General features: G+C 44.0%; 2 protein-coding genes across 4 annotated transcripts; one reads left to right on the top strand and one right to left on the bottom strand.

The window, feature by feature from the left end:
• Positions 1-34,294: 34,294 nt before the first annotated feature.
• LOC125508865 lies at positions 34,295-37,821 on the top strand. Of its 2 annotated transcripts, none has more exons than XM_048673662.1 (4): positions 34,295-34,531; positions 34,774-34,881; positions 36,513-36,838; positions 37,566-37,821. In XM_048673662.1, the coding sequence occupies exons 1-3, from the start codon at positions 34,397-34,399 to the stop codon at positions 36,801-36,803; spliced, it is 534 nt and encodes a 177-aa protein (XP_048529619.1). In that variant the 5' UTR covers positions 34,295-34,396; the 3' UTR covers positions 36,804-36,838; positions 37,566-37,821. The 2 variants fall into 2 exon arrangements, with proteins under 2 accessions (XP_048529619.1, XP_048529618.1); XM_048673661.1 differs by having other exon boundaries at positions 37,562-37,821.
• Positions 37,822-38,325: 504 nt separating this feature from the next.
• LOC125508864 (kinesin-like protein KIN-4A) lies at positions 38,326-48,431 on the bottom strand. 2 transcript variants are annotated; one of them, XM_048673658.1, is made up of 25 exons: positions 47,569-48,431; positions 46,142-46,288; positions 45,632-45,781; positions 45,257-45,516; positions 44,855-45,042; positions 44,639-44,763; positions 44,427-44,463; positions 44,046-44,137; positions 43,804-43,917; positions 43,591-43,701; positions 43,273-43,366; positions 43,045-43,160; positions 42,565-42,660; positions 42,360-42,467; positions 42,166-42,282; positions 41,974-42,054; positions 41,534-41,605; positions 41,179-41,272; positions 41,045-41,076; positions 40,867-40,964; positions 40,684-40,764; positions 40,231-40,452; positions 39,735-39,891; positions 39,134-39,286; positions 38,326-39,044 (listed from the first exon to the last, which is right to left on the bottom strand). In XM_048673658.1, the coding sequence occupies exons 1-25, from the start codon at positions 47,689-47,691 to the stop codon at positions 38,814-38,816; spliced, it is 3,099 nt and encodes a 1,032-aa protein (XP_048529615.1). In that variant the 5' UTR covers positions 47,692-48,431; the 3' UTR covers positions 38,326-38,813. The 2 variants fall into 2 exon arrangements, with proteins under 2 accessions (XP_048529615.1, XP_048529617.1); XM_048673660.1 differs by having other exon boundaries at positions 43,045-43,157.
• Positions 48,432-72,089: the final 23,658 nt, after the last annotated feature.

The raw sequence follows: 72,089 nt of genomic DNA, 5'->3' as shown, positions 1-72,089 counted from the left end.
GACTAGTCTGGTACGGAGCCGATAGGCTGGTCCCGCCGCTCACGGGTCTTGCCGGCTGCTGATCACTGTAGCCGTGATGCTAATGACGCAGGCTTGGTCGGGGGAGCGTGGCTACAGTCCCACCGCCTCGTGGGCGATTACTGTAGCCACACCGCGTCCCATCTGATTGATGGCGCACGGGGCCCGAGGGAGGGATAAGCCGCCTGCTGGAAGCCGGCTTCCCTTAGGTCCGGCTGCCCTGGCTCCCTCCGTCTTCAGGGCTCTCACTGCCTGGTAGGGCCTGCCGCCTGCAAGCCGTACCGACAGGCCGTCGTGGGAATAGGGCCCCGCCTGTCAGGAGTGACGTTTGGGGGAGAGGCAACAGTGTCGCGTTGTGCGGAGATCTCCGTCTGTACGGAGCACTGTGGCCACGCCCGGCCCTGGATTTGGGGGGATGGGCTACGCTGTAGCCATACCCTGTCTTGTCTCCTTGACAAGGGTGCAGACTTTGAGGGCGCCACGGGCCGACTGCTAGGGGCCGGCCTCTCTGGAGGCCGCTCACTAGGAGTCGGCCTGTCGTGATGCCGTCTTCTGGAACTCGGCCGCCTTCGGCCAGTCGGACGCTCGGCCAACCGGCCGCCAGAAGGCAGAGATCTATCTTGACGTCTTGAGGGGCGCAACCAGCCCCGTTGTCTTGAAAGGTTCAGGGGCTCGGGTTAGGCTACCCGTGGCCCATTACTCCGACAACATGTTTATGCCAAATTTGTTGGATCTCCTTATGAGTACATTGAATGGTCTATTTGGGTTCCTAAGACCCTTGTTACTAACATAAAAGGACCCATTACTAAATGGGTACCTAAAACCAAGCATTGATCTCTTGTAGGTGTTTGCTTCCGGTGGGGGATCATGGTTGCTCGATAGTGGAGCCACTAATCATATGACCGGAAGCAAGGACTTGTTGGTGGATGTTCACAAGATTCCATCTATGCCCACCAATGTTGAGTGGGGTGATGGCTCATCCTCCAAGGTATTGGGGCTTGGCAAGGTTGCCATTTCTCATGATCTCACGATCGAGAAGGTCATGATTGTTGAGTCCCTTGCATACAATTTAATTTTCGTTCGTCAACTTGCACTCATGGGCTTTGCCACTTTCTTTTGTGTTAATACCGTGGCCCTCTTGTGGAGCAAGACTCTTAAAGTAGCCTTTGTTGGGCATGTCGAGAACGGTCTCTACGTGATTAACTTTTCGGAGCGACCCACTAAGACCGCGACATGCCTAATGGCTAAAGTTGACGTGGGATGGCTTTGGCATCACCATTTAGCCCATGCTAATATGAGATCTTTGCAAAGTCTTCTCAAGGGGGACCATGTCCGTGGACTAACAAATGTTAGTTTTGCTAAAGATCGTGCTTGCATCGAAGGAAAGCTTCATGAAAAGCCTCACCCTGCCACGACTATCATCTACTCAAAGAGGCCTTTAGAGCTCCTTCACTTGGATCTCTTTGGGCCTCCATCCTTTGATAGTCTTGGGGGTAGAAAGTATTGCTTGGTGATTGTGGATGACTATTCAAGATACACTTGGGTATACTTCTTCAAGAGGAAGAGCGAGACCCAACAAACCATCATTGACTTTGCAAATGAAGCCCAACGACAACACAATGCAAAGATCTTGACAATAAGAAACGACAACGGCACCGAGTTCAAGAACTACACCTTGGATGAGTTCCTTAGTGATGAGGGGATCAAGCATCAATATTCCGCACCATACACCCCTCAACAAAATGGAGTAGCGGAGAGGAAGAACCGGACATTGATGGATGCGGCAAGGACCATGATGGCGGAGTTCAAGTCTCCATACAACTTTTGGGCCGAAGCCATCAACACCGCTTGTCATGCATCCAATCGGCTCTACCTCCCCAAGGGCTTGAACAAGACTCCCTATGAGATACTCACCGGTAACAAGCCCAACCTCAAGTACTTCAGGGTGTTCGGGTGTAAGTGTTTCATTCTCAAGAAAGGTGTGCGTTTGTCTAAATTTGATGCTAGAGCTTATGAGGGCATATTTGTTGGTTATGCTACCAACTCTCATGCGTACCGTGTCCTCAATAAGTCCACGGGACTCATTGAGGAGACGTGTAACATGGAGTTTGATGAGAATAACGGCTCCCAAGTGGAGTAGAGTGGCACTTGTGATGTAGGTGATAAAATTCCTCCCCAAGCCATAAGAAGAATGGGAGTTGGATTTATCCTACCCATTGAGGAACCCCTTGTGGCCGAAGGAGAAGGACAATGCTCCACTCAAGTGGAGCCATCACCAACCCAAGGCCCACACGCTTCCGAAGAACAAAGTGAAGGCCCTCAACATCATGAACAAGACCAAGGGCAAGATCAATCTCAAGACGGTGTTGAATCACCAAGTGATGCCCAAGGTCAAGTTCTCTCCTCTGAGCAAGTTCAAGATCAAGAGCAAGCTCAAGATCGAGAACAAGCTCAAGACGGCGCTCAAGATGATCAAGTCGCCACTCCTCAACTCACCCCTGAGGAGGAATTGGAGCGTCGTGCCGCCAAGATCGCTTCCAAGCTCACAACCAAGGGCCATCTCATGACAAATGTGCTTGTAAGCATCCGAAAGGGGGTAAGCACTCGTAGACAATTGGCAAACTATTGTGAACATAACGCGTTTGTCTCTTGTGTTGAAACCTAAAAGGTCTATGAGGCGCTCGAAGATCCAGATTGGCTCAATGCCATGCATGAAGAACTCAACAACTTCGAGTACATCAAGGTGTGGAGATTGGTGCCAAGGCCAACGGGGAACCACAGTGTCATTGGAACCAAGTGGATATTCAAGAACAAGCAAGACGCTCATGGAATTATCATTCGCAACAAGGCCCGGTTGGTAGCACAAGGCTACTCCCAAGTCGAGGGTATCGACTACGGTGAAACCTTTGCTCCTGTTTCTTGTCTTGAATCCATTTGCATGTTGATTGCTTATGCTTCTCATCATAACTTTAAGTTGCAACAAATGGATGTGAAGAGTGCATTTCTTAATGGTCCCATTAATGAGTTGGTGTGTGTCAAGCAACCCCCCCCCCCGGGTTCGAGGATCCCTATTTTCCCGATCATGTGTACCAACTCGATAAGGCACTCTATGGCCTTAAGCAAGCCCCACGTGCGTGGTATGACCACCTTACCGATTTGTTGCAAGATCACGGTTTTGAAATTGGGAAAATTGACCCCACTCTTTTTACCAAGAAGGTCAAAGGGGAGTTGTTTGTGTGCCAACTATATGTTGATGATATTGTCTTTGGTTCCCCTAACAAAGCTTTCAATGAGGAATTTGTCGCACTTATGACCTCCAAGTTTAAGATGTCCATGATGGGAGAATTGAAGTTCTTTCTCGGGTTCGAAGTCAAACAACGTAGAGAAGGAACCTTCATCAACCAATCCAAATACACTCAAGAAATGCTCAAGAGATTCAAGCTCAATGATGTCAAGCCGGCTTCCACTCCAATGCCCATCAAATGCCAACTTGACTTAGATCCCAATGGTAAAGCGGTGGATCAAAAGGTATATCGCTCCATGATTGGCTCCTTGCTTTACCTTTGTGCATCTAGACCAGATATCATGTTGAGGATGGGAATTTGTGCACGGTTTCAAGCTGCACCTAAGGAAAGACACTTTGTGGCGGTCAAGCGAATCTTTCAATATTTGGCTCATACCCCAAACTTTGGCTTATGGTACCCAAGAGGAGCAAACTTCAAGCTTGTAGGTTATTCAGACTCCGATTGGGCGGGAGACAAAGTGGATAGGAAGTCCACTTCCGAAGGGTGCCAATTTCTTGGTTGCTCTTTGGTGAGTTGGTCTTCCAAGAAGCAAAGTTGTGTGTCTCTCTCGTCCACCAAGGCGGAGTATGTGGCCGCCGGTAGTTGTCGTGCACAACTTCTTTGGATGAGGTAAACTTTAAAGGATTACGGTGTCATTTGTGACAAAGTGCCTCTTTGGTGTGACAATGAAAGTGCCATCAAGATTTCTCTCAACCCGGTTCAACATTTCAAGACGAAGCATATTGAGATTCGGTATCACTTCATCCGATATCACATTAGGCGAGGGGAGATCGAGCTCAACTATGTCAACACTCATGATAACCTTGCAGATATTTTCACGAAGCCTTTGGATGAAGCAAGATTTCGTGACTTAAGGCATGAGCTAAATATCATTGATTCGAGCAATGTGACTTGAACCCTTGCACACCCCACCATACTCAACTTGTTGTCTTGTTTAGGTGTAGGCATGGACATAGGGGGAGTTTTGTTCTCTCAATGAACTCTCCCTCCCCCCATTATGCATAAATTGATCAAGTCTGTCACATTAGCCATTTTTTATGGTACTTGTGCTTCAAAGACGAGTTGTGGTCATGGGCCCAAGGTTAAAATCTTCGCAGCGCCATACCTCTTGACTCATACATAGGTGGCCTCGGCCACCACCCTCTCTTGAAGAGGTGTGTGTTTCTTGTCCTCTCTCTAGTGTTCTCGTTGCTGTGTTTTGCTTCCCTCTTCTTGTCGTTTGTTTTCCCTTCTTTTTGAGCTAGCCGTTTAGTGTCTAGTTTTTGGGTCTTGCTGGGCGGTATTGCCGCTAGTGGTGCGCGGTACTACCGCTGAGGTTGACAAGCTGTACTACCGCCCACCCGAGCGGTACTACCAGTGAGGGGCGGGAGCAGGGGTTATGTCGGGGCAGGGGGAGGTTTCGTCTCCCCCATACCCATTCGCACCGCCCCCTCGTTCCTCTTCGTCTCTCCAGCGTTGCCTCACCGCGGGAGGGCTCCGGCGGGCCGCCGTCTCCGGGCCATCCCTCTCCTTTTCCTTCGGTGGAGTCGATCCCCACCCTATCCTCTTGCCATGGATGCCGGTATTGCCCCCGTTCCTCTTCTCCTTTTGTCTAGATTTCAGATCTAGTGTCTTAGGGGCAATAGTGGTTGCATCTCTCAATTTTTGGCTAAATCTAGGCTTGAGTAGGTTGGAGAAGGCAACTAGACTAGTTGGATTGATAATTGGTAGGAGTATTTTTGAATTTGGCAGTCCGGTAGTGCCGAATTTGACCATAGTAGGGAACCATCGTTTCCCCGTCTTGAGCGGTACTGCCGCTCCCTGTGGAGCGGTACTACCGCTCGGGCGGTACTGCCGCTTATGGATCGCGGTACTACTGTTGTCTGCCTAATTCCACCATGTTCCTGTCATTTTTTGATCTTTTTGTTGTGTTTTGTGGCTTATGCTCGTTCTTTCTGGTTGTTCCGTGTGTCCGGGTGTTTGGTTCCAGGTGATGGTCCTTCCGAGCAGCATGTGCGTCGTGTCAACCCGGGGCGTGCCACTTCCAAGCGCTACCGCACCTCTGAGACAACAGCGGCCTCATCAAGTGTTCCGCCTCAAATGAAGAAGATGAGTGCGTCCAAGCCCAAGCCAAGGACCAAGTCTGTGACAGAGATGTCTGCCAAGGAATTCTGGGAGAAGCGTCGGTGCAACCCCTATGAGGTCGCTCAAGAACCTGCCTTGGTCAACCGCCCGTTCTGGAACCGTTTTCAGTATGCCATCTACTTTGATGTGATCAAAGCCAAGAAGAATCTTTTTGTTGATGTTCGCTCCATCGACGTTGCCTTTATGGAGAAGGATCCTGACTACTTTGGGGAGGCTCTTCACATATGCTCTTAGTTGAACATACTCAGGATCATGCAGTTCACACAAGGATTTTGATGCAGATTTGGTGGCTCAGTTTTATGCCACCGTCCATCTTGGAACAGATGAGGACAGGACTCTGACTTGGATGACAAATGACAGGCTGCTTACTGTCAAGTGGAAGGCCTTCATGGAGCTTCTTGAAGTTGAGGATCAAGGTCTTGAGAACCCAGTTGGCTTTCGCCCTCACCGCAATGCAACTTCCACTCACAAGCAATCTCTCTGGCCATACTGTACCTTGAAGATTAACCCAGTGACTCAGAAGGAGACATATGAGCTGCCAGCATTTCTGGATATTCTCCATCGCATCTTTAGGGAGACCCTCTTCCCTCGCATTGGCAACTTGGATATGGTACACTCTTATCTTGTGGACATGCTTCTTTTCTGTCAACATGAGAAGGAAGAAAACATTGGAGACTCTTTGGATATCTCTAATGTCATGTGGTCTGAGTTGGTTCCCGCCATCTCTGAGCGCAAGTGCCCTATCTATGGACCGTTCATCATGTTGCTCATTGAGAAGGCCTGGGAGTGTGTGTATCCTAAGGTGGTACTGGAGACTGGGGATCTAGTTTCTCATGAGATCAAGCGTCTGCGGAAGAAGGAGAACTGGGGCACCGCAGCTCCGAGTTCTGGCATTCCGCCTGGAGCTGCTGACATGGAGACCGAGGCTGATGCAGATGATGATGATGACTATGAGCCTTATACGTCTCCAACGTATCTATAATTTTTGATTGTTCCATGCTATTATATTATCAACCTTGGATGTTTTATATGCATTTATATGCTATTTTATATGATTTTTGGGACTAACCTATTAACCCAGAGCCCAGTGCCAGTTTCTATTTTTTCCTTGTTTTAGAATATTGCAGAAAAGGAAAATCAAACGGAGTCCAATTGACCTGAAACTTCATGGAACTTATTTTTGGATCAGAAGAAGCCTAGAAGACTTGGAGTGCACGTCAGGGGACCTATGAGGAGGCCACGAGGCAGGGGGCGCGCCCACCCCCTGGTCGCGTCCTCCACCCTCGTGGGCCCCTCGTGGCTCCCCTGACGTACTTCTTCCGCCTATATATCTCCATATACCCTAAAAACATTCGGGAGCACAATAGATCGGGAGTTCCGCCGCCAGAAGCCTCCGTAGCCACCGAAAACCAATCTAAACCCGTTTCGGCACCCTGGCAGAGGGGTCAATACCTCTCCGGTGGCCATCTTCATCATCCCGGTGCTCTCCATGACGAGGAGGGAGTAGTTCTCCCTTGGGGCTGAGGGTATGTACCAGTAGCTATGTGTTTGATCTCTCTCTCTCTCGTGTTCTTGAGGTGATACGATCTTGATGTATCGCGAGCTTTGCTATTATATTCGGATCCTATGATGTTTCTTCCCCCCCCCCTCTACTCTCTTGTAATGGATTGAGTTTCCCCTTTGAAGTTATCTTATCGGATTGAGTCTTTAAATATTTGAGAACACTTGATGTATGTCTTGCCGTGCGTATCTGTGGTGACAATGGGATATCACATGATTCACTTGATGTATGTTTTGGTGATCAACTTGCGGGTTCCGCCCATGAACCTATGCATAGGGGTTGGCACACGTTTTCGTCGTGATTCTCCGGTAGAAACTTTGGGGCACTCTTTGAGGTCCTATGTGTTGGTTGAATAGATGAATCTGAGATTGTGTGACGCATATCGTATAATCATACCCACGGATACTTGAGGTGACATTGGAGTATCTAGGTGACATTAGGGTTTTGGTTGATTTGTGTCTTAAGGTGTTATTCTAGTACGAACTCTAGGGCTATTTCTGACACTTATAGGAATAGCCCAACGGATTGATTGGAAAGAATAACTTTGAGGTGGTTTCGTACCCTACCATAATCTCTTCGTTTCTTCTCCGCTATTAGTGACTTTGGAGTGACTCTTTGTTGCATGTTGAGGGATAGTTATGTGATCCAATTATGTTATTATTGTTGAGGGAACTTGCACTAGCGAAAGTATGAACCCTAGGCCTTGTTTCAACGCATTGCAATACCATTTACGCTCACTTTTATCATTAGTTACCTTGCTGTTTTTATATTTTCAGATTACAAAATCTATTATCTACTATCCATATTGCACTTGTATCACCATCTCTTCACCGAATAGTGCACCTATACAATTTACCATTGTATTGGGTTTGTTGGGGACACAAGAGGCTCTTTGTTATTTGGTTGCAGGGTTGCTTGAGAGAGACCATCTTCATCCTACGCATCCTACGGGTTGATAAACCTTAGGTCATCCACTTGAGGGAAATTTGCTACTGTCCTACAAACCTCTGCACTTGGAGGCCCAACGACGTCTACAAGAAGAAGGTTGTGTAGTAGACATCAAGCTCTTTTCTGGCGCCGTTGCCGGGGAGGTGAGTGCTTGAAGGTATATCTTTAGATCTTGCAATCAAGTCTTTTAGTTTCTTGTTTTATCACTAGTTTAGTCTATAAAATAAAACTATAAAAAATGGAATTGAGTCTACCTCATACGCTTCATCTTTTTAATATCTTTCGTGAGTATGATGGAAAGGAAAATTGTGCCAAAGTGTTAGAAGAAGAATGCACTAAAATGTTTGGCACTAAACCTTTGAATGATGAGCATGATTGCAATGTTGTTAGTATGAACTCCTTGAATATCCATGGTACTAATGATGATTGCACTAGTTATGATGAAAATGTCTCCTATAAACATGTCAATTTTTGTGGAGTGCATTGGGTTTGTAAGTACACACCAAATAGGGAAGATAGATATTGCATGAGGCATAAGTACTTAGAAACTAAATTGTTGCAAGAAAGGCTAGATGATTGTGCTAAAAATTTAAATTTTCTTAGCCGTACTTGTGAACTTTGCAATGAACATGATCATTTCAGTACCCAATGCAAATTGTTTCATGGTCGTATCATATCCAAAAATTGTGATGACTTGATTTCCCTTGCACATTATAATGAACTTAGTTTGCTTATGGGCTACGAAGAAATGAAACGTATAACTAAGGATATTCCAAAATTTGCCATTGATAGAGTTCTTCATTTTGATCTAGAGGAAATTTATATGTATTGTGCGGTAAATTGCATTGAAAATCCTTATATTGCCAATTACATAAAGAAAAGAAAACAAATAGAAGATGAAGAGAATACTAATGAAAGGGAAGAGACTTCCCAATATCCTCCTATTATTTCTTATGATGAATCAGGTAACGAGGAGGAGCCTCCTATTCAACCAATCTCATTAATAAGGAGCTCCGAAAAGAGGATTGAACCCACACATGATGTGGTGAAGAAGAAGAAAAGAAAAAGGAAGAGAGGTAAAAAGATGTCTCCCCCAAATAGTGCTGCTCCTATTACTATTGTGCCTCATGAAAATATAATTGTGGAAGATAATGATACTTCTTATGATCTTGAAAATCTTTTTGGCACTTGCTTGGAAGAATATGATAATTGCTATACTATTGGTGCTATCTATACTATTAATGATGAGAGTGATTATGCTTATGATATGAAAAGGCCCAAGCTTGGGGAAGCTATGTTTGATGAATATGATGTTTTTGAGAATATATTTGCTGCAATTAATGTTTGTCCCAAGCTTGGGGATGCTATGTTTGATGAAGATGATATTTTTAGTCTCCCAAGTTTTGATATGCAAATTTATAATGATGATAGCATGCCTCCTACTTATGATGATTATTGTGATGATACTTATGCTATAAAAATTAGTGATTATATTTATAAAACTTTTCGTGATTATGGTTACCCCTTTTCTGAACATTGCTCTTTTAATGTAGAAACAATTTATAGTATTCGAGTCTCTTATGATACTCCCACTATTCCGAATGAGAAGAATCTTGCTTATGTGGAGAGTAGTAAATTTCTATGATTGTAGATCATGAAAAGAATGCTTTAGGTGCTGGTTATATTGTTGAATTTATTCCTTATGCTACTGAAAATTATTATGAGGGAGGAACATATGCTTGTAGGAATTGCAATAATATCAAGTTTCCTCTCTATGTGCTTCAAAATTTTGAAGTTATGCTTGTTTTACCTTCCTATGCAAGTTGATTCTTGTTCCCACAAGTTGTTTGCTCACAAAATCCTTATGCATAGGAAGTATGTTAGACTTAAATGTGCTAGTCATATTCTTCATGATGCTCTCTTTATGTTTCAATTCTTATCTTTTATGTGAGCATCATTGAAATCATCATGCCTAGCTAGGGGCGTTAAACGATAGCGCTTGTTGGGAGGCAACCCAATTTTATTTTTGTTCCTTGATTTTTGCTCCTGTTTAGTAATAAATAATTCATCTAGCCTCTGTTTAGATGTGGTTTTATGTTTTAATTAGTTTTTGTGCCAAGTAGAACCTTTGGGAAGACTTGGGGAAAGTCTTTGCGATCATGCTGTAAAAAAACAGAAACTTTAGCGCTCACGAGAATTGCTGCCATTTTTTATTGGAGATTTATATTTAGTTAATTATTTTTGCAGATGATTAATAGATAAATTCCTCACGTCCATCAATTTATTTGAGAATTTTATGAGTTCCATAAGTATACGTTTGATCCAGATTACTACAGACTGTTCTGTTTTTGACAGATTCTGTTTTCTATGTGTTGTTTGCTCATTTTGATGCATCTATGGCTAGTAATAGAGTTTATGAACCATAGCAAAGTTGAAATACAGTAGATATTACACCAATATAAATAAAGAATGAGTTCACAACAGTACCTAAGTGGTCATTTATTTTCTTATACTAACGGAGCTTACGAGTTTTCTGTTAAGTTTTGTGTTGTGAAGTTTTTAAGTTTTGGGTAAAGATTCGATGGACTATTGAATAAGGAGTGGCAAGAGCCTAATCTTGGGGATTCCCAAGGCACCCCAAGTTAATATTCAAGGACAACCAAAAGCCTAAGGTTGGGCATCCCCTCTTTCGTCTTCGTTCATCGGCAACTTTACTTGGAGCTATATTTTTATTCACCACATGATATGTGTTTTGCTTGGAGCGTCATTTTATTTTATTTAGCTTTGCTTGCTGTTTGAATGAAATACCAAGATATGAAATTCTTAAATGTTAGAGAGTCTTCACATAGTTGCATAATTATTCGACTACTCATTGATCTTCACTTATATCTTTCGGAGTAGTTTGTTGTTGCTCTAGTGCTTCACTTATATCTTTTTAGAGCACGGTGGTGGTTTTATTTTGAAGAAATAGATGAACTCTCGTGCTTCACTTATATTATTTTGAGAGTCCTAAACAGCATGGTAATTTGCTTTGGTTATGAATTTAGTCCTAATATGATGGGCATCCAAGAGGGATATAATAAAAACTTTCATATAGAGTGCATTGAATACTATGAGAAGTTTGATACTTGATGATTGTTTTGAGATATGGAGATGGTGATATTAGAGTCATGCTAGTTGAGTAGTTGTGGATTTGAGAGATACTTGTGTTGAAGTTTGTGATTCCCGTAGCATGCACGTATGGTGAACCGTTATGTGATGAAGTCGGAGCATGATTTATTTATTGACTGTCTTCCTTAAGAGTGGCGGTCGGGGACGAGCGATGGTCTTTTCCTACCAATCTATCCCCCTAGGAGCATGCGCATAGTACTTTGTTTCGATAACTAATAAATTTTTGCAATAAGTATGTGAGTTATTTATGACTAATGTTGAGTCCATGGATTATACGCACTCTCACCCTTCCACCATTGCTAGCCTCTCTAGTACTGCGCACCTTTTGCCGGTACCATAAACCCACCATTTATCTTCCTCAAAACAGCCACCATACCTACCTATTATGGCATTTCCATAGCCATTCCAAGATATATTGCATGCAACTTTCCACTGTTCCGTTTATTATGACACGCTTCATCATTGTCATAATGCTTTGCATGATCATGTAGTTGACATCATATTTGTGGCAAGGCCACCGTTCATAATTCTTTCATACATGTCACTCATGAGTCATTGCACATCCTGGTACACCACCGGAGGCATTCATATAGAGTCATATCTTGTCCTAAGTATCGATTTGTAATTCTTGAGTTGTAAGTAAATAAAAGTGTGATGATCATCATTATTAGAACATTGTCCTGTGAGGAAAGGATGATGGAGACTATGATTCCCCCACAAGTCGGGATGAGACTCCGGACGAAAATAAATAAATAAATAAAAGAGGCCAAAGAAGCCCAAAAAAGAGAAAAGAGGCCATAAAAAAAGAGAAGGCCCAAATAAAAAATAAAAAAATGAGAGAAAAAGAGAGAAGGGGCAATGCTACTATCCTTTTACCACACTTGTGCTTCAAAGTAGCACCGTGATCTTCATGATAGAGAGTCTCCTATGTTGTCACTTTCATATACTAGTGGGAATTTTTCATTATAGAACTTGGCTTGTATATTCCAATTATGGGCTTCCTCAAAATGCCTTAGGTCTTCGTGAGCAAGCAAGTTGGATGCACACCCACTAATTTCTTTAGTTGAGCTTTCATACACTTATAGCTCTAGTGCATCCGTTGCATGGCAATCCCTACTCACTCACATTGATATCTATTAATGGGCATCTCCATAGCCCGTTGATACGTGTAGTTGATGTGATACTATCTTCTTATTTTTGTCTTCTCCACAACCACCATTCTATTCCACCTATAGTGCTATATCCATGGCTCACGCTCATGTATTGCGTGAAGATTGAAAAAGTTCGAGAACACCAAAAGTATGACACAATTGCTTGGCTTGTCATCGGGGTTGTGCATGATTTAAATATTTTGTGTGGTGAAGATGGAGCATAGCCAGACTATATGATTTTGTAGGGATAGCTTTCTTTGGCCATGTTATTTTGAGAAGACATGATTGCTTTGTTAGTATGCTTGAAGTATTATTATTTTTTATGTCAATATTAAAATTTTGTCTTGAATCTTATGGATCTGAATATTCTTGCCACAATAAAAAGAATTACACAGAGAAATATGTTAGGTATCATTCCACATCAAAAAATTTGTTTTTATCATTTACCTACTCGAGGACGAGTAGGAATTAAGCTTGGGGATGCTGACGTCTCCAACGTATCTATAATCTATAATTTTTTATTGTTCCATGCTATTATATTATCAACCTTGGATGTTTTATATGCATTTATATGCTATTTTATATCATTTTTTGGACTAACCTATTAACCCAGAGCCTAGTGTCAGTTTCTGTTTTTCCTTGTTTTAGAATATCGCAGAAAAAGGTAAATCAAACGGAGTCCAATTGACCTGAAACTTCACGGAACTTATTTTTGGATCAGAAGAAGCCCAGAAGATTTGGAGTGCACGTCAGGGGACCTACGAGGAGGCCACGAGGCAGGGGCGCGCCCTCGACCCTCGTGGGCCCCTTGTGGCTCCCATGACGTACTTCTTCCGCCTATATATCTCCATATACCCTAAAAACATCGGAGCACAATAGATCGGGAGTTCCGCCGCCAGAAGCCTCCGTAGCCACCGAAAACCAATCTAGACCCGTTCCGGCACCCTGCCGGAGGGGGAATCCTCTCCGGTGGCCATCTTCATCATCCCGGTGCTCTCCATGACGAGGAGGGAGTAGTTCTCCCTCGGGGCTGAGGGTATGTACCAGTAGCTATGTGTTTGATCTCTCTCTCTCTCTGTGTTCTTGAGGTGATACGATCTTGATGTATCGCGAGCTTTGCTATTATATTTGGATCCTATGATGTTTCTCTCCCCCCTCTCTCTCTTGTAATGGATTGAGTTTCCCCTTTGAAGTTATCTTATCGGATTGAGTCTTTAAAGATTTGAGAACACTTGATGTATGTCTTGTCGTGCGTATCTGTGGTGACAATGGGATATCACGTGATTCACTTGATGTATGTTTTGGTGATCAACTTGCGGGTTCCGCCCATGAACCTATGCATAGGGGTTGGCACACGTTTTCGTCGTGATTCTCCTAGAAACTTTGGGGCACTCTTTGAGGTCCTATGTGTTTGGTTGAATAGATGAATCTGAGATTGTGTGACGCATATCGTATAATCATACCCACGGATACTTGAGGTGACATTGGAGTATCTAGGTGACATTAGGGTTTTGGTTGATTTGTGTCTTAAGGTGTTATTCTAGTACGAACTCTAGGGCTGTTTGTGACACTTATAGGAATAGCCCAACGGATTGATTGGAAAGAATAACTTTGAGGTGGTTTCGTACCCTACCATAATCTCTTTGTTTGTTCTCCGCTATTAGTGACTTTGGAGTGACTCTTTGTTGCACGTTGAGGGATAGTTATGTGATCCAATTTATGTTAGTATTGTTGAGGGCCAATTTATGTTAGTATTGTTGAGGGAACTTACACTAGCGAAAGTATGTACCCTAGGTCTTATTTCCACACATTGCAATACCGTTTATGCTCACTTTTATCACTTGTTACCTTGCTGTTTTTATTATTTCAGATTACAAATACTCATATCTACTATCCATATTGCACTTGTATCACCATCTCTTCACCGAACTAGTGCACCTATACAATTTACCATTGTATTGGGTGTGTTGGGGACACAAGAGACTCTTTGTTATTTGGTTGCAGGGTTGCTTGAGAGAGACCATCTTCATCCTACGCCTCCTGCGGATTGATAAACCTTAGGTCATCCACTTGAGGGAAATTTGCTACTGTCCTACAAACCTCTGCACTTGGAGGCCCAACAACGTCTACAAGAAGAAGGTTGTGTAGTAGAGATTAGAGCCATCTGGAGCAGAGCCCTCTTGGGCAAAGAAGCTCAAGCGCAAGATGAAGAAACTCTTCTGCATGGAGCCTCACGGTCAGTACGTGACTCATGTGGCTGAGAAGCAAGCCATGAGTCATCACAAGGAGCTCATGCGTCAGTTGGGTGCGACCATTGCTAGCGGTCCTGAGAGTAAGATCACTGATGAGGAGGAGTGGATTCAGCAGCACTGTCCGTGGATCGATTCAGACACCGAGCAGTTTCCGACTGAGGATGACAGTGCAGACGATCCCGCCAGGATGTGATGTTTGATCCCCTCAGTTTGCTATCACCTGGAGCCTTAGCAGCGCTCTTTGCCTTTTTGGTGTCTCGATGCCAAGGGGGAGAGAGCTTAGGGATTTGTCGTTGTCGAGTTGCGAGCGTGTGTCTGTGTCGCGTGTTTGCCTTGACTGACTTTCTCGCAAACTCTTTTCTCGTGTTGAACCTTGCTTGCATTGGTTTGGTTGTGCTCGTGAGACTTATCTTTCATATGGTGTAAGACATATGCACTCTATCACATCTTATTGAGCTTATGTTATCTTGTGCTATTTATGTTATGCTCATATTTACTATCTTGCTTAGTGTTAGCCTTATTGTTGCAAGATATGCATTGTCTATAAAATATAGGGGGAGTTTTGATCCTAGTATGTGCGTCGTGCAGTCCAAAGCACTTATCTAGATAGCACACATCTAGGGGGAGCCCGTCTATATTTTAGAGATGTGGGGTTTGCTTATGTCCTATATTTTCCCCTTTGTGCAAATCATGTATTTTCATCAATCCACAAAAAAGGGGGAGATTGTAAGGGCATATTTATCCCTAAGATGTTTTGGTGATTGATGACAATGCTTTTGCGGACTGATCGTGTGCCTTGAGTATTTCAGACGTTTCATCACTAGGCACAAGACGGTTCTTGTTCCCCTCGAAGAATATTGAAGACGGCGTTTGTCTACGTTTCTTTTCAGTGGATTTGAGTCATAGGAAAGACGTACTATTAAGAGGGGGTCCGCATTGGTGGGGCTAGGGTGGAATCAACACATACACATCCCTTGTGCACCCTCTGAGCTTTTCCGTCTCGTTGTAGGCTCCCTTGCTGACTTCTCCCTGTGGTCTGGTCCCAGCGGTAGTACCGTGAACCCCAGTGGTAGTACCTCTCAAGAGCTACAAAGCGGCAGTATCGCTCATCAGCGCGGCAGTACCGCTTAGAGCTCTCAGTCGTAGTACCGCTGCGGCTCCGTGATCCTACCGCCTCGACTCGAGGTCTCTCCTTTCATGTCGGGTTTTGCGGCACTAGCTGCGGCAGTAGGGGCAGTAGTATCGCTCTTAGGCGGTAGTATCGTTCCTACGACCGCGGTAGTACCGCCCTAGGTCCAGGTCCCCACTCCCGCCTTACTGTGTGGCAGTACCGCGAGGTGGAACGGTAGTATCACTGGCCACAGCGGTAGTACCGCCCAGCCCTGCGATAGTACCGCCCTGTGCGGGGCTGGGCAGGGGTAACGGTTGGTTTGTCCTCCCCCCTTATAAAAGGAGGTCTTCTTCTCCAAGTTGACTTACCTCCTTTCCCTAAGCTCCATTGTTGCTCCAAAGCTCATTTTCACCCGATCTCTCTCCCTACCCAATAAAACTTGTTGATTTTCTAGGGATTGGTTCAAAAGGCCCAGATCTACACTTCCACCAAGAGAAATTTGATTCCCCCACTCATCCCTTGCGGATCTTGTTACTCTTGGGTGTTTGAGCACCCTAGACGGTTGAGGTCACCTCAGAGCCATATTCCATTGTGGTGAAGCTCCGTGGTTTCGTTGGGAGCCTCCAATTCGGTTGTGAGAGAACCCCAACCTTGTTTGTAAAGGTCCGAGTCGCCGCCTCCAAGGGCACCAATAGTGGAATCACGGCATCTCGCATCATGTGAGGGAATGAGGAGAATACGGTGGCCCTAGTGGATTCTTGGGGAGCATTGTGCCTCCACACCGCTCCAACGGAGACGTACTTCCCCTCAAAAGGAAGGAACTTCGGTAACACATCCTTGTCTTCACCGGCTCCACTCTTGGTTATCTCGTGCCTTTACTTGTGCAAGCTTTTGTTTTGTATCCTTAGCTTTCTTGTGTACTTTTTTTGTTGCATCATACAGGTTGCTCACCTCGTTGCATATCTAGACAACCTACTTTGTTGCAAAGTTTAATTTGGTAAAGAAAAGTTAAAAATTGTTAGTTGTCAATTCACCCCCCCCCCTCTAGTCAACTATATCGATCCTTTCAGTCTCGATCTGAATACATATTGAAAGTGGGAGCAATTAGCTAGAATAGCTACATGCAGAGCATTATAGACATAGAAATTTGCGAAATACATACGGATCTGAATGTTGTAGACCCGTAGACTAAACTTCTCTCACAAGAAAAACATGATCACTCTTAGGGTGTTAATCACATAGCGATGTGAACTAGATTATTGACTCTAGTAAACCCTTTGGGTATTAGTCACATGGAGATGTGAACTAATCACATAAAGACATGAACTAGATTATTGACTCTGGTGCAAGTGGGAGACTGAAGGAAATATGCCCTAGAGGCAATAATAAAGTTATTATTTATTTCCTTATATCATGATAAATGTTTATTATTCATGCTAGAATTGTATTAACTAGAAAGTTAGTACATGTGTGAATACATAGACAAACAGAGTGTCACTAGTATGCCTCTACTTGACTAGCTCGTTGAATCAAAGATGGTTAAGTTTCCTAACCATAGACATGAGTTGTCATTTGATTAACGGGATCACATCATTAGATAATGATGTGATTAACTTGAACCATTCCATTAGCTTAGCATTTGATCGTTTAGTATATTGCTACTGCTTTCTTCATGACTTATACATGTTCCTATGACTATGAGATTATGCAACTCCCGAATACCGGAGGAACACTTTGTGTGCTACCAAACGTCACAACGTAACTGGGTGATTATAAAGGTGCTCTACAGGTGTCTCTGATGGTACTTGTTGAGTTGGCATAGATTAAGATTAGGATTTGTCACTCCGATTGTCGGATAGGTATCTCTGGGCCCTCTCGGTAATGCACATCACTATAAGCCTTGCAAGCAATGTGACTAATGAGTTAGTTGCGGGATGATGCATTAAGGAACGAGTAAAGATACTTGTTGTTAATGAGATTGAACTAGGTATTGAGATACCAATGATTGAATTTCGGGCAAGTAACATACCGATGACAAAGGGAACAATGTATGTTGTTATGCGGCTTGACCGGTAAAGATCTTCATAGAATATGTAGGAACTAATATGAGCATCCAGGTTCCGCTATTGGTTATTGACCGGAGATGAGTCTCGATCATGTCTACATGGTTCTCGAACCCGTAGGGTCCGCACGCTTAATGTTCTGTGATGATTTGTATTATGAGTTATGTGATTTGATGACCGAAGTTTGTTCGGAGTCCCAGATGAGATCGGGGACATGACGAGGAGTCTCAAAATGGTCGAGACGTAAAGATCGATATATTGAAACGCTATATTCAGACATCGGAAAGGTTTCGAGTGATTCGGGTATTTTTCGGAGTACCGGAGAGTTACGGGAATTCACCGGGAGAAGTATTGGGCCTTATTGGGCCATACGGGAATAGAGGAGGCAGGAAAAAGGGAAGGAGGCGCCCCCCCCCCATGGGTCCGAATTGGACTAGGGGAAAGGGGGCGCCCCCCCCCCCTTGCCCTTTCCTACTCCCTCTCTCTTTCCTTCTTTCTTCTCTCCTACTCCGGAAAGGAAAAGGGGAATCCTAATAGGAATTGGGAGTCCTAGTAGGACTCCCCACACTTGGCGCGCCCCCTCTAGGGTCGGCCTCCTCCTCCTCCCTTCTTTATATATGGGGGCAGGGGGCACCCCATGAACACACAAGTTGATCAGTTGATCTTTTAGCCGTGTGCGGTGCCCCCCTCCATCATAATCCACCTCGATCATATCGTAGTGGTGCTTAGGCGAAGCCCTGCGTCGGTAGCATCATCATCACCGTCATCACGATGTCGTGCTGACGGAACTCTCCCTCGAAGCTCTGCTGGATCGGAGTTCATGGGACGTCACCGAGCTGAACGTGTGCTGAACTCAGAGGTGCCGTACGTTCGATACTTGGATCGGTCGGATCGTGAATACGTACGACTACATCAACCGCGTTCTCATAACGCTTCCGCTTACAGTCTACGAGGGTACGTGGATGAAACTCTCCCCTCTCGTTGCTATGCATCACCATGATCTTGCGTGTGTGTAGGATTTTTTTTGAAATTACTACGTTCCCCAACATGATTTCCATTGGAAGAGTACTGTACGTGGAGAGGCTGACATCTGGGTCCACGGCCGCAGCAAGGAAGTGCCTCCTTATTATGCGCAAAATAATGATTTCTCCACCTGACAACAGGGACCCACCGGACGGGCCACCGTATTTTGCGAAAAAAACGTTTCTCCCCTGACTGCTGGGACCCACCACCTACATCTTCGCACACAAGGAAGTGCCTGACAGTCGGGACCCACCTGGTCGAAGCGTACGTAGCGTTGTCATTCTGGTCGCCAACGTGTACGTACATACTGGTCGATCGGTTTGTCTGCAGGCTGCAGCGATGAACCGTGGGCGAGTAAGGAAGTGTTGGGGAACGTAGTAATTTCAAAATTTTCCTACGCACATGCAGGATCATGGTGATGCATAGCAACGAGAGGGGAGAGTGTCGTCCATGTACCCTCGTAGACCATTAAGCGGAAGCGTTATGACAACGCGGTTGATGTAGTCGTACGTCTTCACGATCGACCGATCCTCAGTACGAACGTACGGCACCTCCGCGTTCAGCACACGTTCAGCTCGGTGACATCCCACGAACTCACGATCTAGTAGAGCTCGGGGAAGAATTTCGTCAGCACGACGGCATGGTGATGATGTTGATGAAGCTACCGCAGCAGGGCTTCGCCTAAACACCGCTACCGTATGACCGAGGTGGATTATGGTGGAGGGGGCACCGCACACGGCTAGAGAGATCTCAATGATCACTTGTGTGTCTAGAGGTGCCCCTGTCCCCGTATATAAAGGAGCAAGGGGGAAGAGGCGGCCGGCCAGGAGGAGGCGCGCCAGGAGGAGTCCTACTCCTACCGGGAGTAGGACTCCCTTCTTTCCTAGTTGGAATAGGAGAAGAGGGAAGGAGGAGGGAGGGAGGAAGGAAAGGGGGGGCGCCCCCCCTTCCTTGTCCAATTCGGACTAGAGGGAGAGGGGGCGTGCGGCCTGCCCTGGCAGCCCCTCCTCTCTTCCACTAAGGCCCATCTTGGCCCATTAAACCCCCGGGGGGTTCCGGTAACCCCCGGTTCTCCGGTAAAATCCCGATTTCACCCGGAACACTTCCGATATCCAAATATAGGCTTCCCATATATAAATCTTTATGTCTCAACCATTTAGAGACTCCTCGTCATGTCTGTGATCACATTCGGGACTCCGAACTACCTTCGGTACATCAAAACATATAAACTCATAAAACCGATCGTCACAGAACTTTAAGCGTGCTGACCCTACGGGTTCGAGAACTATGTAGACATGACCGAGACACGTTTCCGGTCAATAACCAATAGCGGAACCTGGATGCTCATATTGGTTCCTACATATTCTACGAAGATCTTTATCGGTCAAACCGCACAACACTATACGTTGTTCTCTTTGTCATCGGTATATTACTTGCCCGAGATTCGATCGTCGGTATCCAATACCTAGTTCAATCTCGTTACCGGCAAGTCTCTTTACTCATTCCATAATACATCACCCCATAACTAACTCATTAGTTATCATGCTTGCAAGGCTTATAGTGATGTGTATTACCGAGAGGGCCCAGAGATACCTCTCCGACAATCGGAGTGACAAATCCTAATCTTGATCTATGCCAACTCAACAAGTACCATCGGAGACACCTGTAGAGCACCTTTATAATCACCCAGTTACGTTGTGACATTTGGTAGCACACAAAGTGTTCCTCCGGTATTCGGGAGTTGCATAATCTCATAGTCATAAGAACATGTATAAGTCATGAAGAAAGCAATAACAGTAAACAAACGATCAAGTGCTAAGCTAACGGAATGGATCAAGTCAATCACATCATTCTCCTAATGATGTGATCCCATTGATCAAATAACAAATCATGTCTATGGTTAGGAAACATAACCATCTTTGATCAATGAGCTAGTCAAGTAGAGGCATACTAGTGACACTATGTTTGTCTATGTATTCACACATGTATTATGTTTCCGGTTAATACAATTCTAGCATGAACAATAAACATTTATCATGAAATAAGGAAATAAATAATAACTTTATTATTGCCTCTAGGGCATATTTCCTTTAGTCTCCCACTTGCACTAGAGTCAATAATCTATATTACACAGTAATTATTTTAACACCCATGGAGCCTTGGTGCTGATCATGTTTTGCTCGTGGAAGAGGCTTAGTCAACGGGTCTGCAACATTCAGATCCATATGTATCTTGCAAATCTCTATGTATCCCACCTGGACTTGATCCCAGATGGAGTGTAAGCGTCTCTTAATGTGCTTGGTTCTCTTGTGAAATCTGGATTCCTTTGCCAAGGCAATTGCACCAGTATTGTCACAAAAGATTTTCATTGGACCCGATGCACTAGGTATGACACCTAGATCGGATATGAACTCCTTCATCCAGACTCCTTCATTCGTTGCTTCCGAAGCAGCAATGTACTCCGCTTCACATGTAGATCCCACCACGACACTATGGTTAGAACTGCTCCAACTGACAGCTCCACCGTTTAATATAAACACGTATCCGGTTTGCGATTTAGAATCATCCGGATCAGTGTCAAAGCTTGCATCAACGTAACCATTTACGATGAGCTCTTTGTCACCGCCATAAATGAGAAACATATCCTTGGTCCTTTTCAGGTACTTCAGGATGTTCTTGACCGTTGTCCAGTGATCCACTCCTAGTGTAACACCCCGGATATGATTTTCCCAATTTGTACTCCAACTCTTGTCCTTTCTGGCGTTAAGTTATTTTATTTTCTCGGGTTCGGGTCTTTGTCTCCGTGTGTTTTTATCGTTTTCATGAATCTCATATCATGTCATCATATGCATTGCATTTGCATACGTGTTCATCTCATGCATTCGAGCATTTTCCCCGTTGTCCGTTTTGCATTCCGGCGCTTCGTTCTCCTCTGGTGGTCATTTCTACCTTTCTTTCGTGTGTGGGGATTAAACAATTCCGGATTGGACCGAGACTTGCCAAGCGGCCTTGGTTTACTACCGGTAGACCGCCTGTCAAGTTTCGTACCATTTGGACTTTGTTTGATACTCCAACGGTTAACCGAGGGACCGAAAAGGCCTCGTGTGTGTTGCAGCCCAACACCCCTCCAATTTGGCCCAAAACCCACCAAAACCCTCTCCATCATCTAGAGCGTTCGATCACGATCGCGTGGCCAAACACCGCACTCCATTTGGAGCCTCCTAGCTCCTTCTATGTATAAATAGGCCTTCCCCGTCCAAATCTCGGATCAAATCCACCCCTAACCCTAGTCTCCCCTTCCTCCGCGCGCCGGACATGTCCGCTCGGCGCCGGACGCGTCCGCGCCGCCGCCCGCGTCCAACCGCAAGCCGCCAGGTGTCCACCGCCGCCTCGCTCCCACCTCCGGCCCGCTCGGCCCATCTCCAACCCCCGAGGGCCCGCGCCGGCGCCGCCTGTCCGCCGCTCGCCTCCCGCGCGAGGGAGCCGCGCCGGCCTCCCGCTCCGGCGACCCCGCGCCTCGACGGATCCGCCGCCCTGCCGCCGTCCAAGCTCGTCGCCGGCCACCTCCGCCACCACGCCGAACCTCGCCGCCGCCCTCACTCCTCGCCGCCGTCGCCTCCCCGCGGCCCGAGGCCGGATCCGGCGACCCCGACCTCGCCGGCCGCCGTCCTCTTCATCTCCGGCGAGTCTCGCGCCGGCGAGCCTCGGTTTCCGTGCCCCGTTGACTTTTACCTCGAGGTTGTTTTTTGCACCAAGTCCCCGGTTCCCAGATCCACATACCCATGTTCATCATGTCGTAACTTTGCATCCGTAGCTCCATTTTGGGCATATGGCATATCAAAATGTTCATCTCAGAGAGTACATCATTTCATTCCATTGCATCATTTTCATTTGAGTTCATCTTGATGCCCGAAATGCTGTTAGAAGAGGGCTACTTGAGTTAATTGTCAGATCTGCTACTCCATTTAGATATTTGTTATTTTTGCCATGATTTTTGTGTGCATGATATGCCCATGAGTTCTACATATGTTTTGTTAAGGGTTTTGCCATCTTTCCAGAGGTGCAACCCATGTATTTTTGTGATGTGTGTGGTGACTAGCACAAGCTTTCCAAGTGAGACACTTGGTAATGCTGATTTCAGGGACTTAGCATTTCCACTAAGTCCTTGAGCTGTTTATCTCTTGATGCCATGTGTTCATGTTGTTTCCTAGTGATTCGTGCCCCTTTTGAGGATGATCAGTAAGGATGTTTTGTTAATCTTGTAGTGCTCTATCCATCCATGTCCTTGTTTGCAATTATGGAGCACCCTAGCTTGAGTCAATCGAGCTCTACTTTTGCTACTTCGTGATTCCGGGCAGATTGTCTACTTGTTAGCAATTTTTCCGGGGATGTTGTAGTTGATCCGTGCATGCTATGTTATTGTTCTTGCCATGTCTAGCTTGCATTTTGTGTATTCTTGATGGATGTATGCTTAGCTTTTCATGACTTTCTCCGTAGTGAGTGCATCGAGCTCGTAAACATGCCTACTTGAGATATGTTTCAGCATGTGCCAGTTTTCACTAAGTCTTAAAACTGATTATGTTTTTGCTATGTTCACATGCTTGCAAATGTGTTTTCTCATCCCTTTTGGCTCAGGGTCACTAAGGGACTTTTGTTAAGCTTTTTGAATAGCTCCATGCCATATTTTACTTTGCCATGTTCAGGTCCTGTAGCATGTAGTTTTGTTGCTCCAAAGAGTGCTACCTGATCTGAGATTTCAGACAAGTGTTGATTTCACCAAGTCTGAAATCTGTTTACCTTATGCATTTTTGGCATGCTTGTTTGAACCTGTTAATGGATGAATTGGTCGTAGCTTAGTGCTAGACTTTTGTTAAGTATCTTGAATGCATCCCTGCCATGTATTTTTATTCCATGTTTGAGTGCTGTAGCATATTCATCTCATTGCATTTAGATGGCTACTTGCTGTAAATCGCAGAACGTGGTCATATTTGAATCGCTCGCCATTTCCAAACCGTAACTCCGATTCCGGCGTTCTTTATATCGTTTTCAAGTGATTTCATCTCATCTTTCCAGTGGAACACTTGGATTTCCAAGTTGGGGCCAGGTTCATGCATCCCTTGTCAAATCTTGCATATGCATCCCGCATCGCATCCCGCATAGCATACCATCATTGCATCATTTGTTTGAGCTTTGCACGTGGTTGATTGTGTTCCGTTTGCTTGTTTGTCTTGTTTGGGTAGAGCCGGGAGACGAGTTCACTAACAAGGAGCCCGTTGAGTTTGCTTTCGAGGATCCAGTCAACTCTGACAACTTTGCAGGCAAGATGATCATACCCTCGAAATCACTACTGTCTTTGCTATGCTAGATGCTCGCTCTTTTTATATGCCAATGCTATGATGCCTACCACTTGCTTTCAAGCCTCCCAAATTGCCATGTCAAACCTCTAACCCACCATGTCCTAGCAAACCGTTGATTGGCTATGTTATCGCTTTGCTCAGCCCCTCTTATAGCGTTGCTAGTTGCAGGTGAAGATTGGAGACTGTTCCTTGTTGGAACATTATTTTACTTGTTGGGATATCATTATATTGCCATGTTATCTTAATGCATCTATATACTTGGTAAAGGGTGGAAGGCTCGGCCTCTCGCCTAGTGTTTTGTTCCACTCTTGCCGCCCTAGTTTCCGTCATATCGGTGTTATGTTCCCGGATTTTTGCGTTCCTTACGCGGTTGGGTTATAATGGGAACCCCTTGATAGTTCGCCTTGATTAAAGCTTTTCCAGCAATGCCCAACCTTGGTTTTACCATTTGCCACCTAGCCTCTTTTTCCCTTGGGTTTCCGGAGCCCGAGGGTCATCTTATTTAAACCCCCTCGGACCAGTGCTCCTCTGAGTGTTGGTCCAACTCGTCAGCCGCCGGTGGCTACCAGGGGCAACTCTGGGCTGGCCTACCGGAAGTTTAGACAATCTGAGTGTGCCCTGAGAAAGAGATATGTGCAGCTCCTATCGGGATTTGTCGGCACATTCAGGCGGTGTTGCTGGATTTGTTTTAACCTGTCGAAGTGTCTTGAAGAACCGAGGTACCGAGTCTGATCGGAACGTCTCGGGAGGAGGTCTATTCCTTCGTTGACCGTGAGAGCTTGTCATGGGCTAAGTTGGGACTCCCTTGCAGGGATTTGAACTTTCGAAAGTCGTGCCCGCGGTTATGGGCAGATGGGAATTTTTTAATGTCCGGTTGTAGATAACTTGAACCTTAACTTAATTAAAATGAATCAACTGAGTGTGTTACCGTGATGGCCCCTTCTTGGCGGAGTCCGGGAAGTGAACACGGTGTTGGAGTAATGCTTGCGCAGGTTTGCCCTCTTTAGTTATGCGCTCGCGCTTGGCCTCCTCTTCTCGCTCTCTTTTGCGAACAGGATAGCCACCATATATGCTAGTCGCTTGCTGCAGCTCCACATACATTTTACCTTTACCTTGACCTATAAGCTTAAATAGTCTTGATCGCGAGGGTGCGAGATTGCTGAGTCCCTGTGGCTCACAAATTACTATTACACCAGATGCAGGGCCTGATGATTCTGCTCCGGGTGACGCGCTTGAGCTCAAGTGGGAGTTTGACGAGGACTCTCAATGATACTATGTTTCCTTTCCTGATGATCAGTAGTGGTGCCCAGTTGGGGGTGATCGGGACCGTGTCGCATGTTGGGTTATCTTTTATTTTGGCGCCGTAGTCGGGCCATGAGTGTTTGGATGATGTAATGTTATTTATGTATCTTGATTGACGTGGCGAGTGTAAGCCAACTATGTTATCTCCCCTTTATTATTATATTACATGGGATGTTGTGAAGATTGCCTAACTTGCGACATATGCCTTCAATGCGATTATGCCTCTAAGTCGTGCCTCGACACGTGGGAGATATAGTCGCATCGAGGGTGTTACACCTAGATTACTTTGATACCTCCCTGCTAAGCTAATAGCAAGGCACACATCAGGTCTGGTACACAACATTGCATATATGATAGAGCCTATGGCTGAAGCATAGGGAACACTTTTCATTTTCTCTCTATCTTCTGCAGTGGTCGGACATTGAGTCTTACTCAACTTCACACCTTGTAATACAGGCAAGAACCCTTTCTTAGCTTGATCCATTTTGAACTTCTTCAAAACTTTATCAAGGTATGCGCTTTGTGAAAGTCCAATTAAGTGTCTTGATCTATCTCTATAGATCTTGATCCCCAATATATAAGCAGCTTCATCGAGGTCTTTCATTGAAAAACTCTTATTCAAGTATCCTTTTATGCTATCCAGAAATTCTATATCATTTCCAATCAGCAATATGTCATCCACATATAATATTAGAAATGCTACAGAGCTCCCACTCACTTTCTTGTAAATACAGGCTTCTCCAAAAGTCTGTATAAAACCATATGCTTTGATCACACTATCAAAACGTTTATTCCAACTCCGAGAGGCTTGCACCAGTCCATAAATGGATCGCTGGAGCTTGCACACTTTGTTAGCTCCCTTTGGATTAATAAAACCTTCAGGTTGCATCATATACAACTCTTCTTCCAGAAATCCATTCAGGAATGCAGTCTTTACATCCATTTGCCAAATTTCATAATCATAAAATGCGGCAATTGCTAACATGATTCGGACGGACTTAAGCATCGCTACGGGTGAGAAGGTCTCATCGTAGTCAACTCCTTGAACTTGTCGAAAATCTTTTGCAACAAGTCGAGCTTTGTAGACAGTAACATTACCGTCAGCGTCTGTCTTCTTCTTGAAGATCCATTTATTCTCGATGGCTTGTCGATCATCGGGCAAGTCAACCAAAGTCCACACTTTGTTCTCATACATGGATCCCATCTCAGAATTCATGGCCTCAAGCCATTTTGTGGAATATGGGCTCATCATCGCTTCTTCATAGTTCGTAGGTTCGTCATGGTCAAGTAACATGACCTCCAGAACTGGATTACTGTACCACTCTGGCGCGGATCTTGCTCTGGTTGACCTACGAGGTTCGGTAGTAACTTGATCTGAAGTTTCATGATCATCATCATTAGCTTCCTCACTAATTGGTGTAGATGTCACAGGAACCGGTTTCTGTGATGAACTACTTTTCAATAAGGGAGCAGGTACAGTTACCTCATCAAGTTCTACTTTCCTCCCACTCACTTCTTTTGAGAGAAACTCCTTCTCTAGAAAGGATCCATTCTTAGCAACGAATATCTTGCCTTCGGATCTGTGATAGAAGGTGTACCCAATAGTTTCCTTTGGATATCCTATGAAGACACATTTCTCCGATTGGGGTTCGAGCTTATCAGGTTGAAGCTTTTTCACATAAGCATCGCAGCCCCAAACTTTAAAAAACGACAACCTCGGTTTCTTGCCAAACCATAGTTCATAAGGCGTCGTCTCAACGGATTTTGATGGTGCCCTATTTAACGTGAATGCAGCCGTCTCTAAAGCATAACCCCAAAACGATAGCGGTAAATCAGTAAGAGACATCATAGATCATACCATATCTAGTAAAGTACGATTACGATGTTCGGACACACCATTACGCTGTGGTGTTCCGGGTGGCGTGAGTTGCGAAACTATTCCGCATTGTTTCAAATGTGGACCAAACTCGTAACTCAAGTATTCTCCTCCACGATCAGATCGTAGAAACTTTATTTTCTTGTTACGATGATTTTCCACTTCACTCTGAAATTCTTTGAACTTTTAAAATGTTTCAGACTTATGTTTCATTAAGTAGATATACCCATATCTTCTCAAATCATCTGTGAAGGTGAGAAAATAACGATACCCGCCGTGAGCCTCAATATTCATTGGACCACATACATCAGTATGTATGATTTCCAACAAATCTGTTGCTCGCTCCATAGTTCCGGAGAACGGCGTTTTGGTCATCTTGCCCATGAGGCACGGTTCACAAGTACCAAGTGATTCATAATCAAGTGGTTCCAAAAGTCCATCAGAATGGAGTTTCTTCATGCGCTTTACACCGATATGACCTAAACGGCAGTGCCACAAATAAGTTGCACTATCATTATCAACTCTGCATCTTTTGGCTTCAACATTATGAATATGTGTATCACTACTATCGAGATTCAACAAGAATAGACCACTCTTTAAGGGTGCATGACCATAAAAGATATTACTCATATAAATAGAACAACAATTATTCTCTGATTTAAATGAATAACTGTCTCGCATCAAACAAGATCCAGATATAATGTTCATGCTTAATGCTGGCACCAAATAACAATTATTTAGGTCTAAAACTAATCCTGAAGGTAGATGTAGAGGTAGCGTGCCGACGGCGATCACATCAACTTTGGAACCATTTACCACGCACATCGTCACCTCGTCCTTAGCCAGTCTTTGCTTAATCTGTAGTCCCTGTTTCGAGTTGCAAATATTAGCAACAGCACCAGTATAAAGTACCCAGGTGATATTGCGAGCTCTGGTGAGGTACACATCAATAACATGTATATCACATATACCTTTGTTCACCTTGCCATCCTTCTTATCCGCCAAATACTTGGGGCAGTTCCGCTTCCAGTGACCAGTCTGTTTGCAGTAGAAGCACTCAGTCTCAGGCTTAGGTCCAGACTTGGGTTTCTTCTCCTGAGCAGAAACTTGTTTGCCGTTCTTCTTGAAGTTCCCCTTCTTCTTCCCTTTGCCCTTTTTCTTGAAACTGGTGGTCTTATTGACCATCAACACTTGATGCTCCTTCTTGATTTCTACCTCCGCAGCCTTTAGCATCGCGAAGAGCTCGGGACTAGTCTTATTCATCCCTTGCATATTATAGTTCATCACGAAGCTTTTGTAGCTTGGCGGCAGTGATTGAAGAACTCTGTCAATGACACTATCAACAGGAAGATTAACTCCCAGTTGAGTCAAGTGATTATGATACCTAGAGATTTTGAGTATATGCTCACTGACATAACTATTCTCCTCCATTTTGCAGCTATAGAACTTATTGGAGACTTCATATCTCTCAATCCGGGCATTTGCTTGAAATAATTAACTTCAACTCCTGGAACATCTCATATGCTCCATGACGTTCAAAACGTCGTTGAAGTCCTGGTTCTAAGCCGTAAAGCATGACACACTGAACTATCGAGTAGTCATCAGCTTTACTCTGCCAAACGTTCTTAACGTTGTCAGCAGCATCTGCAGCAGGCCTGGCACCCAGCGGTGCTTCCAGGACGTAATTCTTCTGTGCAGCAATGAGGATAATCCTCAAGTTACGGACCCAGTCCGTGTAATTGCTACCATCATCTTTCAACTTTTCTTTCTCAAGGAACGCATTAAAATTCAACGGAACAACAGCACGGGTCATCTATCTACAACAACATAGATAAGCAAAATACTATAAGGTACTAAGTTCATGATAAATTTAAGTTCAATTAATCATATTACTTAAGAACTCCCACTTAGATAGACATCCCTCTAATCATCTAAGTGATCACATGATCCATATCAACTAAACCATAACCGATCATCACGTGAAATGGAGTAGTTTTCAATGGTGAACATCACTATGTTGATCATATCTACTATATGATTCACGCTCGACCTTTCGGTCTCAGTGTTCCGAGGCCATATCTGCATATGCTAGGCTCATCAAGTTTAACCCGAGTATTCTGTGTGTGCAAAACTGGCTTGCACCCATTGTAGATGGACGTAGAGCTTATCACACCCGATCAACATGTGGTGTCTCGGCACGATGAACTTTGGCAACGGTGCATACTCAGGAAGAACACTTTTATCTTGAAATTTAGTGAGAGATCATCTTATAATGCTACCATCAAACAAATCAGAATAAGATGCATAAAGGATAAACATCACATGCAATCAATATAAGTGATATGATATGGCCATCATCATCTTGTGCTTGTGATCTCCATCTCCGAAGCACTGTCATGATCACCATTGTCACCGGCGCGACACCTTGATCTCCATCGTAGCATCGTTATCGTCTCGCCAACTATTGCTTCTATGACTATCGCTACCGCTTAGTGATAAAGTAAAGCAATTACAGGGTGACTGCATTGCATACAATAAAGTGACAACCATATGGCTCCTGCCAGTTGCCGATAACTCCGTTACAAAACATGATCATCTCATACAATAAATATAGCATCGTGTCTTGACCATATCACATCACAACATGCCCTGCAAAAATAAGTCAGATGTCCTCTACTTTGTTGTTGCAAGTTTGACGTGGCTGCTACGGGCTGAGCAAGAACCGTTCTTACCTACGCATCAAAACCACAACGATAGTTCGTCAAGTTGGTGATGTTTTGACCTTCTCAAGGACCGGGCATAGCCACACTCGGTTCAACTAAAGTTGGAGAAATGACACCCGCCAGCCACCTGTGTGCAAAGCACGTCAGTAGAACCAGTCTCGCGTAAGCGTACGCGTAATGTCGGTTCGGGCCGCTTCATCCAACAATACCGCTGAACCAAAGTATGACATGTTGGTAAGCAGTATGAATTGTATCGCCCACAACTCACTTGTGTTCTACTCGTGCATATAACATCAACGCATAAAACCTGGCTCTGATACCACTGTTGGGGAATGTAGTAATTTCAAAATTTTCCTACGCACACACAGGATCATGGTGATGCATAGCAACGAGTGGGGAGAGTGTCGTCCACGTGACCTCGTAGACCGTTAAGCGGGAGCGTTATGACAACGCGGTTGATGTAGTTGTACGTCTTCACGATCGACCGATCCTCAGCACCGAACGTACGGCACCTCCGCGTTCAGCACACGTTCAACTCGGTGATGTCCCATGAACTCACGATCCAGTAGAGCTCGAGGAAGAGTTTCATCAGCACGATGGAGTGATGATGATGTTGATGAAGCTACCGCAGCAGGGCTTCGCCTAAACACCGCTACAGTATGACCGAGGTGGATTATGGTGGAGGGGGGCACCGCACACGGCTGGAGAGATCTCAATGATCAACTTGTGTGTCTAGAGGTGCCCCGTATATAAAGGAGGAAGGGGGAAGAGGCAGCCAGCCAAGAGGAGGCGCGCCAGGAGGAGTCCTACTCCTATCGGGAGTAGGACTCCCTCCTTTCCTAGTTGGAATAGGAGAAGGGGGAAGGAGGAGGGAGAGAGGAAGGAAAGGGGGCGCCGCCCCCCCTCCTTGTCCAATTCGGACTAGAGGGAGAGGGGGCGTGCGGCCTGCCCTGGCAGCCCCTCCTCTCTTCCACTAAGGCCCATCTTGGCCCATTAAACCCCCGAGGGGGTTCCGGTAACCCCCGGTACTCCGGTAAAATCCCGATTTCACCCAGAACACTTCTGATATCCAAATATAGGCTTCCCATATATAAATCTTTATGCCTCGACCATTTTGAGACTCCTCGTCATGTCCGTAATCACATCCGGGACTCCGAACTACCTTCGGTACATCAAAACATATAAACTCATAAAACCGATCGTCACAGAACTTTAAGCGTGCGGACCCTACGGGTTCGAGAACTATGTAGACATGACCGAGACACGTTTCCGGTCAATAACCAATAGCGGAACCTGGATGCTCATATTGGTTCCTACATATTCTACGAAGATCTTTATCGGTCAAACCGCACAACACTATACGTTGTTCTCTTTGTCATCGGTATATTACTTGCCCGAGATTCGATCGTCGGTATCCAATACCTAGTTTAATCTCGTTACTAGAAAGTCTCTTTACTCGTTCTGTAATACATCACCCCGTAACTAACGCATTAGTTATCATGCTTGCAAGGCTTATAGTGATGTGTATTACCGAGAGGGCCCAGAGATACCTCTCCGATAGTCGGAGTGACAAATCCTAATCTTGATCTATTCCAACTCAACAAGTACCATCGGAGACACCTGTAGAGCACCTTTATAATCACCCAGTTACGTTGTGACGTTTGGTAGCACACAAAGTGTTCCTCGGTATTCGGGAGTTGCATAATCTCATAGTCATAAGAACATGTGTAAGTCATGAAGAAAGCAATAGTAGTAAACAAACGATCAAGTGCTAAGCTAACGGAATGGGTCAAGTCAATCACATCATTCTCCTAATGATGCGATCCCATTGATCAAATAACAACTCATGTCTATGGTTAGGAAACATAACCATCTTTGATCAATGAGCTAGTCAAGTAGAGGCATACTAGTGACACTATGTTTGTCTATGTATTCACACATGTATTATGTTTCCGGTTAATACAATTCTAGCATGAACAATAAACATTTATCATGAAATAAGGAAATAAATAATAACTTTATTATTGCCTCTAGGTATATTTCCTTTAGGAAGGGCACGTGTCGTAGTAGAGACGCGCACGTAGCATGTACACATACGTACAGCCAGGATGCAAGAAAGTAAATATGGCCACGTACGTACATATGGGTGGGGTCTCTAACGGGGGTACTGTCAGCGTCCTGGGAACGGGGGTACCTAGACTTGCCTGCCTGCGGCCCAGGGCGTGGCTCATCCAGCGGCCTGGTACGACCCATCTTCACCAGAAACCACTCAAGACCCTCGCGAGGGGCTGAGCCTCGCGAGGCGGACGACACCAAGACCTCCTACGGGACGGCCTCGCTAGGCTGGCTCCTGAGGAGCGGAGATATCTATGCAAGGTGCACCTCGGGAGGTCCGTGTGACGTGAGCCATGACGACCAAGGTCAGGCGGGCGCCAGCGGGTGCAGGGTGCCAGTTTCCTCTTTGATGCTAAAGAGGGAAGCGCAGGCGAGGAGTCCCGAGGCATCAGGCGAAGGTTTCCATATCGGTGCAATAAGACCAAGACCAGCAGGACGGCAGGACGGAGGTCACCGCGGAGCCCACGGCGGCGTCACCACCAGAGCCTTTGGCAGGCGAAGACCACCTTTTATCAGGATAACTTGTACTGGTTGTCTCCCTTCAAAATTGACCATTGTGGGATCCCTTCCCGCCTAAACATTTGAGAAGAGAACCAGGGCCTCTATAAATAGAACTAGCCACCACCTTAGTAAGGGACGGATCATTCAGACCATCCTCACACACACAAGCTCACCGAGCTAAAGAGCACTTCTCCTCAGGAGGCTGTTCTTCCCTTGTACTAGTTCATCCTCAGCCTACAGGGCAATCCACCACATCACACTAGAGTAGGGTATTACACCACAACGGTGGCCCGAACCAGTATAAACTCTCGTGTCTTTTGTTCCTTGGGTTCAGCGAGCTAGGCCTAGAGATCGTCACGAGAGTGAGTGAGAGAGAGAGAGAGAGATCTTCGTGCGCACCCAAGTGTTCGAACCTCCAGGGTTTGCTGGAACCCTCGATCCGACACAACCGGCGCCAATGCACTTGATTATATAATGTAATGTGATTTTTATATGCAATCCAATTTTATAATGCAATATGACTTCATATGCAATGCAATTATGTAAAATAATGTGATTTCATATGCAATGCATTTTTTATTCTGTCATACTTTATAGTACCGTTGAAGGTAAGTGTACGCCACAAATACTATAAGTACATGTAGCATTGGCCTACCAACACCATAGGTACCGAAGTTGTCACCGATGTTGGTAGCCGACACCACCAATATCATGTTGGCCACTACTAAGTATTATCAGCGGGGTGATACTAGCAGCGTTCCCCATCCGCGCCACTAACGATGTTTTCCTAATGCCGCTAGTAGGCTTTTCTGCACTAGTGGTAGTGCGGAAGTGTAGGGTGAAAGTTCATCTAACTCTTTTGATGAATTTTGATAATTAATGTCAATATATCTCAAGGAACTAATGCCTCCTATAAATTTATATCGAAAACGGAAGAAGTTCATGAATGAAGTGTGTAAATTTAGAGACAGATACAGACGACCCCCGAGTCGAATGATCCTCATCGAACGAACTCCTTTGATTTTCTCTCTCGCATAGATCGCCACCCTACCGATTTATTTCGCATACATTTTGCCTGTCGGCTTAGTCAATCTTTTCAATCGATCCTGTCAATATTTGGTTGGCATGACTGATTGTATTATTGCCTTGCAAGACAACATGCACATATGCTATAAATATACATGAGCCCGACGCCCCAATTGGTGTGGCAATTCCATCGTATCTCTTCCCGTTAATAACTGATACTCCACATCTCGCGAAAGAGCAATAATATAGTATAAAGAACATCTCTTAAATATATTCCAATAAGACATAGTTTTGATGATACATCAACGATGAAAATGATTCATAATTTGAATATCCCTTAAAAATCATAAATCCTTTCATGACAAACAAAAACATGAAGATAGTAATTGGGCTGGAGTAGCCCCAGCCCAAGACCCTCCCTTGGAAAAAGGGGTTTATTCTCAATAATTCCGTGGTTTTGTTTCATGTGAATTCAGCAAGTCATAGCATATATTTTTTTTGTATTTCTACACTTTTCCAATTACCACATTACAAATCTGGCCTAAATCTTCTGATTTCAGGGTGATTTCATTTCACACAAGAAATTAGACACCGGGGATGGATCCTAACCTTCCTCTACAGATCCAACGGTTCAGAAACGGTGCGTGGGCAAAGCTTTGCTGACACAACCTCACGCAAAAGCCCTGCGAGCCATTCCCCATTATTTACTCTACAGCCAACGAGAGGAAAACCCCAAGTTCACAAAGAGAAGAAGAGGAAAAGCCCAGCAATGTCGGGGCGGCGCGGGCGCGGGCGCGGGCCGCCGACGCAGGCGGACCGCCTGATGCGCGGGGCCATCGACCACTTCGGACGGATGGGCTACGCCGAGGCCGACATCCGCAGCACCGTCGGGCAACTCATCGAGGTTCCCTTCCTTCGCCCTTTTCCGCCTCTCTGTCGTACCCGAATCCCAGTGTTATGTTGGGTTCAATAACCTCGAGGACTGTCCCAGAGATCGGCATTCTGCTGGGAGCATCGATGTTGCTTCTTCCCTTTCTCTATTACCGCGGTTTCCTCGACTGATTGAGGAGTTGGTCGATCGACACTAGTTCGTGAGATTCTTCCTTGTGGTTCCAAGGTCATGATTTGGTGGTCTAATCTAATCAGGTCTATGGTGAGGATGCTTCGTCGTTCCTGAAGGAAGATGACTACCGGGTCGTGCAGGACGCGCTATTTGAGAAGCAGGAGCAGGAAGAGCAGCAGCAGGAGCCTAAAGTGAGCTCCCTTCTCAATTGCACTTCTTGCGCCTATCTCACACGTGTGATTCTTGTTCCTGCTTATTTTTCATGTTTCATCCATCAATTTGATTTGCCTCTTTCTCTAAAAGAAACACAAATAATCTTCATGTTCCCGACCTTACTTTTTGGGTCGACTGATCTGCACTTTTAATGTATTCCAAGTGACAACATGTACACAGTTTCCCAATGCATTGGAAATTGGGAATTCCTTTTCACGGTTTAAAGAAAATTGGAGGGATGCATTTCATTTCATAACAAAGATATAAGTTTGTTCTCTAGTAGTTAATCATTATAGCTCGTTGATGCAACTTCTTTTTTATCCATACAATTCGTTCGTTAATTTCTTTCCATAAGTAGCAGCACACTAAGTTATGAAGGCTACTCTATTGTATGTTAGGGCATCTCTAGCAGATTCCCTATCCTAAAAGTCCAAAATGTATCTCTTATCTCATTTCCTTATAATTTTTAAGGGATTAAACTTTTCTAAATCTAGCAGATCCTTAGATGATTGATGAAATAGTATGCAATTGTTTGAAATGTATGTTACAAGGCTAAAAGAATTGAGCAGAATTTTTGTAGGGACTTAAATATAGAGGATCAGTTAGAAACGGCCACCCTCTAACTCCTTATAATATACTCCAAATATACTCGGGTGTTTCCCCTAAATTATAGGGGATCAGTCAGAGATGCTCTTATCCTGAGAAGTGGCTTCTCTGGACTAAAAATAGGCAATTGGGGAAACTTTTAAGGGATACAAAGTCAATTTTTTGAGGAAGTAAAGGTTTGAGGGATCTGCTAGATAGCACCCTCAAAACAGAAATTGCTCTCTCACATATAACTTTTGAGGGATCTGCTAGAGATGCCCTTAGGCTTCAGGTTTTGGTCCAAGTGTTTACAAACTAACACGTTCTTTGCCCATTGCTTGCTGTTTTAGTTAGGTTAGCTGTAGTTATGTATTATTCACGAAAAAGCTCTCTAGTGTTAGAATAACATGGTATACGGAAGTTGAGTAGGCGAAAATGGAATCTAGTAGGGTTCATTTATTTCCATGATTGATGCATTTTTTCTTGCTGTTGATTTCTTCACCCTTGATTGTCCATACGTTCTCTCATAATTTCCTTGTTTTCTGGTAATTACCTTTTACATTTCGGTGCGTTCTTGACATACAAGCTTAGTTATACATAAAAAGCCAGAGGAAAACGAATTATTTGTTTGATTTCTACATTTATGCTGTTACAGTTGGCTGGTGAACTGGGTCGTGCATTTTAAGTTGTGTTCTATCATGAAGCAATAGAATTCCCTTTTTAACCCTGTCTGGTTCATGGAATTGAGCCCATAATTAGGCAATTGGAATTGAATCTCTTGAATATAAGTTGTTTGGATGTCTTTGAGTTAGAACTGGAGTCGTGCTTCAGTGTCAGATGAATTGTTGGGTAGCCAAATATGCTTCACCATGGAGTATATTTGTATATGCATTCTGGGTTGACAAAAGTGTGTTCCCTGTTGTACCAAACTTTAGTTCAGCTGTTGTGATATAATTTCATGTTTAGCTCTAAACTGAGGCTTTGGGTGCAATTCTTAACTGGTCTTGGTTGGTGTGTAATGCAGCAAAAGGAAGCAGCAATCTCTGAGGCACCAACAGCAAGTGACATGCCAATTGTGGACATGCACAATGAGATGCCACCTGGGGCTGAGTTATCAGTTGAGGGAGCAGACCCTATGCCCATCGACCCGCCTGCTCCTGAGGCTACAATGGCACATCCTGCAGCTACAGGAACTAGTAGAGCAAGGCGTCCCTGCTATGGATGGATTAGCGAATCTGAGAGTGATTCGGACTATGAAGAATACCTCGCCAGTCGACGACAGGCGACGCATGCTCCAATCCCAGGAAGCGGCTGAGTGGATGGAATGTGAAATGAAGCCCCACTTAACTGGTGATGTTTCTGATCTCCTTTTTGTTGACTTTAATTTGATGCTCATAGCCTAATTGCTACGAGTGAGTAACTTCGTATCTCTTGCCATACTTGCGCGTTTTGGATTCAATGGTAAATGCTTGCTGTAGAGTTTACGATTTCCTTAGTCGAAAATGCAGAAGTGTGATATAGTTTGAACGGTGAACGCAAGACTAAACACATTGTAAGCCAGATACATCAAGACGTGTACGATAGTACCCTAAAAGAATGGAGGTCATCAGTTTTGTTTGTACCAAGAACTCATCTGTGAATATAAACCTCATGACTGAAGGATATCAGTTTTGCAGGATGGACCTACTGTCTGCTTATCGCTGTAAGCAGCTTGCTACATGCTTACTGTAGAACTTACGGTTTCCTTGGTTGTGAACACAAAAGTGTGGTCTAGTTTGAACGGTGAACGCAAGACTGCACACATTGTAAACCAGACACATCTACACGTGCACAACACTACCGTAAAAGAATGGAGGTCGTCAGTTTTGTTTGCACCAAGCCTATAAAACTCTTGTATGAACATAAATAAACCTTTTTGACTGGATGATATGATTTTTTTAAGAGTTAACCGACTTCCATTAGTGTATACAAACTTTTTATCCAATTTATGAAATTTTGTTTTCGGTGCTATGGCTGTTCTTTTTATCTAAATAAATGCTTACCTTATGCTGCTCTTGTTAATTGTTATGACAGGCAGGCACATAGCTGACTTTGCTGGGTGGTTGTTGAGGTCGTCTGAAGTATTGGCAATGCTGTATTAGTAATTTAAGTGTACTATATATAGGAGTAAGCACTAAGTTAACACAGCACATATAGTTTGACCAGCGCTATTTGCATTTAAGAACAGCATCGATGCTGCCAGTCAAGAACTAAAATGTCCTAGCTTCGACTGTCATTACTATGAATATTTTGATACGAAAAAGATGTTTGAAATATTATTGATTGATCTCTTACTTGGAGTGAGTTTATAGTAGTATCATCAAGTACAGAATGCTATTGCAAATTGCTCTCCGTCGAGTACTTTTCCCATCCTACTTTGATATTTAACCACTGCCTTAACTCCTTGATGGGATCATATAAATCCCAGTATTCCGCCGTAAAGTTCTGTAAACTCGCCTTGTGTCATTGACATGCTGGACTCAGACGCACGCGTTGACATAACGAGTTGCAGTAGACGGTTTCAGTTTCCCTTTTGCAGTGGCACATACAAGGATTTGAAGCACGCAGCCATTTTACTTTAGAAGTTTAGAGCAATATCTGTTTTTCTTGTTCCCTTTCTGCAACTAGTTTTCCTTCTCTGTGTGTTCTCTGATGTACGTTGACTGAGCAATAAGCGAAGTTGCAGTATATCCTCGCTTATTCCTATCATTTTTAGTAGTAAAGGTTTGGTTGAATGTAACCTGCAATAACTCGTAACATCGCCGATGCACAGCACAACGCAAGAGGTGACAAATACAGGGGCACAAGTTGCTGTGTCAGACCAATATATAATTCCTAACAAACCAAACCAGAGTCATTCGACTTGCCACTTTCAGTACCAACATACAGAAAATAATACTATAAAGGAAACAAGCACAAGGCATCCAACTTCCACCATCCTTCTTGCAAATCTTTATGTAGAAGAACACACCAACCGTTGGCATCTCTCCAGTCAGACCAAGGACGGCTGAAACATGAAACCTCGCGCTCACTTCTTCCAGGAAGAATGGTGGCCACTCACTCACTCACTAACTCCACCACCTCTACATTCACATCTCACTTTATAGGCACAGGAAATTTACACCCAAAGACAAGTCACCCTACATATACTTGTCGATCCCGTGGCTAGGTAAAAACGAAGCACGAAGGAGATCCCATCAAGCCTTTAGCCGCATTGTTAGCTGTGTAGGTCCGTGAACCAACCGTGTCAGTCAATGTGAAGCCGGAGAAAAAAGAGAAGCCCGTTTCACATCACTTTCTGAGGTTTATGAGTGATAAGTAGCTGGGGTCTGGGCCTGGCCCTCGTGATCGTTTCATCGCTGTGGCGGATCATCTCGGACAGTTTCCAGGGCTTCTGCCACTTCCACTTGAACTGCAGTAGCCACTGGTGGTGGCTCCTTTTCCATCTCCACAGTTTTCCTGATTGTCCTGATATCGAAACCTTCTTGCCGACAGGCAACTGCGCGATAGGAACCATCTGCATTGAAGATCATCAACCAGAAAATGTATATGAGACAGAGAGACATGGCAAGGCAAAAGGAGCTATCAGGCTGTAAGATGTAAAACCTTGAGTTGTTTGTTCGATGCAGCTACGCCTTTGCTGGGGCTATTTACAATTCCAGCAGAGTACTTCAGCTGCTTCTGTGCAGGAACTGCAACCGGGGATAGTGGTGTGTTGGAGTCATCCGCAGTGTGCTTCGCGGAGCCATTTACACTTCCCTACAAGGTTTATGGAAATTCATTAAAAATTGCACGCTATATGTCGAATGTCCATGATCAAAATCAGGTCCCATGTCTTGTAGCAATTGTTTTTTTTTCATGAAAACTCTAAGCTGTGTTATAGTCAGTCTGACCCTAAATGTAGATCGTCTTGGACACATTACCAAACGAATTATTTGAAAACATGCTTCTTTTAAAATAGATGATTGTATATTATTAAAGTATATTCCATTATGGTCCTACTAGTATCAATTTGTTGTTGTTGTTAATGTCGACAATTCTCTCTGTATTGGTGGTAAATATCTGAAAATGTTGGACTATCATAGAAATAGAATCTAAAAATTATATATATTTGGGAGAAAAGGGAGTAGATGTTTATCCATGCTGTTCATAGATCAAATGTATGGTTTGAAGGATTCATATGGTTGCAAGCTGTGAGAAATCGCACCGGAGGAGTAGTAGCCATGGGAGCTGTCTGCTCTTTCTGCTTGCTCTGCTTTTCAAGTTCCCTCCTGCGTGATTCACTGTGTCGAAGGATGCCCACAAGCTCCGTCATTTGCTCCTTCATTTCCTTGATCTCAATTTCTTTTTCCCTTACTTCACATCTGTTTTCAGCAACAAAGAGAATATCACTCTTTGTTTCAAGATAATATATTAATGAAGTTGGCTTCGAAAGAATCGAACTTTCAGAAGGAAAAAAAATCACAAAAAGGCTAAGTGTCTCCGTTTCATTCATCCATGACATATTGTAACTCTTGAAAGAAAATGATAAACCAAAATTTTAAGTTTGGGTTTACTATCAGCTATCTCTTAGAAAAGAAGGGTGTTTTTAGTTTCAGGGTCTACAAATGATGAAGTCTAAGCAGTATGGATGATGGATGATATTTTGTTTCCTTCACAGAAGTTGATGCCATAGTATGAAACCATGAAGATGCCATAATAACCTTGCATCCGCAGCAACACTAAAGATGTACTGCAGCAAACTCTTTGCTTCTCCCATTGACCGCAACTGATTCCAACGACCACGCCCCGAGAAAGTACGCTCTCTTTCCTCAGCCTCTGAAAGTTGAGAAGCCATCGCGACAAGAGTATTTGAAGAGATTGTGACCATGCTCTCAAGTGATGCTATCCTAGCTTGTCGGGCATTTGGTGACAAGGTATTTGTCCTGCGAAAAAGAGTTGCAGTCAAGACATGCATGGCCATTTAGAAGTCCTGAATACAGTATGGGAAATTGCGAACTAAATATGTTCAATCGTATTTACAGGAAATTGGATTGTAGATCTGGACACAGTAACAGGAAACTTATTTTATATGGGCTAAAACTACTGTGATAATAAATAGATATGTGATGGAAAGATACCTTGAGTACATAAGAAAACAAGGAGAGAACAATTACCTTGAGTTTCCATTCTTCCCTCTTGGCGGACTAGCATCTTCTTTCTTCAAAATGGCAAGCTCCTCGCCAAGTAAAGCACGCCTTTAAAACCATATTATTTTGAAAGTCATAAATTATGCAAAAAATGTAAACTGTATCTGCAATAAACAATTGAGTAGCAAAAATGAACCACACAACACATACAATTGAGACTGTTTCTCGTATTCGTTTCGGACTTCGTGGACATGAACCATGACTTCTAACTCTTGATCTAGCCACTTTTGCAACGATTTCTCACTCATCTGTTTTACAAAAGAATATGTTGAGGGGTATGTGCGAAATAAACATCGGAATTTATAGGGCAAGTATGAATAAATCTTACATGAGAGCCAGGAGAAGTGCCATTCATGCCAGCTATTTTTGGAGGAAAGAAGAACAATGGAGTGTTGTTAGATAGGAAGTATTAATTATGCTGCAAATAATAATGTCATGATGCAGAGAGACTGAGAGAGGTACCTGAATTATCACGCCCTGAAGATTTCCGAGCTTCAAGTATCTCTTTCAGCCTTTTGGTAGCCATGGCAGCTTCTTCAGTCTTCCTTTGAAGAACCTATAGTACAAAAAGTGCCGTATTGTTATTCAACTGATATATAATACTCCCTCCAATCCAAAATAAGTGTCGCAGCTTTGAACTAAGGTTCAATCTCAGTTCAAAACTCCAACACTTATTATGGATTAGAGGGAGTATATAAAGAGCCTTTTGCTAGTTATGTCCTTAATCGTATTTGTTGGTTTTGGCATTTATCAGTCTTGAAGGGACATGACTACTCAGTAAGCACCGGATCAACAAAAACAAGCATGCCAAACTTACCAATTTTTGCCTCTGAGTAAGTGCTTGAAGTTTGTGGCGTTCATACTCATTTCTTCGTCCCTCCTTCCGCAACTGCACATAGGAAACAGAATGAAAACCATGCTTCTCAAAATGACCTCTGGAATATCCGATTCCATCTATAAAAAATATTACAACAGAAGCATCATAAACACTGCATGCATACCAAGTCTAAATATCTAACTTAATCTTATTCAACATTTTTAAAGGCCATATTATAGAATTAGAAGTAAATCATTTCTGAAAATACGTTTTGTTCATGTGCTAGGGTGCCCCTGCAAACAAAGAGAAGCATGGATATCTAAGTAAGCTATGATAAAAATGCCCATCATTGTTACATGGACCACATTTGGATTGAACTAGAATCTGCCACACAGTAATTCTGCAGTATTTGCACTAACTATGCAACGAACTATCCATACCTGCAAAAGTTCTTTTTCACGGGAAGCCTTCCATTGCCGGAACTGTTCTGCTTCTTGTTTGATCTTGTGTTGTAGTTGAACCTGAAACCATAAAAGATTGCATTAATATGAATGAAGTATTATTAACAATACATAGAAATGATGTAGAAAATGATGCAGTTATCACAGACAAGCTGACAAAGGAAAGGCAACCTTCTGTGACTTTATAAAATGGATTTCCTCTTGCAGTTTCTTAGCAGCTTCATCACTCTTCTGCTTTTCTTTCAGAAGTTGAACTTGGCTCTCCTGCTTTTTCTTGAGTTCTAGAATCTGCAGGTCCGGTATTTTATGACTAACATGTACTAGATTGTGAAAATTACTAGAACACATTAAGAAGAACCATTTACCTGTGCTTCAAAGGTTTTAAGTTTTTGCAGTTGGGCATCTCGCACCTTATGTGTCTGCCCATCTGCATTTAGGCTTTCAACTTCAGCCAACAACCTGTCCCTCTCTTTCTGAAACGTGTTCAAATTTCCTTGTAAGATTAGCATTTTTCGTGGATATGCAACTGTTTTTGACTGAGTATAGTAGTTTGAAGATTTTATGACAAACCTGTACAGCTCTTTTCTCTTCTTCAAGTTCCATAAGTTTCTTTCCAAAGTGTTGCTTAAGTGCAACAGTATCATGCCCATACCCTTTCATCTCAGACTGCAAAGTGTTCGGGACAAATTTGTGGTAAGGTTATTGGCAAGCATAATCAGAATGCAAGAGTAAAGTTAACTCAGGAAACAGATCAGAATAATGTATGTATAATGTGTTGCTCTTTCAAGTTAATATAGTAATCATTGGCACACAATTAATGACCTTCACAACCTCATGAATCATGCATTTTGAAATCAACTTTACCAAGACAAGGACAAGGTTGGCTTTGCCGCTGATCCTAGTATAGAACAGAAGGCCACAAAACAAAGGGTTGGGGAAGTGAATGCATATTCATGTGTGCGTGAACATTAACTCGTATACATTTTATTGATTTTTAAACGGTTATTTTATGTACATGGTGAAATAGTTTTCAGTGTCCGCGTTGCATACCTCCTTTTTCTCCAGTTGTTTGTTTAATTCATTCAACTCTTTGCCTAAGCTATCCTGCAGCATTGTGTGTTCCCATTCTTTGGCTACTTCATCGTCAATATCTTTAGGGTTGCCTTCTGCAGGTAGGGACAATTAGTGCCATACAAGCATAGCAAGAAAACAAAGATAAATTCGAGATTTAGTCATGGTTTGAGAAGCAACCAAAGAACTACAAGATTCTAAGATTACCTCGTACAGAATCAGTCATAAGGACATCAAATGGCTCCGTACTTTGCAAGCTTCGTTTGAGCCCTTCACCTTTGGTGTAGCCACTTACAGTTTTCTGAAACAAAGAGTAAAACAAGTGAGATACATATGGTCTAGCTATAAAATTTCAAGTGTAACTACATGGAAAACAAAGTAGTAGATAATAATGTTATGTTGTTTCTCGTTTTCCCTTTGTGAGAACATACATATAGTGTGAAAGGAGCAGTGGAAGTGCAAGTATATCATTGTTCACAAATGTAAAATTTCCAAAAACAGGCTTAAGAAGTATAATTGACATACATGTAGTTCAGGTTCGCATGGATCACTGTGAACATGGTTGCGAAGGCCATAAAGTTCCCGGCAAAGGTCTTCATTTGTGTGTTCAAGCCATGAGATCCTTTCCCTGAGACCCTGAAAATTGATATCTTGTTATTCCAATTCTTAGTGCGAGTGACTGCGTTCCACAGTCCAAATTTTGCTGATGACATTGCAAACAGATTGTAAAACATTTACCTGAACATCATCTGATCCTACTCCTCCTCCGCGAGCTAAAACTAGCTCTGCTTGCAAGTACTCGAGTTGCTGGCGCATCCTTTTCATCTCATCAGCAATAGGATTCCTGTTGACCTGGAAATCAGGGAAGCAAATAGCAAAAAGTCAAGTAACCATCAGGGAGAAAAGCTTATCAATTTAATAAAGAAAGTGTAGGTACATGTCTGATATGTTTCTAGGGAGGCTAAAGATGACAAACTCACAATTGGTTTGTTCTGAATATTACGTGCCCGGTTAGCGTATTTCAATGTGTTCAGTGTTTCTTCAGCATTAATATCTGCTGGGCTAATACAGGCTGCAGGAGAGAATATAGACATAAGTCAGTTCAATGTAAGTTCAGTCGGGCCAGTTAGTAAAATATAAGCTTAACGACCATATATAAGAACTGGTCTTTCCTTTGAAATAAATTAAATGAAATGACTAAATCATATCATGGGATTCATACATTTTGAGATGATACATTTTGAACCTTGATATGCCAATTCTGGAACTTTTACAGAACTTTAGATATTGTGGGAGATCGGCACTTATTATTGTAAACATTAAGAATAAGAAATTAAGTGGTATCCAGTAAAATGAGTTACCTATCATTACAGTCTTGCTGTTTCCACCGAGTGAGTCCTGTTCACAAAACAGAAATGGATAAGAAGTAGTTAGTATTAGGACAAAAGATAATATAGTAAACCACATCTGATGCTGAAGCAGCAGTTGACCTGATCCTATTTAACAGAACATAGCAATGAAATCAATGGCACTTAAAGGCCACATCTGTTCAGTTGCATGAGAAGAATATAACCTGCAGAAGGCGAGTGAGTTTGCTGTCCCGGTAAGGTACATGTGCACCTTCTTTCCTCTTTTTCTCATCTCCAAGAGCACTTATGACGTTGCCAAGGGCCAGAAGTCCTCTGTTGATGTGAACACCTGGTGACACAAGGCATAAATTACCTTTAGTTTGGGGACGAGATCATGCATCAATGGTCGTCTAAAACAGAAAAACATGCGAAGTACACACCTTCCTTGAACCGAAGGCCATCTGAACCAGTTCTCTTGGCCCGTTCCGACCCCGCAAGATCTACCAAGTGGAGCTTGGCACATAGATAATCGTCATTCATCTCTTCAATAGGCATTCCATCTGATGCCATGATGGGGTCTGCTTTGCGCATCTGCTCCAATGTGATTGTGAAGATGGCATGGGAACGACTATTACATGCCGAAACAAAAAAAAAGCATAAAGTTGATTAAAACAACATGAATAATTCTCTAATCTGAAACTGTATCCAGCACTGATTGCGCGTGTCTAATCTGAATGATGTTTACTTGTTTTCTCTTTTCATCACATCAAATCAGTTATGAGTGAGTGATTAAAAGGCTTTATCTTTTAAAAGATAGTGATGATTGTGCCAATGTTGCTAACCTTGATTGGTTGTTCATGTTGGTGCTCCCAGTGGCGCGGCTCAGCGAACCTTGTTCAAGGCATGTGGTCATTTCCTTCTGAGTGGTGACATGCACTTCGGTCGACCCCGACAGGGTTATGACCCCGTTTGACCCCTCCCGAATCTGCACCGGAGGTTTCCCCGGCACGGACAACTTCCCGGTGTGCCCATTGCCATTCTCAACTTTGCCAGCAGTAACAGTAGCAGGGTCAAGCAAATCCCGCACCTCTTCTTTCAGGATCTGTCCAAGACAAGTGTTTATAGCATATTCAAATAAATTCTCTAGGGGACTGTCTGTCAGTTCAGAGAGGCAACTGCATTTGATCAGGTTCGAGCATTGCTTCCCATGTGTTTACCTCGATGAAGGAAACGCGTAGCTGGAAGTCCACTTGATTTTTCAGCTTCTCGATCTTGTCGAACAATGCCGCCATGGCTCGCGGGATGATCCCGACGTGCGTCCCCTCCTTGCACGCCGTCCCCATGGTGTACGTCTTCCCCGAGCCCGTCTAGCGAAAAGAAAAAGAAAAAAAATTGAAAACAGTTAGACCTGAAATGAAATGACCAGCATTTTTGCGGGGTTTTATCATTTCGACTCCACCGTAAATAAATTGCCAAAGGAACAGTCGACATTTGCTTGGGGTTTTGCTTGTGGGGGCAAGCAAGAAAGCCCCATAATGGCAGAAGCAGGTGAGCTGGACTGGGAGAAAAGGGTTTGCAGCTCCGGCAGCGCCACATGATGTGCTGCTGGCTTTTTGCCACCCCCCAACGTGGTGGTCCAGGCACCATATCATGTGGGTCTTTGCTCTGAATGAATGGCACATGGGACTGGGATGGATGGAAAAAAAATGAATGATTGACCGACTGACCTGGCCGTAGGCGAGCACGGTGGCGTTGTAGCCCTGGAAGAGGCCCTCCACCAGCGGCGCCACGCACTCGTCGAACATGGCCGTCGACGGCGTGCCGGAGCTGCCGTAGACGTGGTCGAAGGTGAAGGAGTGGGTGCCGATCTGGACCTGCATTCACCCATCATTCATTCATTCAGCAACAGAAAAAGGTCCAAGTTACTACTACCACAACAGCATCTCATCATTGCCTTGCTAACGCTAGTAATAAAGAGTTGGGCGGAAAGAAAGTCACTTTCCATCTAATACCCATCTTGATTCTTGACCCGAAAATTGCCTCACCAAAAAAGAAATCATCACACACACACACACACACACACACACACAGAGAGAGAGAGAGAGAGAGAGAGAGAGAGAGAGAGAGAGAGAGGGAGAGAGATCAAGGTGAGATTGGTGGGAAAGCCAAGAAAGATGAGGAAGAATGTGCCACTGACAGCTGGAGATGCATGCAGATGAATCACAGGAGAAAATAAAATATTACTACTACCACATAGGTGAAAGTAAGATAAGCCAGATCTCACTCACCCAGGCTCAGGGTGGAACGGGGAACCCAATCCATCAGAATTTGGGGGAGGTTAACAAATGATAAAAAAAACCTTTCTCGAAGAAGAAATGGAAACAAGCTTGGATTGAATTGGGAGAGCTGAAAGGGACCGGATCAACAAACAGCCGGGAGCGCAAGTGCGTGACGCAGACAGGATTCCTGCCCAGATAAAGAAGAGCACCAACGCCATCAGGATCGGACGCAACTCCGCACCAGAAATGTGATATGAACAACTCTGGCACTGCCGACAGGGGAAATTTCTTTTCTCCAGGGGATGGCGAAAAAGGAGGAGGGAAAAAGGGGGCACGCCCATCTCTGTCACGGCGGGCTAAATCGGGGAAGCAAGCAAGCAACCTAGATTCTCGTCGCTGAATTCGAGATGTTCTTGATGGCCGAAATTGGGGTGGATCGATTGGTTTCTTGTGAGCTCGGCTGTTCTTGAACCGGACAGAGAGAAACAGAGGAGATGGAAAGTCCTTTTCTTTTATTTATTTCTTGCCGAAATCTGGTGCTGAAACCCTCAAACATCGGCCAAAAATGTCAATCCGGTCTCTGAATTTTATGGAACAAAATGAATAAAAAAACGCAGCCGTGTGGTTTCTCTTTCTTTCTTTTTTTGTGAGATAAGAAAACACGAGAGAGTTTATCGTACTGGCAGAACTGGATTGAACAGCAGTCAATCTATCTTGTCTCTGCACTGAGACATGCACTGCCGCCAGTGAATGAAGAAACCAAAAACAAGAACGAGAGGGAGAAAACAACACAAACACAAGCACAAAACTTCCATCATACCGAGCGAAACAGAGGGAAAAGCCTAGTAAATTGAGTGAAGAAAGCTCGTTCATACCTGTGGCTTGCCGGGGACGACGGTGACGCAGTCCTTACAGCCCTGCAGCTTCTCGTCGCCGATGAGCGGGCGGGCGTGGACCGCCACCTTGACGCAGCAATCCTCGCCGTGCTCCATTGTCATCTCGTCTGCTGCCACCGATCATACAACAACAACCACCACCACCACAACCGCGACAAGCGACGCACCAACCGAGAAGAAGATGTGCTGCTGTTGGGAATGCGGCCGGGTTCCTTTTCTTCTCTTGCAACAAGGCAATAAGACAAGGCGGGAAGGAGGGAGGGGAGGAGTGAAGCAAGGATTAAAGGGAAGAGGGGATGGCGACCGGTGAGTAACAGCAGCGGCCACTACTACTCCTGCTAGCACCGCCGATCAATCCTCCTGCTCCTGCCCCTGCCACACCACCATCATGGTTTCTTGGGTTGTACTGCAATCCCTCTCTGTATCTCTCTACCCGTGTACTATGGAGGATGGATGGATGGATGGATGGAGTTGGGGGATTCAGATGGAGATGGGTTTCAGGTGGATGGTGTGGTGAAAAGGGAAAAGGAGAAAGAAAAGCTCCGGGGGAACTTGACCCTCACTCCTGCGCAAGCGAGCGCAACCACTTGCACTTCCACCACCGGCACGCCAGACGCCGCTCCCTCCCTCTCCCTGATCCAACCGCCGCAGCTCCACCGATCTCTACAAATGCTGCTCTTGCTCCGAGGAAGCCAGGCCGATCTTGGGGCTTGGATCTTGCTTGGTGGTGGTGTTCTTGGGAGGGATGGAACGGGGGGCGTTTGGTGGTGGGTGGAAATGCAATGCGAATGGAGGAGGACGATCGATGCGGTGCTGTGCTGGGCTGGGTGTGTAGGTGGGGGTGTGTGCCTCTCCTTTAACCAATTACAATTATTAATCTCTCCTTTCTTTTTCTGCTTTTGGTGAGCGAGTGAGTGAGAGGAGAGTGCTGCTGCCGCTGCTGCCTGGCTGTGAATTCTGTGAATTCTGTGATTGTTACCGCTGTCTATGTCTACTATGTGTCTGTCTGTCTGTCCCTGCAACAAGGACGCCCCATCTCTATGGTTGTTAGCCAGCCACCGCACTACACTGGTATAACAGCTGAAGAAAATATGCTCCGGGTACTCTCCCTGCCCTGCCCGATGCGTATGATTCGCAGGCGCCATGTCTCCCTGCCTGCCTCTTGACATGCTAGCAATTTCAGGAGCTTTGAGACCTGAATTTAATTGGGACGTCATTGCTCCTAAAATCCCTCCCTGCCTTCTTTCGTGCAAGCCATTTTCCAAAAAAATTCATGCAAGCCCTTTTTACTATCACGTCCCTCCGTTCACTAGTATAACAAGACGTTTTGGATATTTCAATTTGAACTACTTATTCATAATTCTTGTCGTGGTTTTAGTTCAAAATTCGAGCTAAAATCACGACAAGATTTACCAAATGGAGGGAATACATACGAACTGAAATGAATTAACAAACACACTAAAACGTGTCTACATACATTTGATTTAGAAACAAAGTTAGAACATCTTATAATAGTGAATGAAGGGAGTACATGTTTAAGTATTCCACGTGTCTTCTTGCTTTGGATTGCTATTTATTTAGCTTTACATTCTTTGTTTTGATTCAATTTACGTCTCTGGAATTTCTAGAGATCCTTCACAATACATGTTTTCTTCTCTTTTTCCGTTTTGACAGGATGCCAGTTTCCTTTTCGATTGACCGGTTTTTACCCGGTTCACTACGGTTTCATCCTAATCAGTTGTGTCAACCATGCCATCTCTTTTCTCTCTTTAAGCTAAAAAATACCACGTTTCTCTCAAATTGTACGACAATTGGTCACCGAATTATTCCGGATTTACTGTAACCTTTTCAGTTTTGAACCCTAAATTGCAATTTGAAACTAAAACGTAAAGACTCTCAAAATTGTATGTTTTTACCAGATTCTTCATTGGAAATATTTCCATTTTACTGGGCATTTTATATTATTCTTTTGTATAATTGAGTTTTCCAAGTTTTTCTAGCTACAAAGGAAGGAAATAAATGACATGCATAGAAAAAAACGACATGGCACTGTTGTCTAGCGTAAAACCGGAGTCAAACACGTAAAAAGGTCAAATAAGAAAGAAGTCTTAGAGTTCATAGGGTCAATTGAACCAAAACTAATTCACAACTGTGATGTAAACTCTAATACTAGGTAAAATGTGCTTTTCAACCAAGGAAACCATTTATTACAACTCCCGTTCCTTATATTAAGTTGTTTAGTCATTGAGTTGTCCTTGGTTTCGTAACATGGCAGTGGCTTTACACATGTTAGCATAAATGCAAAAAAAAGGAAAAATTGAGACGACAAAGAAAAGTGAAAAAAGACCAATAAATTTGACAACGATAATCCAAGATGGACAAAATTTTATTGGGCATAAACAATGTTATAGAATGTTTCTAAAAATAATAGCAATACGATGTGCTATATTTTTCCTTCAGTTATTGGGCGTAAATTTATTCCATACCTAAAGTGCCCATTTTCCCAAAATTTCATGACCCCCCCTTAACAAAAATTGTACTCCCTCCATTTCCTTTTGCTTCACACTTAAGATTTGTCTTAAGTCAAACTACATAAAGTTTGACCAAATTTATATACAAATTTATCAACATCTACAATATTGGAGATATGCAAAAAAAATTGACCCAACACTCTAGAACAATTGTTCTACGTTAAATATATTAAAATAAATATAGTACAAAATATTACACACCCGCAAAGGGATGAACTTCGGCTAAGAAGCTAGCCAATGACTGCTCTAGGAATGGAACTCATGATTATAGATTATGATCTATCCACTGAGTGAACCGAGCTTCAAACTTTTGCCTGATCTTGTGTCTCGGGAGCTTTAAGTCTTGCTTAAGGTGAAATCGCCAAGACTGAATCGACAGTGGAATTGTTGTGAAAACTTTACCATTCCTCTGCATCCATATGTTCCAACAATCCAAAATGATGATCTCTACTGCAAACTGCTTTGGCAAGAGTTTTAAGGCCAGGGTGGTATTCTCATAATCTGATGTGCCTCTGTTTCTATTTGGAATCAAGGAGTTCCAACATTCCTGTGCAAAGTTGCAGTCCCATAATAAGTGCATAGTTGTCTCTTCTGCCTGTTGGTTACAGTTAGGGCAATGAATGTCATCTAGCTGCATGCCTTTTCTGAGTAAGAGTGCTCTAGTGTTCATTCTGCAATGAGCCACTAGCCAAAAGAAGATTTTGTGCTTGAGTCTGCTTGAACTGTTCCAAATGATGCTAAAAAGGGATGTTCTTCCTGTTGTTCTAAAATTAGATTATATATGTGAATTGTTGATGGCTTCCCAACAGCCCCAATGATGCTCCATTTATCCTCTCTGTTTGGAAGTAGAGTGGGTGCTATAGCTTGAAGTTGATTAAATTCCTCATAAGCTTCAATAGAGAGAGGCAGGGGAAAGTGCTCAGTCCAATCATGCTCTCCATAAAAATCTAGAACAGACTGCTCATCATTCCTTGCAAAGGAGTGAAGATGTGGAAGGGTAGATTGTAGGTTATGATCATTCCAGTTATCTTTCCAAAAAAGCATAGTTTGTCCAGTTCCAATTGAGCACCTGCTAATCTGCTTAAACCTTTCTAGGAGACATATGTGAGATTTCCACCAGAAAGAACCTTCAACTTTTCCTTTTGGAGCTTCTGTATGATAATATTTCTCCCAGGTCAGCTTAATCCAAGGTATATCTTCTTTGTTAAGGAACTTGAATAGGTTTTTCATGAGGAGAGCCTTATTGTGGAGAGCAATATCAAGAATACCAAGGCCCCCTTGTTTTTTTGGTAGACAAACCTTGGACCAAGCAATGAGTGTTGTCCCTCTATTTTCCATGCCAAATTTTCTCCAGAGAAAGTTTCTCAAATACTTGTTGATTTGCTCAATAACACCTATGGGAAGTTTCAAGGTACACATAAAGAAGATTGGTAGGGCTGCAAATACCGATTTGATAAGCAACAATCTTCCATCATATGACAGCATGGTAGAACAACCAGAAAGCCTTCTCTCAATTCTTTGCATCATTGGGCTATAATCTTCAATTTTTGGTTTTGATGTGCCAAGTGGAAGTCCTAAATAAGTGAAGGGGAAGTGTCCTTACTCGCATCCCATAATATTGAGCAAACTGTTGATCTGAGAGTCTGATACATTAATTGGCACCATGAAAGATTTCTCATAACCGACTTTGAGCCCAGTAAAAGCAGTATAATGCAAAATGAGGTTTTTGACTTGAGCAACTTGTCTGGCATCAGCAGGCAACACTAAGATTGTATCATCAGCATATTGGATCATAGGAAAATCTGGGCAAGCTTGGCTGACAATAGGAGCATGGATCAGATGTTGATGCATAGCTTCATTGAGCATTGACTGAAGAAGATCAACTGCTAGAACAAAAGGTAAAGGAGAAAGAGGATCCCCTTGTCTGACTCCTTGCCTGCAGTGGAAGAGTTTCCCAGGCACTCCATTGAACAGGACAGAGGAAGTGCCCGAGGACAGCAACATTGAGATCCAAGTTATCCATCTTTTTCCAAATCCTCTAGCTTTCAGTATAGCAAGAATGGCTTTATGATTAAGCAGATCAAAAGCTTTCTCAAAGTCCAATTTGAGGAAGACAATAGTCTGTTTGGATTGCTGACATTGATGTAAATATTCAAAATCCCACCCCAGACAATCATGAATGGTTCCGCTCTTGATGAAACCATATTGATTGGTGTGCACAATCTTTAGAATGACATCATGTAATCTATTGGCTAACAGTTTGGTAATGATCTTGATTGTGCAATTGAGTAGAGAAATTGGTCTGAAGTCATTGGCTGTAACTGGATTGTCCTTCTTTGGAATTAAAGTGATGAAAGAGGCATTAATACTCTGAAGAGAGATCTTCCCATGGTAGAAATCATCTATTAACTTGTAAAAATATTCAGGAATGATGTTCCAACAAGCTTTAATAAAATCTCCATTGAATCCATCTAGCCCTGGTGCTTTATCAGAAAGGAGGTTCTTTATAACAGAGCCAATTTCTTGCTTTGTGAAGGGGGCATCTAGATCCTGCAATTCCTCTACTCTGTTAATGAGGTTGATCAAATTTAAAGGATCTGAAATCTCACCATTCTGGCCGAGTCTCTCTTTAAATGAAGCCCAAAGAATTGTTGCTTTTGCATGATGATCTGACAGCTCAATTCCTTGATCATTGTATAAAGACTGTATGTAGTTGTGCATGTATTTAATGGTTGCCTTTGCCTGAAAGAATTTAGAGTTTTCATCTCCAAATTTAACCAATCGAATTGTTGCTCTTTGTCTCCAATAAATCCTCTGAAAAGACAACAATTTTAACAAATGTTCTTTTAGCATTTCCCTGCCATTATGTTCCATATCTGTGAGCACTCTGTATTCCTCAAAAAGACCCCACATCAAGATGACATTATTGGTGGCCTTAATGCTGCTAGCTAAGTTTGAGATGCATTTACTGCAAATTTTCAGACCCTTCCTGAGCCTTTTAAATTTTACAGTGATGAGCTTAGCACCATCACTTGCCAAAATGGCTTGCTACCAGTTAGATTGCACTACCTCTTGAAAATCATGATGTTGAAGCCAGAAGTTTTCAAACCTAAAGACTTGGGCTCTAGGGATGCTGGTACCAATTCTTATGATAAATGGACAATGATCGGAAACAGGTTTTGCCAGAGGAATAGCCATTGTATTGGGATAATTTGAAGACCAATTTTCAGAGATGAACACCCGGTCAATCTTTTCCACCAGAGGAGCTTGCTGCATATTGCTCCAACTAAAACTTCTACCTTTCAAAGGAATTTCAACTAAGGCTAGTTGACTGATTGCAGCATTGAAATCCATCATATTGCTAATGTCTCCAACTCCTACATTCCTGTTTGAGGGATATCTAATATAGTTGAAGTCTACTATGATGATCCAATCAGTTTCAACAGGCATCTGAATGTTTCTAAACCAAGCCAGAAAGTTGTGTCTTCCTTCATTATCACAAGGCCCATATATGTTTGTTAGGATCCAAGAATCCCCTATGTGGACTAAAATAAATCTAATGGAGATGGAGAAATCATTTTTAAACAGACACTCCCCTTGAAACATATTATCATTCCATGCCACAAGCAAACCCCCAGAAGCTCCCATAGAAGGCAGATAGTCAAATTTGTTTATTCTCTTGGGGCAAAACTTCCTTAAATAAGAGCTATCAAAAACTTCTCTCTTAGTTTCTTGCAGACAAATGACTAAGCATTGAGCCTCATCAATTTTATTTGAAAGAGCTAGCCACTTGTCACTTGAATTTATGACTCTCACATTCCAATTCAATATATTCCAGGATTTATTCATTGCAAATCAAGTAGACACAGATCCAGGAGAAAGTTCATCACTCAAACACTTAATATAAAGCAGGCATTCTACACGTTATAGTCCCATAACAAGTAGCATCTTTGAAATGCCAGTAAGGCAGAGAGAGGTCTCATTACAGAAGTGATCAGAAGCACGTGTCTTTTACACAAAGTATTAAACATTCCCAAAATTCCACCTTCTACTAGGTCCTCCCTCCTTGTACCCAGAATCTTCAGTCCTTCCATGCTGGTGGCTTTCCTCCTCTCTTGACTTTCTTCTGCAGGAGGTTCTCTTCGGTGCAGACTTTTGGGTCCACCTTGCAGTAAGATGAATTTAGATTCTTAATTACTTTAGAGTTGCAGACAGGAGGTTTAGCAGAGCAGGCCATACAATTACTATCATGGAAAGTTTTCTTTCTATAGCCCTTATTTAAATGCCGCAATCTTTCACTTCTTCTTACCTCAGATTCCACTACTGGCACTCTGTCTTTCCTTTTTCCTTTTGCAGCAGCAGGACTGCAGAAACTAGCATCTTCAGCAGCAGGTAGAGGTTGGACCTCCTCCAAACCAAGATCCTACAACTGAGAGCATGTATGAGCCATAGTTACAGGGCAATAAGAAGGAATGAAGAAAACAAGTTGCTGAGACTGTTGAAACTCTTCACAGATAATATGCCACATAGGAGATTGCAAGGACACCTTTGCCCAATCAAATTTATCAGGGGTCAATAAAGCAGAGCAAATGCAATCCACCCAATCAAATGGTACCTGGACTGGTGTGGTGCCTTCAGTGCTAACAGAGAAATGCTGCTCCCAAGCAGAGTAACAAGCCAATCCCTGATTATCAGAATCTGCATTAGAGCCATCAGGGACATAATTAGATAAATATCTTCCCTTGATATTAAAGCCTGGGGGTTCTGAAGAATTTGAGGATGAAGTGCAGGTGACATTAATACTTTCAGAGGCAGAATCTGGTTTGGAAGAAGCATCTGAAGAACATTCCAGGATTTCAATTCCCTCATCAACATATGAGCTCTGGTCATCTTCTCTGTTCATGGCTGCCAGGTATTCAGCAGGTGAAGCTAACTGAATAACAGGGTCCTCCCTTTCAGCAAGATTTAGGTTGAAAAGAGAGCCATCTTCTTCCACCAAATTCATGTCTACTACCAGCTCATTACCAATCATAGGAGAATTTACCTGGGCTTGGTTGTTAAGAGCAACAGAAGGTGACTGAGGCAATACTTGGTTGAGATCAAGACCAAATCTGACATTTGGCCCCATTGGAGGCAACAGGTTTATAAAATCAGTGGAGCAGCCAAGGCAGGCTGAGCAAAAGCAGGCTAAGCATGAGGCTGAATAAATTCCTGTGGCAGATCTGACATGGGCCCTAGGGCCAAATTGAGGTCTGGAATGACAACTTGGGCCTGGCCCAAAAAGTTCAAAAGTTCATTTCCCCCATATTTGGTTGTGCATTAGTTGTAAGCATGTCAATTTCCCCCCATTGGACCCCACAGAGAGGGTCAAATCACTATGCATGTCCATATCAGGAAGGTTAATTGGCTGCTGCTCATCCAAAGGCTGGAACATATCAGCAAGCTCCATGAATTCTCCCTCTTCCAGCTCCTGGTCAATGAGATCATCATCTTCTGCTGGCATTGCGCAATGTCCCCAGCCAGGAAGCTCCTCATCATCTTCCTCTTGTTCTGCATCCTGCTGCATCATGCTGCATAGCTTGATGGTGAAAGTTCTGCTGATCACCTCCCATAACATCTTGAGCCTGGTGTTGCTGAATAGGCCTAATGAAATGATTGAGCTGGTTAGGATGGAAAAATTGTTAGCTGGCCGAGGGTGAGGGTTTCCATCCACAGGCACTGGATCTTCATCTGGTGGCCCTCCACCCAATGGCTCCCACTGGATGATGACAACAGGTACAGTCCAAGATTCTGCATTAGGATCATCAGATTCACCAACAACAATACTGACAGGAACATTTCTCATATTTTCAACTCTAATTTTAACCATCAAAGCTGCTTGTGTGCTCCTTGCCCTGTCCCAGAGCAACATCTTACCAAAACTTCAAACAGAATTAGCAAGTTCATGCATCTCTCTCTTATCAAATGGGAAACCAACCAACAAAGCCCAAATATCCCTATTCAGCTCTAGATTTCTCCAGTTAAGGCCCTGGTTATGCCTCTGAAAGATAATATGAACATCACCATGCACATGAGGGCTTTGCAGAACCAAAGCATCACGATCAAAAGGCGATCTTAATCTGACATAAGCTTGACCGAAGGGGCACTGGCAAATCTCTTGAAACCCTAGGTTCTTGACTTGAGTAAGAAACTCACCGATGATCTGCCTCACATTAGGGAAATGGACTTGCTGGTTGGGCATAGGAAGAATGGTGACTATACCCCGGTCCTCATGTCGCGGCAGAGCAGGGTCAGAGATTACCCTCACTCTTGCAGGTCGCCCCTCCACTTGGATTGCTTGATGATGCGGTGGAAGAAACAGCGCCGGGTCGAACGGGAAGTTGGCCATGGCGCGCGGAACAAGCTCACCCTCCTGCTTTGAAGATTGCAGTAGTTTGCTGACTATTAGCGGCGCGAAGGTGGAAGAGAGGTGGAACGGGCAGGATGAGGCTCTGTAGCAGCAGAATTGTTAGGTGGGGGAATAATACTGGGATCTTGATTGCCGGGGTGATCGATAGCATTCCTCGATTGAGGCACCTAAATCGCACCATTAACGGGGGCTGCAGCGACAGTAGCAGATACTGAGTGATACGTCCATTTTGCATCATGCTTTTATATTGATGTTTATTGCATTATGGGCTGTTATTACACATTATGTCACAATACTTATGCCTATTCTCTCTTATTTTACAAGGTTTACATAAAGAGGGAGAATGCCGGCAGCTGGGATTCTGGGCTGGAAAAGGAGCAAATATTAGAGACCTATTCTGCACAGCTCCCAAAGTCCTGAAACTTCACAGAAGACATTTTCAGAATATATAAAAAATACTGAGCGCAAGAAGTTCACTAGGGGGGCCACACCCTGCCTACGAGGGTGGGGGCGCGCCCTACCCCCTGGGCGCGCCCCCCTACCTCGTGGGCCTCCTGGGTTGCTAGTAGTGTTAATTACTCCTTGTAGTTGATGCTAGTTGGTTTATTTGGTGGAAGATCATATGTTCAGATCCTATATGCATATTAATACCCCTCTGATTATGAACATGATTATGATTTGTGAGTAGTTACGTTTGTTCCTGAGGACATGGGAGAAGTCTTGCTATTAGTAGTCATGTGAATTTGGTATTCGTTTGATATTTTGATGAGATGTATGTTGTCTCTCCTCTAGTGGTGTTATGTGAACGTCGACTACATAACACTTCACCATTATTTGGGCCTAGAGGAAGGCATTGGGAAGTAATAAGTAGATGATGGGTTGCTAGAGTGACAGAAGCTTAAACCCTAGTTTATGCGTTGCTTTGTAAGGGGCTGATTTGGATCCATATGTTTCATGCTATGGTTAGGTTTACCTTAATACTTTTGTTGTAGTTGCGGATGCTTGGAATAGAGTTTAATCATAAGTGGGATGCTTGTCCAAGTAAGGACAATACCCAAGCACCGGTCCACCCACATACCAAATTATCAAAGTACCAAACGCGAATCATATGAACGTGATGAAAACTAGCTTGACGATATTCCCATGTGTCCTCGGGAGCGCTTTTCTCTATATAAGAGTTTGTCCAGGCTTGTCCTTTGCTACAAAAAGGATTGGGACACCTTGCTGCACCTTATTTACTTTTGTTACTTGTTGCTCATTACAAATTATCCTATCACAAAACTATCTGTTACCACTTATTTCAGTACTTGCAGAGAATACCTTGCTGGAAACCGCTTATCATTTCCTTCTGCTCCTCGTTGGGTTCGACACTCTTACTTATCGAAAGGACTACGATAGATCCCCTATACTTGTGGGTCATCAAGACTCTTTTCTGGCGTCATTGCCGGGGAGTGAAGCGCCTTTGGTAGGTGGAATTTGGTAAGGAAAAATTTATATAGTGTGCTGAAATTTACTGTCACTTGTTACTATGGAAAGTAATACTCTGAGGAGCTTGTTCGGGGTATCTTCACCCCGACCAGTAGAGCAAAGAGTTGCTCCTCAACCTACTGAACCTACTGAAAATGAAAATGTCTGCTTTGAAATTCCTTCGGGTATGATAGAAAAACTGCTAGCTAATCCTTTTGCAGGAGACGGAACAACGCATCCTGATAAGCACCTAATATATGTGGATGAAGTTTGTGAATTATTTAAGCTTGCAGGTGTACCCGGAGATGTTATTAAGAAGAAGGTCTTCCCTTTATCTTTGAAGGAATATGCATTGACATGGTATAGGCTATGTGATGATATGGGGTCATGGAACTACAAACGATTGAAATTGGAATTTCATCAGAAGTTTTATCCTATGCATCTTGTTCATTGTGATCGCAATTATATATATAATTTTTGGCCTCGCGAAGGAGAAAGCATCACTCAAGCTTGGGGGAGGCTTAAATCAATGTTATATTCATGCCCCAATCATGATCTCTCAAGAGAGATGATTATTCAAAATTTATATGCTCGGCTTTCTGATAACAATTGCACCATGCTCGATACTTCTTGTGCTGGCTCTTTTATGACGAAGACTATTGAATTCAAATGGGATTTATTGGAAAGAATTAAATGCAACTCTGAAGATTGGGACCTCGATGAAGGTAAGGATTCAGGTATGACACCTAAGTTTGATTGTGTTAAATCTTTTATGGATACCGATGTTTTCCGTAAATTTAGCACTAAATATGGACTTGACTCTGAGATAGTAGCTTCTTTCTGTGAATCTTTTGCTACTTATATTGATCTCCCCAAGGAGAAGTGGTTTAAATATCATCCTCCCATAGAAGTAAAAGTGGCTGCACCGATTAAAGTTGAAGAAAAGACTACCACTTATAGTGATCCTATTGTTCCTACTTCTTATGTTGAGAAACCACCTTTCCCTGTTAGGATAAAGGATCATGCTAAAGCTTCAACTGTGGTTCGTAAAAGAAATATTAGAACATATACACCTCCTGAGCAAGTTAAAGTTGAATCTAATATTTCTATTGTTAAAGATCTTTTGGCTGATAATATTGATGGGCACGTTATTTATTTCTGTGATGAAACTGCTAGAATTGCTAAACCTTGTGCTAAAGATAAACCTAGACCTGTGATAGGCATGCCTGTTATTTCTGTTAAAATAGGAGATCATTGTTATCATGGCTTATGTGATATGGGTGCCAGTGCTAGTGCAATACCTATTGACCTATATAGAGAAATTACGCATGATATTGCACCGGTTGAGTTAGAAGATATTGATGTCACGATTAAACTTGCCAATGGAGATACTATTTCACCAATGGGAATTGTTAGAGATGTTGAAGTCTTGTGTGGGAAAACTAAATATCCTGCTAATTTTCTTGTTCTTGGTTCCCACAAGATAGCTTTTGTCCCATTATATTTGGTAGACCCTTCTTAAACACTTTTAGTGCTAAGATAGATTGCAAAAAAGATGTTGTTACTATCGGTTTAGATGATATGTCTCATGAATTTAATTTCTCTAAATTTACTAGACAACACCGTGAAGAAGAATTACCTAGTAAGGATGAAATTATTGGTCTTGCTTCTATTGCCGTACCTCCTAGTGATCCTTTAGAACAATATTTGCTAGACCATGAAAATGATATGTTTATGAATGAAAGAAGGGAAATAGATGAAGTATACTTTAAACATGAACCTATTCTGAAACACAATTTGCCTGTTGAAATCCTAGGGGATCCTCCTCCACCCAAGGGAGATCCCGTGTTTGAGCTTAAACAGTTGCCTGATACTCTTAAATATGCTTACCTTGATGAGAAAAAGATATATCCTGTTATTATTAGTGCTAACCTTTCAGAGCATGAGGAAGAGAGATTATTGAAAACTCTGAAGAAGCACCGTGCTGCTATTGGGTATACTCATGATGATCTTAAGGGCATTAGTCCCACTCTATGTCAACATAAAATAAATTTGGAAGAAGATGCTAAACCAGTTCGTGATCATCAACGACGGCTGAATCCTAAAATGAAAGAAGTGGTGAGAAAGGAAATACTAAAGCTCCTTGAGGTAGGTATAATCTATCCCGTTGCTGATAGTCAGTGGGTAAGTCCTATCCATTGTGTCCCTAAGAAGGGAGGTATTACTGCCGTTCCTAATGATAAAGATGAATTGATTCCTCAAAGAATTATTACAGGTTATAGGATGGTAATCGATTTCCGCAAATTAAATAATGTCACTAAAAAGGATCATTACCCCTTACCTTTTATCGATCAAATGCTAGAAATATTATCCAAACATACACATTTTTGCTTTCTAGATGGTTATTCTGGTTTCTCTCAAATACCTGTGTCAGCCAAGGATCAATCAAAGACTATTTTTACTTGCCCTTTTGGTACTTTTGCTTATAGACGTATGCCTTTTGGTTTATGTAATGCACCTGCTACCTTTCAAAGATGCATGATGGCTATATTCTCTGACTTTTGTGAAAAGATTTGTGAGGTTTTCATGGACGATTTCTCCATCTATGGATCCTCTTTTGATGATTGCTTGAGCAACCTTGATCGAGTTTTGTAGAGATGTGAAGAAACTAATCTTGTCTTGAATTGGGAAAAGTGTCACTTTATGGTTAATGAAGGTATTGTCTTGGGGCATAAAGTTTCTGAAAGAGGTATTGAAGTTGATAAAGCCAAGGTTGATGCTATTGAAAAGATGCCATGCCCCAAGGACATCAAAGGTATAAGAAGTTTCCTTGGTCACGCCGGATTTTATAGGAGGTTCATTAAGGACTTCTCAAAAATTTCTCGGCCTCTGACTAATTTATTACAAAAAGATATACCATTTGTCTTTGATGATGATTGTGTAGAAGTATTTGAAATACTTAAGAAAGCATTGATCTCTGCACCTATTGTTCAGCCACCTGATTGGAATTTACCCTTTGAAATTATGTGTGATGCTAGTGATTATGCTGTAGGTGTTGTTCTAGGGCAAAGAGTTGATAAGAAATTAAACGTTATTCAATATGCTAGTAAAACCCTAGATAATGCTCAAAGAAATTATGCTAATACTGAAAAAGAATTCTTAGCAGTTGTATTTGCTTGTGATAAGTTCAGACCTTATATTGTTGATTCTAAAGTAACTATTAACACTGATCATGCTGCTATTAAATATCTTATGGAAAAGAAAGATGCTAAACCTAGACTTATTAGATGGGTTCTCTTGCTACAAGAATTTGACTTACATATTGTTGATAGAAAGGGAGCTGAGAACCCCGTTGCAGACAACTTGTCTAGGTTAGAAAATGTGCTTGATGACCCACTACCTATTGATGATAGCTTTCCTGATGAGCAATTAAATGTCATAAATGCTTCTCATACTGCTCCATGGTATGTTGATTATGCTAATTACATTGTTGCCAAATTCATACCACCTAGTTTCACATACCAGCAAAAGAAAAAGTTCTTCTATGATTTGAGGCATTACTTTTGGGATGACCCACATCTTTATAAAGAAGGAGTAGATGGTGTTATTAGACGTTGTGTACCTGAGCATGAACAGGAACAGATCCTACACAAGTGTCACTCCGAAGCTTATGGAGGACACCATGCTGGAGATAGAACTGCACATAAGGTATTGCAATCTGGTTTTTATTGGCCTACTCTCTTCAAGGATGCCCGTAAGTTTGTCTTATCTTGTGATGAATGTCAAAGAATTGGTAATATTAGTAGACGTCAAGAAATGCCTATGAACTATTCACTCATTATTGAACCATTTGATGTTTGGGGCTTTGACTATATGGGACCTTTTCCTGCCTCTAATGGATACACACATATTTTAGTTGCTGTTGATTACGTTACTAAGTGGATAGAAGCTATTCCAACTAGTAGTGCTGATCATAACACTTCTATTAAAATGCTTAAAGAAGTTATTTTTCCAAGATTTGGAATCCCTAGATATTTAATGACTGATGGTGGTTCATATTTTATTCATGGTGCTTTCCATAAAATGCTTGCTAAGTATGATGTTAATCATAGAATTGCATCCCCTTATCACCCTTAGTCTAGTGGTCAAGTAGAATTGAGTAATAGAGAGCTCAAATTAATTTTGCAAAAGACTGTCAATAGGTCTAGAAAGAATTGGTCCAAGAAACTTGATTATGCATTGTGGGCCTATAGAACTGCATATAAAAATTCTATGGGTATTGAGGGAGTCCTGGATTAGGGGGTATCCGGACAGCCGGATTATATCCTTTGGCCGGACTGTTGGACTATGAAGATACAAGATTGAAGACTTCGTCTCGTGTCCGGATGGGACTCTACTTGGTGTGGAAGGCAAGCTAGGCAATACGGATATGTATATCTCCTCCTTTGTAACCGACCTTGTGTAACCCTAGCCCCCTCCGGTGTCTATATAAACCGGAGGGTTTTAGTCCGTGGAACAACATACAATCATACCATAGGCTAGCTTCTAGGGTTTAGCCTCTCCGATCTCGTGGTAGATCAACTCTTGTAATACTCATATCATCAAGAATAAATCAAGCAGGACGTAGGGTTTTACCTCCATCAAAAGGACCCGAACCTGGGTAAAACATCGTGTCCCCTACCTCCTGTTACCATCCGCCTTAGACGCACAGTTCGGGACCCCCTACCCGAGATCCGCCGGTTTTGACACCGACATTGGTGCTTTCATTGAGAGTTCCTCTGTGACGTCGCCATAAGGAAGGATGCCTTGTCTCGTTGTTAAAAGCAACATTACCACCGGGGGAGCTCTGGCTGTCGGCCAAACTCTCCGTCTAGGCAGTTTCGTCATGGCTGCCCATTCGGCCGCTGCACCGACGATGACTTCTCGGGTCATCAAAAATAGCCTCCACGTCAGCTCGGAAGTCGCCGAGCAGATGGATCCAATGGAGCTCTCTTCCCTAAACGAACTCTTGGATCGCATCGCCGCCTTGGGAGTTGCTACAGACTATGATCAGATTGGGCTTAAACCCGATCAAAGGGAGATTAACTCTCCATCGGTCACCCATCACGTTGCGGTGGTGGAGGAACAATGCGGAAACTCTTCCTCTATTTTGAGGACTAATTATGTCCGGATTCCTGAGCTCTCCTAGCCGGATACCCACTTACGGGAGGACACCACCCAAGCCCTGAACCTAGAATCAGGCAGCGGGCCAGACTTATTGGGTAACACTCCGGAACCCGAACTTCCAAGATTGGAAACTCCTCAGCCCCTGGGTCTCAGATCGGGTAGGGGTTCGGACTCAAATCCACTCACCCACCCAGACATAAACGATCTTTCCCACATCAGGCAAGAGCCCCATGAAACAGTACATCATTATTGGGTCAGATTCCTCCTTGTGATGAACAAGGTTAAGGACTGTCGCGAGGAAGATGCAGTCTCACTTTTCTGCAATAATTGCACGGACAAGGGAATCCTTAACGCCTTAAGTCGCCATGACATATCACGCTTCGCTGACTTGGCGTCCATAGTACGAAAGTACTGTGCGATGGAAAACACCTGGCAAACCGAAACAAAATTTTGGGATAATCCGGCTCTGAATACATACCCAGTCCGAAGTAAAAGGGTGCACTATCGTAAGACACCCGAGCTAGTTGCAAAGAAACAAAAATCCTCTACAGGGCATGGAACCGTACTGGAGGGATGGCTTAACGGACCCTGCAAAATTCATAGTACAGTGGATACAATACCAACGCACAGCCTTAGAGCATGTTGGATACTCCGGCGGGTGGCCAAAAGTGGTGAGGATCTTCTTATCCCAAATGCCACAGAGCACCATCCCGTGGATAACAATACGGTGTTAACAGTCTTCGAGACCTTTGCGTCAAATAATAGGTGCAAGCGAACACTCCGCAGCATGGCCGAAATCTATCACGTAGCAGCAATAAATCCATGGAGTGACATGGCTATTACCTTCAATGCCAGTGATGAACCTAAATTCTGAACAGCCCGAGAACCAGCCGCACTGGTCCTCAGTCCAATTGTGGACGTCTTTCGACTCACCAAAGTACTCATGGATAGCGGCAGCGGATTAAACCTCATCTATGAGGAAACTCTTCAAAAAATGGAAATAGACTGGAACCGCATTGAGCAAAGTAGCACAACCTTCAGGGGAATCATACCCAGTCGAGAGGCACGATGCGCTGGGAAAATCACACTAGATGTGGTATTCGGTACGCCAGAGAATTATAGGTCCGAAGAAATTACATTTCAAGTGGCCCCGTTCAGCAGTGGATACCACGCCCTTTTAGGACGTGAGGCATTCACGATCTTCCAAGCCGTACCCCATTATGGGTACATGAAGCTCAAATTGCCCGGGCCCAACGGAATCATCACCCTCGCCAGTGATCCGGACACAGCACTCCGCGCCGAAAACAAAACAGCCGCACTAGCCCTCGAGGCATTATCCGAAGCCCTCTCGGCCGAGGAATTAACCACGCTACGCTCCAAAGTGGACAGGGACGATGTGATACTCGATAAGAGATCCAAGTCCACCTCTTTTAAACTAGTGGATGAAATAGTCAAATTCCAAGTCCACCCAACGGACCCTACAAATACAGCCTCCATCGGGGCATAGTTAAACCCCGTCGTGGACGCCGCACTACGAGAGTTCCTGCGAGAGAATTGGGACATATTCACCTGGCACCCCTCAGACATGCCAGGAATCCCACGCAGGCTGGCCGAGCATAGCCTCAATATCCTAAAGGGATTCAAGCCGGTCAAGCAAGCTCTTCGGCGTTTCTCCGAACCTAAGAGACAGGCCATGGGAGAGGAACTAGCCAAGTTATTGGAGGCATGATTCATCAGAGAGATAAAACACCCGGACTGGCTAGCAAACCTGGTGATGGTACCAAAGAAGGATAAATCCCGGTGCCTTTGTGTCAATTTCAAGGACCTCAATAAAGCTTGCCCAAAGGGTCCCTTCCCCCTCCCCCGCATCGATCAAATTATCGATGCTACCGCAGGACATGAGTCATTGTGTTTCCTCGACGCATACTCCGGTTACCACCAAATCAAGATGGCGGAGTCCGACCAAGCCGCAACGGCATTCATCACACCATACGGTCCCTTCTGTTTCAACACAATGCCTTTTGGGCTCAAAAACGCCAGGCAACATATCAGCGCATGATTCAGACATGTCTGGAGAAACAAATCAGCAAAACAGTAGAGGCATACGTAGACAATGTGGTCGTCAAAACCAAACACATCGACTCTTTGATAGACGACTTGAGGCTCACATTCGACAACCTCCGAACATACGACATCAAGCTCAATCCGAAAAATGCGTCTTCGGCGTACCAGCCGGAAAGCTCCTGGGTTTCATTGTCTCCAGTAGAAGTATTGAAGCTAATCCGGCCAAAATCCGAGCTTTGTCACAGTTGGCTACCCCAACAGACCTCAAACAAATCCAGAAGTTAACTGGATGCGTGGCGGCTCTAAGCCGCTTTATCTCCCGCTTAGGAGAAAAGGCTTTACCCCTTTATCGCCTCCTTCGGTGCACCGAACACTTTGAGTGGACGGACGCTGCCACAGCCGGATTGGAAGAAATAAAGGCCATTTTGGCAACCAACCCAATCCTGGCCGCGCCAAACATCGGCGAACCAATGCTGTTGTACATTGCGGCAACTCATCAAGTTGTAAGCGCAGTGCTCGTCGTCGAACGAGAAGCTGACGGACATAAATTCCCTCTTCAAAAGCCGGTATACTATGTATCCACTGTCCTCACTCCATGCAAATCACGGTACCCACATTATCAAAAGATAGCCTATGCGGTATTCATGGCATCCCGGAAGCTGCGAGACTACTTTCAAGAGTGTTCGATTACAGTAGCCTCGGAAGTGCCACTTAATGATATTATAAACAACCGCGACGCTACGGGCCGGATTGCTAAATGGGCCATTGAGCTCCTCCCGTTCGACATAACATACAAACCTCGACGAGCCATTAAGTCGCAAGTATTGGTCGACTTTGTCGCCGAATGGACGGAGGCTGGACTCCCTAAAGAGTACAGCGCATCCTCCAATTGGATCATGCACTTCGATGGTTCTAAAATGCTGGCTGGTCTAGGGGCTGGCGTCGTCCTGACGTCCCCAACCGGAGATACCGTTCAGTACGTACTGCAAATATTGTATATGGACTCCAACAACGCATCCGAATACGAAGCTCTGTTGCATGGTCTTCGGATGGCAGTCTCCATGGGCATTCAACGCCTGGAGGTGCGTGGGGATTCAAACCTTGCAATATCCCAAATAAATGGAGACTTTGATGCCAAGGATCCGAAAATGGCGGCCTACCGAAATGTCGTCCTAAAAATGTCAGCTCGGTTCGAGGGGCTCGAATTTCACCATGTGGCTCGGGAAAACAATCAAGCGCCGGATATCCTCGCATGCATCGGCGCAAAACGCGATGCGGTCCCCCCAACATATTTCTGGAAAGGCTGTTCAAGCCATCCGTAGTATGGGAAGGGGACACCGGTAACAATAGTCCGGACCCGGCCAAAATGCCCGATACCGAACACTCTGACACAATCGGAGGCTCCGCCACCGAACTAACACCTTCAGCCCACGTAATAATGGCCATTAAAGCCCCGTGGACAGAACCATTCCTGGCCTACCTAATTAGGCAGGAACTTCCGTAGGAGCAAAATGAGGCACGTTGCATAGTGCGGTGATCTAAGGCCTACAGGGTCCACGAGGGAGAATTGTATAAAAAAAGCACTACCAGAGTCCTCCAAAGGTGCATCTCCGAAGAGGAAGGGCGGAACCTTTTGGCAGAAGTCCACGCCGGACTCGGCGGTCACCACGCCGCAGCTCGGGCTCTTGTAAGCAAGCACCGGAGTCTATGTTCGTCCCCTCCCTTTGTCCATTTTTTGCATATATATTATCTGTCTTGTTTTTCTTTCTTCCTTTCTTTTATTCTTTCTCTAGGCCTTCAAGGGCCAACTTGTGCCTCGCTTGCACATTATAGATGCGCTAGCCACGCTCATCATACCTGGGGGCTTCTTTCACAGAAGCTTAATTATTTATCTGGGCCTCAGGCCCCGCACATGTGTCATGCTTCCGCATGTACCTTTTTTCGCCATTATATGCATCGATATGACTTAAATTTTGGCCAAGCTGGGTTGCCTGGCTCTTGTATTTATGCCCTACATTCCCGTTAATTCGGCTAGGGCATAAGGGGAGCACCTCTGCGATTGTTACTGCCGGGTCAGCCGGATGTGTACCTCAGACTGGGTGAAGCCGAAAGCTAGCGTTCTTAAGAGAATATTCGGCCGGTGAACAAAAGATGATTTTTATTTATTGTCCATATCTGCCCCCAGATGTTTTTCCTGCGTTTCCTATCGCAGTCTGGACATGCACTTTAGGGCATGCTTACCCAGGGAAAGGAACCCTTAACGGAACTATTCTCCCTGGAAGATGTTTCTTACTACCCATGTAATATAACATAACTAGTTGGGCACTTGTCTGTTCAAGCACTAATGACCCCTACATCTGGTCTCCACGCATACCCCGGTTCTTATATAACTGAGCGGGTATTCGGATACACTCCGTACTATCGAGTCCCGAGGTTGAAGCGAAAAGGTCCGCCAAGACAAATGATCTACAATCCGGCTAGAAGGCATTATACATGTCACTTTAATTACATAGTCATGCAGACTGACTAAATTCCTCTTCTATACCATCCAACAGGCGGTCTAGCTTACAATCCTATTGGGAATACTTTGCGGCTAATTCTACTTGCCCATAAACTAAGCTAACGGGGATCTCTTTTCCGTCGGGCCCCACAGGTCCGACCTCGGCCATGTGATTTGGGTCTGCCTTGGTATACCGCGTCTTCACCATGGCCCAGGCTTCTCTGGCACCCTGTCGGCAGGCCGATATCTTCCATAATCGGAAGCGCCGCCGGGCTCCCTTGAGCTTCTCCGTAAGCTCGGTAACGCCCTCTGGCAGTGAGACGGATGGCCACAAGGCCTGGGCAACACCTTGCATCACCTGCCGAACTTGTTCATGCAGATGTGAGAGCTCGGATAGAAGATCACCCGCAGACCCAGGCATTTCCTCCGCGGGACGACCCGTCAGCATACCTACAGACATAACATTGTTAGTCGGCTTCTTCGCCGAACTCCTTTAAAAGGATGTGTTCAAGCACTTACTGAAAATGCCGCGCCGAAGCCGCTTATTCTCCTTCTCGGAGTCTGCAAGCTAGGCTCGAACATCTTTTAGTTCCACGCTCAGCTTGATATTGGTGTCTTGGAGATTGTTTTTCTCCCGCCTAACCTCAGTCAGCACGCGTTTGCCAGCCTCTAGCTGTCGCATAACATGCTGGTCCTCCGGATTTTCTCCGGATTCATCTGCAACATCTATTGTTAGATTTGCAGCCACGTCGCACACTATATGGTAACCATCATTCTTTAAAGTAAATGTTACCAGCGGGTGACTTTTTCGGTTCCTGCAATGCGGCAACAGCGGCCCGCAGTTGGTTCTTGCATTCCTCTAGCTCCTATGACAGCCTAGTATTCTTCTCTGTAAGAACCTGCACAATAAAGATGATCCTTAAATCAGTTCTGCTAACTGTTTCAAGTCTCAGGGGCTACTGATACATATAAATCGTCAGATTTACTTACCCATACATCCTTTACATACTGATCCGTGGCTCTGGCTAGACCATCTTGAGCAGCTCGGAGGTACGCCTCTCCAGAATTGAAGGCATCAAATGCCTCTGGTGAGAAACAAGTGTCACGGAGTACGGCCCAGTGGCGCCTATGATTCATGGAACTTTCCACTTCTGAGTTTGTAGCGGATAATCTATCCGCATCCTCTGTAGGGGGATTATCCGGCGCCCGCCCCATATCGGTTTCCACCTCTATGTCCGGTCCTGGCGCCTGACTGGTGGAAGCGTGATTAGTAACATCGCCGGACATATTCCGGCGAGCGGTTTTTTTGTTAAAGAAACACGGGCGTCATTATATTTCGAGAAAAATGACAACCATGGAGCGGGGTTTTTGTCATACCTTTGCGCCGGCGTCTCCGTCCGGACCGCCTTCCTTTTTGGCCTACCCGGCCTCGGTGCCTCTTGTTGGCGAGTTGCTGCAGGTTCGGCAGGGCGTCCCGAATGCCTTCCCTGTAAAAACACCATGTGTATATGGTGGGTGAAGTGTCTAAAAGGGGATCCTAGTTTTTGGAGTTGGGATTTTTGGTTTTTCTTACATGCCATGCAGGGAGCAGTCCGGGATAGTCGGCCGTAATGGCCACCATGGCATCATCGCAGCTTAACTGATAGAATGCCGGTCTATCAGCTCCACGAATATAACCGGATCTTCTTCAAGTCCGGAGTCGAGGGCCCGGTCAGGGTCCTCTGGTTGTGGAGAAGGGCTGCTGACCTCCTTTATGGCTTTTCGCAGTTCCTGCCGCAAAGTGGCAAGGTGAATACTTACGACAAAGAATGCGAGAGAAATCGGAGTAGGGAGATATAACTTACCCAGCTTGGAGGATTGTACATGGAGAACCCATCCCGTGGCTTGATGCGGGTGAACTCCTCTTCCTCACCCTTGAACAATTCGGACAGAATTTTCGCTAAAGCGGCAGCATTGTCCGGACCCTTACGCCCGCAGCAGGTGGCATCATCCGCCCCATCAAAACACCACAAGGGGTGCCCACGATATTGAAGTGGCTGCACTCCCCGCTTTATGCAAATCGACATAACTTCGATTACTGTCAATCCTGATCGAGCCAGTGCTTTAATCCGGTTCATCAGATAGAGGACTTCTCCATTGTCTTCCACCTGGGGGCTCCGTGGGCGCCAACTTATGCGTTTCTTCAGAGGAGCATTGTTGAACTCAGGAAGACCCCGCCGAACAGGGTCCGGAAGGGGAACGTCCTCCATATAAAACCATTCTGAAGGCCAGTCTTCGGACGACTTCTTCGGGGTACCGGACAGGTATCCAGTATCAGCGATGCGCCATATTTCGGCTCCGCCCACTTGATAAAGTGACCCCCTCTGTGTGCGAGGGACAAGGCAAGATAGCCTTTTCCACAGCTCGAAGTGAGCCTCGCAGCCCAGCAACAACTCGCAGAGAGCAACATAGCTGGCGATATGTAGGATGGAGGCGGGGGTGAAATTGTGTAATTGGAGGCCGTAGAACTCCAGGAGCCCGCGGAGGAACGGATGAATTGGAAATCCGAGTCCCCTTAATAAATAGGGAACAAGGCAGACCCGTTCCCCCATAGAGGGGCGGGGAAAGCTCTCCGCTTGCTCCCCGCCATTGTAGGTGGCAAGCCCGGCTCGAACGGGCACCATATATGCCGGAGGGAGAAATCCCTTAGTCTGCAGTTCGACTAATCGACTGTGCGGGACTGAACACCTCTTCCAATCACCGGGCTTAGGGACACGGGGTAGTGGGACCAGATGTATCTCATGTCCATAGTAGGGCGAGTCCAACACGCGCTCAAGTCTCCCACATAATCTCATACCTGAAGAGACGTTCATCTCCCCGGTGTGGCCGTCGTCGATCACCCCCGTAAAGCTGGAGCAAGATAGGGCCGGGGTGGGGCTCCACCTGGAGGAAGTGTCAAAGGCGTCTGTCTATCAGTTATCGATAGATCGAACAAACCTAAAGGATCTGGTGGTTGTGTAATTGTAAGATTACTGATCATGGGATACGGATCTAGTTCCTGGAGGAGGAGCTGCGGAGGTCGGCCATGCTGGAATGGATCTTTCCGAAACGCTCTCTGATGGATTCTCGCTGGGGAGGATGGTATGGATTGGATCTAAGGATCCCCATCCCTTTAATAGAAAATTTATTTATCTGGCTAGGGGGGTGAATGTAAAAATGCCCTGGCACCTCGTATTCATTCGACGCATGGGAAATAGCCCTTATTGGGCACAGAAGCCAAGAGGTCCAAACATTTATGGGACCGGACACTGCTTTACAAACGTTCGGAAGATGGAGAAGAACCCGTCTTGCAATGCCGAAGACAACTGTGTGTCGGACTCATCGTCATTGAAGCCTGGTTCGGGGGCTACTGAGGGAGTCCTGGATTAGGGGGTATCCGGACAGCCGGATTATATCCTTTGGCCGGACTGTTGGACTATGAAGATACAAGATTGAAGACTTCGTCTCGTGTCCGGATGGGACTCTACTTGGCGTGGAAGGCAAGCTAGGCAATACGGATATGTATATCTCCTCCTTTTTAACCGACCTTGTGTAACCCTAGCCCCCTCCGGTGTCTATATAAACCGGAGGGTTTTAGTCCGTAGAACAACATACAATCATACCATAGGCTAGCTTCTAGGGTTTAGCCTCTCCGATCTCGTGGTAGATCAACTCTTGTAATACTCATATCATCAAGAATAAATCAAGCAGGACGTAGGGTTTTATCTCCATCAAGAGGGCCCGAACCTGGGTAAACATCGTGTCCCCTGCCTCCTGTTACCATCCGCCTTAGACGCATAGTTCGGGACCCCCTACCCGAGATCCGCCGGTTTTGACACCGACAGGTATGTCTCCATATAAAATGATTTATGGAAAAGCATGTCACTTACCTCTCGAACTAGAACACAAGGCATATTGGGCTATTAAAGAGCTCAATTATGATTTTAAACTTGCCGGTGAGAAGAGGTTATTTGATATTAGCTCACTCGATGAATGGAGAACCCAAGCCTACGGAAATGCCAAGTTGTTTAAAGAAAAAGTTAAAAGATGGCATGATAAAAGGATACAAAAGCGTGAGTTTAATGTAGGTGATTATGTATTGCTATACAACTCCCGTTTTAAGATTTTTTGCAGGAAAACTTCTCTCTAAATGGGAAGGTCCTTACGTTATCGAGGAGGTCTATCGTTCCAGTGCCATAAAAATCAACAACTTCGAAGGGACAAATCCGAAGGTGGTGAACGGTCAAAGAATCAAACATTATATCTCAGGTAATCCCATAAATGTTGAAACCAATGTTATTAAAACCGTAACCCCGGAGAAATACATAAGGGACACTTTTCGGAA

The sequence above is a fragment of the Triticum urartu genome, chromosome 5 (assembly GCF_003073215.2).
Source record: "Triticum urartu cultivar G1812 chromosome 5, Tu2.1, whole genome shotgun sequence".
Taxonomy (NCBI): domain Eukaryota; kingdom Viridiplantae; phylum Streptophyta; class Magnoliopsida; order Poales; family Poaceae; genus Triticum; species Triticum urartu.
Note: the sequence above shows the minus strand (reverse complement) of the source record. Positions and strands in the feature narration are given on the sequence as shown.

Bases quoted from the DNA above. Each gene is read 5' to 3' on its own strand.
- LOC125508865 (XM_048673662.1), top strand. From the start codon at position 34,397: ATGTCGGGGCGGCGCGGGCGCGGGCGCGGGCCGCCGACGCAGGCGGAC. The intron at 34,532-34,773 runs GTTCCCTTCCTT...TAATCTAATCAG, and splicing joins CCGTCGGGCAACTCATCGAG to GTCTATGGTGAGGATGCTTC. The intron at 34,882-36,512 runs GTGAGCTCCCTT...TGTGTAATGCAG, and splicing joins AGCAGCAGCAGGAGCCTAAA to CAAAAGGAAGCAGCAATCTC.
- LOC125508864 (XM_048673658.1), bottom strand. From the start codon at position 47,691: ATGACAATGGAGCACGGCGAGGATTGCTGCGTCAAGGTGGCGGTCCAC. The intron at 44,138-44,426 runs GTAACTCATTTT...TCTCTCCTGCAG, and splicing joins CAGCAAGACTGTAATGATAG to CCTGTATTAGCCCAGCAGAT. The intron at 39,287-39,734 runs GTGCGATTTCTC...TAAACCTTGTAG, and splicing joins CCATGGCTACTACTCCTCCG to GGAAGTGTAAATGGCTCCGC.